The sequence below is a fragment of the Haliotis cracherodii genome, unplaced genomic scaffold (genome assembly GCF_022045235.1).
Source record: "Haliotis cracherodii isolate W230 unplaced genomic scaffold, xgHalCrac1.p SCAF_9, whole genome shotgun sequence".
In the NCBI taxonomy this organism is placed as follows: domain Eukaryota; kingdom Metazoa; phylum Mollusca; class Gastropoda; order Lepetellida; family Haliotidae; genus Haliotis; species Haliotis cracherodii.
The window spans coordinates 30,099,706-30,163,762 of NW_027266343.1; the positions used below are offsets into that span (position 1 = coordinate 30,099,706).

The window sequence follows — 64,057 nt, forward strand, 5'->3', positions numbered from 1 at the left end:
ACCGTAAGAGAACAGGTTTTGGACTATCTACATGGTAACAACATCGTCCAAACCAAGAGACATACTAACAGCCAACATCATCATCGGACAATCCATGAAAAACCATTATTAGAAAATTGAAAATGCTGTTTCTGCATTATAGGTGTTGGGTTAGTTTTAGAAATATATTTACCAGGCTTTTGATGTGCAAAAAAGTGTTAATTTAATTGATTGTTTAACCCAGACCATATCTCTTAATTCTAAAACTGTCAGGAATGGGCGTTTGTCGACTCTGGTTAAACATGTCCATATTCTTATAATGTTTAAGTTGCTGTATATAGATATAAATGTCTACATTATAGCATAACATTGTTGATGAGTATCGTGTGTTACAATATAGTTATATAACTTAATTCCGTGTTTTGTTTTCCTTTCATGAGATGTGGGGAGGGATTGTAACGTCCAAGACATGTATCACTTCGGGCTTACCTCGAACATCAAGCTGTGTCACGCTACTGTATGACTGTTCAAAGCAGGGTTTAAACTAACACTTACTCACTCAAAGTCCTCCCTTCCGGTACAGCACACCGAGCGGTTCTATTGTATATTTCTAGTTAAAACAACAGTAACGAAATATTTTTCTTCAAATTCTTTTATTCACATATCAATAATAACCATTAACAATAATGACAACAAATAGCACGCGCCTTCAAGGCTTCAAATTCACTCTCCAATACAAGTGTACACATCGACAAGTGTACAAAGTCCTCTACACAGCAGTAACAACGACCGATTTCTTCCTGGGAACACGGACAGGGGAGGACATGGACGAATCCAATATGGCGACCATCTTCTTTCTCAGTTCTGCGTACCTTTGCACAAGCAAACGATCCTTCTCTCGGAGTGTCACAGTCTTCTGTTTCAAGATGGCTCCAGTCTTCTGAGCACTTGTCATTTTGGCTTTCCTCTTTGCGGCCTTGCAATTGTTGGCCAACACCCTCTTCCTGACGATCTCTAGTCTGGGGCTGGAGTACACGGGGATGTCCACATACAGATCCTGTTCCAACCTCCTCAGCATCTCACATCGACATTTACTGCTTGTCCTTCTGACTGGAGTGCGACCGATGGTCTTGGCGTTCTTGGTAGGTGCGTTTGTTGAATAGGAATTGAACGCTTGAATCTTGGCACGAACTGGTGTGAACATATACTCCATTGTCAGATATTTTGGTGACACAAGAATTGAAATGAGAAAAGTAAGTCGCTAAGATTGATTTGGCTACTGTGGCAGGCGTCAGGCAGTGAATACAATTCTGTCATCACTTGCCGGTTATATATGCAGGCATAGTCACTCAGTGTCACCACTGAGGCTTCTTGATTGATGAGTTCCTTTCATCTCTGAGCGCGCTCAGCACATGTTTTGAGAGTCCGTAGGTGTCTTTTGAGGTGTGATTGTCATGTATGAGTGAAGCCCGTCATGTGCTACTCAAGCAGTCAGAACACGCCTTTAGTTCAGGCCGCGTTGTTTGTACAGCATGAATGTTTGTTTAATATCCAGACAATCTAAATTTGCATTGTGTTATTGTGTTGGGTAAGTGATCAAATCAGACCCATCAAGTATATTTGTAGTTTACATTTCTTATTTTCGCCAAGGCATTGCTTGTGTAATATTTAATATCATACGAAATGTACGGTGGCCCTGCACATACGAAAAATGTCAAAAACCAAAACGAAAAGGTCAAAAGCTAAAATGAAAATGTCAAAAACACAAAACGAAAATGTCAAAAACTAAAATGAATACACAGAAAACTATTTCATTTTAGTTTTTTACATTTTCGTTTCGTGTTTTTGACATTTTCATTTTAGTTTTTGACATTTTCGTTTCGTTTTTCAGCGATTCAATATCTTCTTTACACATGATTTATCACATATTTGTAAGACAAATCGTGTTAATTTGCACAAGGTTACGATAACAGTAAGTGAAATATCAAAATATTGAAAAACAGACTCCGTGTCCCTAATGGGCCACCGTAGAAATGTGTTATAGACAGGTCGTTACATAAAATTGCAGATATATAATTAAATGTGGAACGAAATACATAGTTGTACCACAACCTTTCTTGTCTACTATATAAAGGGATATGACTTGGATTCAGTATTATTTGGAAATGCTACAACATCTACTAATACTAACCTTGCTATTGTACAATCTGTCCATTTGTTCATTACCAAATCTAAATATGTCTTCCTTACGCTTACATCAATCAAATGGTTGTTTGTATGTGTGATATGCTGGTATGCTGTTTGTTTATGTACCGATATATGTATGTGTGATATGCTGGTATGCTGTGTGTTTATGTACCGATATATGTATGTGTGGTATGCTGTTTGTTTATGTACCGATATATGCATGTGTGATATGCTGGTATGCTGTTTGTTTATGTACCGATATATGTATGTGTGATATGCTGGTATGCTGTGTGTTTATGTACCGATATATGTATGTGTGGTATGCTGTTTGTTTATGTACCGATATATGTATGTGTGATATGCTGTTTGTTTATGTGCCGATATATGTATGTGTGATATGCTGGTATGCTGTTTGTTTATGTACCGATATATGTATGTGTGATATGCTGGTATGCTGTGTGTTTATGTACCGATATATGTATGTGTGGTATGCTGTTTGTTTATGTACCGATATATGTATGTGTGATATGCTGTTTGTTTATGTACCGATATATGTATGTGTGATATGCTGGTATGCTGTTTGTTTATGTGCCGATATATGTATGTGTGATATGCTAGTATGCTGTTTGTTTATGTACCGATATATGTATGTGTGATATGCTGGTATGCTGTGTGTTTATGTACCGATATATGTACGTGTGATATGCTAGTATGCTGTTTGTTTATGTACCGATATATGTATGTGTGTATTTGTGTGGGACTTGCAGAGCTACAGGTAAGCAGCGTATTTGCGAAATGAAAAACTCAAATGCATTAAAACAGTACGCGTAAATTCCCAATAAAGCTTTTTCAGCATGCATACAAAGGAGTCAATCCTATATATTTGCAACAGTTATGTTCATCTTAAACATTTTTTCTTTATTTTTAATCTTAAAATGTTCACTAATTTAGAGGAAAACTCAATAGAATGATGAATAGATGAGTGAAAAATATTGGTTACCCAATGAAAAATGTAATAACCCAATTAAAATAGAAACCCAAGAGAAAAAATCAATTGATCAAAAAGTTATCTGGAGCTCTGGACTTGTATATTCGCAGCATAATATTTGCAATAGTAGGTACAATCAATCTGAATTTATGATTTGATGTACAGTTTACTCTCATTGATTGTTAAATGTCCTTTGTAGGGAGAGGTGTTTAAATAGGTTGAACCTGTTCACCAATCCCATTCCCTTTTCTTGGAAATAAATATTGTTTAAATCAACATTTCTTTCCGTTCTGGTACTTGTATAATTTGTGATCTATGCTTGGCTGCCTACTTGAAAAGACCGACTTCAGCTTTCTTTTGTGGTATGTCACAACATTTGACCAGAGTATCGTCCCTTTGATTTTTAGTTATCTACTCCTTATATTTACGCCACCTGCATGTCAAAATGGTGAAATATAGGATCCTGATGAGTTGTGTGATCTAATGTCTGCAGATCAGAGGTTTCTTGCAAGGTATTGTGCCACGTATAACGATGCGTCAATTCATAATTTCGGATTAAAGTTAGAGATGATAATCATTGTGTAGGTTCAAATAATTGCCATTATTGCTGAGACGTTGCGCCTGAGTGTGTGGGCAGTCACACTCTTTACACAGCCTGTGTTACTTCCACGACAATTCTGTCTTCATTCGTTTCATAATCATCATTCCGATAAGTCCATAATTCAGATAAACGTGGTTAAATAATTTTTCATAGCGTGAAATTATGTGAGACTTGTAAACATGTTGGGCGAAAGCAGACGAGGCGACTGTCCATACAAATTTACAAATCTTTCAAAATAGTAATTAGTATACCGTTCTCCGGGTACAGCGCTGTTGCATGTTTTCAATGTTTTGATATTTACATTGACTTATATAGATTGACCTACAGCATTTATACAGTACAGCGAGCCATAGACCATATACCGATATATGGGTATATGGTCTCTGAGCGGGCATTTGAAAACATTTCCGTTTCAACATTTGTATTTCAAGACGCAAGCATTTTGATATGATTGATGAAATAAACCAGATTACAAAAAAACATGGTAGGGTCTACCTTCAAGTTGTTAATACCTAACGCCCATGTCAGAAAGTATGAAGGGTCTACATACAGCATGTCAGTTCAGGAACATTGAATTGATTTAGAGAATTGTTGATATTGTCAAGCAGAATACGTCGGTGACATAACAATTATAATGCCTGTCTGTATTTATTCTTAATGATATTGGTGATGGGGTGAGGTGAAATGGGGTTTAACATCGTGTCCAAGACTATTGCACTTGTATAGTGACTCTCATGCATCATGTGCATGTGTGTGTTTGTGTGGCTGCAACCTCGGGGTATCGCGGTGCTTGTCATGTACGCTAAACGGAACAAAATGCACTCACTAACCTCTATGTTTATTCGTGTTCTCTGTATCAGATATCATTCATGTTATCAAACAATGCATATTTTACTGATAAAAGTTCATTATTTACATTTATAGTTCCGAGTAAAGGCCGGGCCTCGCGCTCTGTTTGACAAGGGAGAGAACTCCATTGTATCGCGGTACAGAGAAAAGTTGTGTATGGAGGTCCGAATTGGACAAAAAGAGGACATAATTCTACCAACCACTTGGTATGATCATGCCAGACATCAGTGATTTGTCCAGACAAGTGCAAAGACAGCATAAGTAATATTCTAAATGTGTTATCAGCAATAGGTATTCAATGCACATTTACCAAAAGTAAGAGAAAAATATTTTTATAAGTCAACATCAAAATATCAGAAATGATATTTTAAGATTGTTTAAAAAAAATTGGATGACAATAATTTGTCACAAAATGGAAAAATGTTAAGAGTCAACAATAAATATATAAAAAGCACTCCTAGTATGCCCAAAGTATGCATTTATCTTTTGGTTACTAGTGAAGAACGTATTTCTAAGTTTGGCATTATGGCCCTTATGATCTCCCAATAGATTCTGGGCACAGAGCGGGAAATAATGTGCGGACTACGTAACTTCCGTTACCTCATTAGTCGCCATGAATATGCAGATGATCTAGTTCAGGTTGATAGAGAAAGTTTACTTGGGGAACTGCGGGTTATATCGTTGTCCACTGATAGATGGGGGTATGGCAATATTAAAAAAGATGCCAGAAGTAAGTATCAACGGATTAATAACTCCTTACTTACAGCAGATGGAACATTAGATGATTAATTAGAGATTAGCTGATGTTAAGTTACACTGTTGGATAAGCATAGAGCAAAATCTTCCAACATGTCCAAAGGGACCATATATAGTTTAAACATATTTATTTCACAGAATGTGTGAAGCTGGATTGGTAAACAAGTAAACATATATGTTAATAACACTCCAGTTGTCATACACTGTCATCAATTAAAATGTACAGTCAAGGGTAAATAATAAGACAATTATTTTGCATAAAAACACAGTTGTCAACTTGACAAAGTTCAGAAATCTGTCAGAGACTGATATGAAATTATGAACAGATTTTGCTATTTCTTAATTAACCTTTGTTATATAATTTGCATTTTCATAATTTAAAGAATCGAGTTCAGATCATAACCTTTAGAGTAAAAATACAGGTTTTTTCCTATGCCAGTGTAGTTGGTACAGGTAAAGAAAATGTGAAGTGCATCTCCATGGTGGTAGCCACAAGAACAGGTTGGATTCACTGATATCAACATTTTAGGTCTGTCAGCCTAGAAATCTACTTAGGTTATATTTAGGTACCGGTAGTTTGCAGCAATGATCGGATCGTCCACAAATCCATATATTGACATGTCATCTGCAAATGAAATCAAAGGAACCATATATGGTTACTAATTATTATGATATTTCTTTCAGGTTTTGAAATAACCTAAATATTATGGATAAAAATATGTGGCAAGTGTTAATTTGGAACCTACAATCGTAGTCTACCCTTTGAAACTGGCAGGTGAAGAATAAATCCCGTAACTGAAAGGAAATGACCTCTCTATTTGTCATCCGACATTGTCAGTAAGTTCCAATTTCTTTAATTTGCGCATACTGGTAATTAATTTACAATTACAACTACATCCAACCAAATATGTATAAAATAACATGTCATTATTTAAAAATGTTAAGCCAGTCAAGAAGTAATATTAATACTGTATAGCATGAAATTGTACATTGTGTAACCTCACAATATGTCTTGAACTTTAAATATATCTGTACATATATATAGGGTGTACATGTTTCACATTGTTGTGAATATATAGTGTACAATTAATGCCGTTGTAAGCTGCCCAAGTGCAAAATTCAGTTATATGTATGGCTAATATGGACAGCACATCAACTCTCCTTCATCCAATTCTGGTCAGAAAATACTAAGATATATCGAATTGTTCTCAGACAATGTTATCTACCCGTGTGTGGCCATGTGCCCTGCAAGGTATTATGCTGTTAGATGCTGTCCACTTGTCAGTGTTAAGGTAAGAGCACAGATCACCACATGAGGATTTCTCAGTAATTCTTGTATTGCTATCAAGCAGCTTAACAAACTAAGCTTATGTGAGGAACTCTTTGCATCAATGATTGTTTGGATAAAGTAGAGTGGACTATATTTGGGCAATCACTTTATCATGTGAAGAAAGTGGTGTGTAATTATTAATAAGAGAAGACTTTTAGGATATTGGTTTACTAATCCACCAACTGAGCATTGGACAGGAGTACTTGCAGACACATATTAGGGCTGCAACGATACAGGAAGGTCACGATACGATACATATCTCAATATTCTTGTCACGATATGATACTAATCTCGATATGCAATAAATGAAAAAAATCCAGAAACAGATAACAGTACTCCAGCTGTTATTTAGTTCCAAGACTTAAAGCATGTCAAGATTAAACCTTTCTCGATTTTGGAACAGTCAAAAGTATTTTATAATAGCAAGCCTACTGAAGTTGCTAAGTTTCAAAGTGGAACTTTCTCTAACTTTCCTTCAAAACAATTCAAATTTCAAAACACCAGAAAACTTCAAAGTGCGAACAGCAGAAAATAATCAATGTACTTCACAGTCTGAATAGTTCAACTTCAGGTTCAGAAAAATTAAAATGTCAGCATTGTAAAGTGACAGGGATGCCCTCTGGGTACTGACAGTGTCTCCTGCTGCTGAGTGTTAACAGAGGTGGAGTCGTAGGGGATAGATGACCAACACAACAGTACATGCTCTGCCTACCTAACACGATCTACAATGTACATTTCACACGTTTTCTCCCTATCTACTGGTGATTCAGGTAAAAAGTTCCCAATGATACAAGTTCAAAGAATTTTGATGCAGTGGTCAGAATCCGAATTATTGTTTGATAGGGAATAATATATTTAAATGTCACATTTTTTTATTTGCAGCTTTTACTATATATATTTAAAATTATTAGAACCATAAGCGTAGCACTTTGGTACAGCTGATTGATATTGTAGGATATTTTTACGTATTGAACAATTAGATCAGTCACCGTAGGAACTTCATGTGCAGCATGTATTTCGGTTTCGGAAACGTTATGTTGACATATGATAGTCAAATTGCCACAGATATTTTAACGAGTTAAAGTATGGCATTTATGATATATGTATCCATTCTCTGGCAACTAAAGTTCGTTTCAAGGTGTCAATAGTGGTAATCTGACCGTGGTTGCTTTAAATAACAGTGAGTTGTGAGATCTACCGATCACTTCACACACAATTTCGCCGAAAGTAATATGAGGAATTTTGAATGAAGTCTTGAATAAAATTAATTCAGGTGCCAGCAGTAATGACATCCAAGACAAACCTGGAGGATGTCGATGTGTCGTGGTACGCCTCCATCATCCACAACTGCATCCAGGAGGACAAGCTCAGCAAGCTCCGAGGCACCCTCAAGAAGTTCTCCAAAGAACAGCGCAAGCGGGTCATCACCTACAAGATCAATGGCAATGCACCTCTGTTTATGGCCTGCCTGCAGGGCAAGGTCCATATCGGGAACTACCTGCTTGATGAGTGCATGGCCGATGTGGAACAGAAAGGGGTGTACGAGGTGGAGGAAGACAGATCCAGGCACCAGGTGAACACCAACATTCTTTGGGGGTTTTAGTAGGTGAGGACACCTTGGGGATTCTGGGTTTAGATTAGGTCAACCTGTGTCGGTCATAAGAGGCGACGTAATGGATCAAGTTGACAACATGGCATACCCCAATGGCACGGATCATTGTTCAAAATATTGATCACTGATGTGCCTAGACCAGCCTCATATATTTACAGGCCTATGTCATTTAGCTTGAATGTTGCTGAGTTCAGTGTTGCTCTTAGTATCAACCACTGGGTTTGTCTGTCCGAAACTTGATTAGGCCTTGTGGATAAAGTGGTTGCTTGTCGTACAGAAGGCCCAGGTTTGATTCCCTGTATGTGTACAATGTGTGAAGCCCATTTCTAGTGTCCTTTGGGTCACGGGTGGCCCAACTGAGCAAGGCACCCAATTCACTGTGCATCCTTAAGCATGTCTTTAAAAAAACCTATGAAAGTATGATCGTGGTATTTGAATACCGATTTGCTCTGATTATGTTTCTTGGTTTGTAAGGACCATTCTCCTGCTCGTGGGTTTCACCAAAATGGTAAACATCTAAGATATGTATAATTTTGGGCTTTCCTCCCACATAACACAACACGCAGTGATATAACTGAAATACTGTTTAAATCAGCATTAAATGCAACTCACTCACTCAATTTTCTTTTTCTGTCACCAGGTAACTCCTCTATGGTGTGCAGCTGTAGCAAATCGGCTTGAAGTCGTGAAGACGCTCGTCCAACACGGAGCTCACATCAACAGCACATCAGACACAGACTCTACCCCAGTGCGTTCGGCATGCTACATGACAAACATCTCCGTGGTCAAGTATCTCGTGGACCATGGAGCCGACATCCACAAACCCAACATCAATGGGGGCACCTGCCTGATCAACTCTGTCCAGAGCTCTGAATTGTGCTTGTTCCTTATTAAGAAAGGAGCTGATGTTAATGCAAGAGATAACTCTGGAAATCTAGCCTTGCATTATGCAATACGAGAAGGGCGGTTAGAAACGGTAGAACTTTTACTGAAACACGGCTCCGATTACCGTGCCAGGAATGACTTCTGTGATGATTCTTTGCAGACTGCAGCATTGAGAGGTTATGGAAATATTGTCGATTTTATCATAGAAAACACTGTACAGGATTTGGTCAGCATGATTCATGCTTATGAACTTCTAGGCGCCAACTATGTTGATGAGAAGCATGATATTGCAGGAGGCCTGGGGATGTGGAAGAAGGCCATGGCGTTACGCATAGGTGATCCTCGGAACATTGTCCTCAAGGTCTTGCCCACCGACAGCCAGATTGCATATGACAATGCGAGGGAACCGCAGTCGTTTGAGGAACTTGAAGAGAAAGTTATAGATCCAGATTCTGTGTACATGCAAGCGTTGTTGATTCGGGAACGAATCCTGGGTCCAAATCACAAAGACACAACCTTTGGCTTGATGTACCGAGGTGCAGTTTACGCAGACACCCACCGATACCAGCGGTGTGTAGATTTGTGGAAGTATGCATTCCAACTGCGACACAAGAAGGTCGAGGCTCTCAACCACGAGTGTCTGTTCACGGTCCAGGCACTCGTCAAGCTGTTCTGGGAGATGCAGCTGGAGCTGGAATCAGGCGCGACGGATGAAAGAGTCCGGTTCGGGGATGCCCTTGAGGTGTTTGACCTACTCATTCAGCACATTCGGAATGGAGTGCCCAAAATGGAAGATGAACCAGTTCAACAGACTGCTGAGGATTTCCAGCTCCTCATGCAGCTGTCCCTTCATCTGATCCATCTCTTAGCCAGACTTGAAGTCCCACCAGAAGAAAAACTGCCATTCAAGCGTCTTGTCCACGAGCTTGTTCTTCAGGATCCTAGGGGAACTGAACAAGAAAGTTTGCTTCATCTTGCCGTCGATCCCAAAATCAGCCTCACCAGTGAGGAGTTTTATTCTGCATTTCCAGCCTTGAGTGTTGTGCAGGTGCTCATCGAATGTGGAGCCAATGTGAACGCTGTTGATCAGAGAAGGAACACTGCATTATACAACAGTGTAAAGTTTCTCACATACACTGAGCTTCATGACGAGGGTATTCTGTACTGTTTGTTAAACCATGGAGCCCATGCCGATATGTGCAATAACGAGGGCCATAGTGCCCTTGACCTCCTGAAATCTCATGGGTATCCCATTTGCCCAATGGAATACTTATCTCTGAAATGTTTTGCAGCACGAGTAATTAAGAAACATGGGATTCCTTATGAAGCAGAAGTGCCAGTTACTTTGTTACCGTTTATTGCTATACACGGATAGTGGTTGAATGTTCAGTCAGTTGTTGAATACGTTGAGTGTGTATTGTATATGCATTGTGATATTTTGACGTCTTCAATCAGTATTCATTATTTATTATTGTACATGAAGTCGTGTCTTTGTTTCCTGTTGTTGGAACTGCTATTGTTTCCATTATCCCAGGTTGGGATTCAAATACAAACTGTCATCAAGACCCCCATTGACCCGTGGGTACAAAATATTTTAAAGACTGTTATATGGCAACTGAGAATGGAAACTGGAACTATTCCTTTTAAGTAGGGGTAGTGTTTGAATTGTCAACAACTGAACAAATAATGATAACATTATGGGATAAAGGAATCTCCACTTGCCAGTTGATACATGCAACACTTGGAAGATTGCTTCAGTGCCTATTTTTTCATTACAATGCATAAATTAACACAATAAATTCCTACAGGTTACCATGGTTACAGATATGATTCTGGAGAATCCAAAGCCCCAGTGCTTGATATAAGAGTTGAGTCATCCTACTCCAACAAAGTAGATCGATGCTCTTGATAAGACTACATGAAATATTGGCTGTTTTCACTGTATGACCTGGCTCATTATGTGTGACCATGCTCCACAGGCTGATTGTGTCATTGTATCCTGTCGGCATGTATTGTTGCTCGTTCTGTTGGTCATTGCCTGTCTTGTCCATTATTGACATCCAGCACTGTGGATGTAATATTGTTGACTGCCTAAGAGAGCTACCATTTTATATTCTGGAATGGGGGCTTGGAGAATAATTAATTTCTCTTTCCCCCAAAATGGATTGTTCGCTGGACATATTGGATGGCCTGAACAAAAAATGTTTTGATTTTTTAAAAATGGTTTGGCTCCTTTGATAGATACAAATTGTGTGTTTTGAAGTAGTGACCAAAAAGATATTGTGTCTCTTACAAAAAGCCCACCCTACCATCTCATCCACCACCCCACCGTCTCACACATCTACATGACAGTCGTCATCACACTGTACAGGAAGTGTACCTTGTAGCAGTGATCATCCACATTACATGCTGTTTTCTGTGTGGATAACAAATCAAATGGGCTCAAGTAATATCCACTGCAAATCCCATTGGATGCAATAGGGTATGTATGTTGAAATCATTGAAACTAATTAAATTGGAGCATGTGCGTAAAACTGGTCTGAGATGTCTGTTGTGATAAGAAATACCCGGTACAATCAACGTTCAAATAGTCCATGTCCGATTTTCGTCTCTCCCTCACCATGTTTTGTTTTGAACAAGGGAAACACCTTTCTATTGCAATTGTAAGGCATTACACTTCAACCCTCAGGGTACAGAAATATAAAAATATACAGGCCAAAGTAAAACACCTGCAAGATCTATAATCCCACTCACTGTCTTTTGGGGTATTGGGGTGTTCGCCAGGTTGTTGAACTTTGAGTTGACCAGTCCTTGTTTTATCACCTTGATGGCCAGCGTCGGGCACAATAACAAGTACCACCTTTTAACGTCTCTTTGTAAGACTCTGATGGGAATTGAATCACTGACCTTGCACTCACAGGGCAGGTGCACAGACACAATCTCTGGGCAGATGCTCCATCTATTAGACCATGGAGGCGGTCTCTGTGATGACGCTCTATTCATAACACCATGGAGGTGGATTCCTGGCAGATGCTCTATCCGCTACACCATGGAGGCGGTCTCCTGGCAGATACTCTATCCGCTACACCATGGAGGCGGTCTCCTGGCAGATGCTCTATCCACTACACCATGGAGGCGGTCTCCGGGCAGATGCTCTATCCGCTACACCATGGAGGCGGTCTCCGGGCAGATGCTCTATCCACTACACCATGGAGGCGGTCTCCGGGCAGATACTCTATCCACTACACCATGGAGGCGGTCTCCGGGCAGATGCTCTATCCACTACACCATGGAGGCGGTCTCCTGGCAGATACTCTATCCACTACACCATGGAGGCGGTCTCCGGGCAGACGCTCTATCCACTACACCATGGAGGTGGTCTCTGGGCAGATGCTCTATCCGCTACACCATGGAGGCGGTCTCCTGGCAGATGCTCTATCCACTACACCATGGAGGCGGTCTCCTGGCAGATACTCTATCCACTACACCATGGAGGCGGTCTCCGGGCAGATGCTCTATCCACTACACCATGGAGGCGGTCTCCGGGCAGATGCTCTATCCACTACACCATGGAGAAAGTCTCCTGGCAGATGCTCTATCCACTACACCATGGAGGCGGTCTCCAGGCAGATGCTCTATCCACTACACCATGGAGGCGGTCTCCGGGCAGATGCTCTATCCACTACACCATGGAGGCGGTCTCTGGGCAGATGCTCTATCCACTACACCATGGAGGCGGTCTCCGGGCAGATGCTCTATCCACTACACCATGGAGAAAGTCTCCTGGCAGATGCTCTATCCACTACACCATGGAGGCGGTCTCCGGGCAGATGCTCTATTCACTACACCATGGAGGCGGTCTCCGGGCAGATGCTCTATCCACTACACCATGGAGGTGGTCTCCGGGCAGATGCTCTATCCACTACACCATGGAGGCGGTCTCCAGGCAGATGCTCTATCCACTACACCATGGAGGCGGTCTCCGGGCAGATGCTCTATCCACTACACCATGGAGAAAGTCTCCTGGCAGATGCTCTATCCACTACACCATGGAGGCGGTCTCCGGGCAGATGCTCTATCCACTACACCATGGAGAAAGTCTCCTGGCAGATGTTCTATCCACTACACCATGGAGGCGGTCTCCAGGCAGATGCTCTATCCGCTATACCATGGAGGTGGATTCCTGGCAGATGCTCTATCCACTACACCATGGAAGCGGTCTCCGGGCAGATGCTCTATCCACTACACCATGGAGGCTGTCACCTTGGGTTTGATTGCCCACATCAGTACAATCTGCGAAACGCATTTCTGGTGACCCACGCTTTCATATTGCTGGCGTATGGCTGTATTTGGCTTTCAACATTACTCTCAAAATTAGGTTTTGAGAAGAATAGACATAATTTCTATGATCTTGCAGATCAGGCAACGAAAGACTTTTTTGTTTTTTGGATTTTCTGACAAAAGGGAAGACCTGACACATCTCTTTTTCACTCCTCATAATAATAAGATGAAAATCAAGATGTGTCTTGAAGAAACATTTCAGCAAGTCCTTTTTGTTTATGCCTCTGTTTTGCCTTAAGCAATAACTTCCATACAGTAATATTCGGTGAAGGAATACAACTATTAGCATGTCTGTGATCATTAAGTTGTTATGGTAACCAAGGTTACGACATGTTATTTTTACAAACAATTGATTCATGAAAAAGTGTTCTTAAACATGTTTCTTTAGGCATGTTAACAAGCCAATAAATTTATCAGTGTAGATTTTTACTATGAAGATATATGTACTCTAGCAAATTAAGCATGTGCAAAATGACATGAAAGTAATTAGAAAGTAAAGAGGCTACTGGTCAGCCATTTGAATGTATGATAGTTTTGTACCAATATTTCAAAGTTTTATTCAACTTTAAGACACGATATTTCCAGCGGGCCATAATGGGCGTTATACCTACCTCCTTTTCATTGCTGGTTTATAAATAGTCCTTCTTTCACAGGAGAAATTCAATAACCAAAGGTAATATTTTGATATTTTTGATATATATCAATGGATTTTTACCACTGTTCCTTAGGCCACTCTAAAAAAAAATCATTTCACAGACCAGCCACCCCTCCTAAAATGCAGCCGGTCTAAGAAAAAATAAACACTAAATTATCTCCCCCTAGTAATATAGACCCTCTTATACAAGATAAAATGTTTTCTGATTTTATATCAATTCCATGTATATTATCAGTGATTCAAGAGGCCACCTGCAGTTTTGACTCTACGGCAGAATGGCTTTCATATAAATAAATAAATAATTGACATTTATTTTTATTGTTATTCATATTTTGACCGACTTTGTGTTGAAAAGCTGGAATAAATCTGTTAAACATAAAATTTTAAAAAGTTTGGCCTTAAAAAAGACATTATTGATGTGGGGGCACGGGTGGCCCAGTCGTCTTAAGGCGCAGCGATTCGCTGTGCAGAGTTGCGTCCCTTGGGCACGCCAGAAACCTATGATTGTGGGTTCGAATCCCGGTTCGCCCCGATTATGTTTCTAGGTTTGTCAGCACCATACACGTGCTCGTGGGTTTCACCGAAGTGGTAAACGTCTGAGACCTGCATCACTTCGGGCTTTCCTCCCACATAAAGCTGAATACTGGAATACTGTTAAAAGCGACGTTAAACCAAACTCACTCATTATTGATGTTCACATGGTAAGCCATGGTTGTAAATGGCTCCGGGTGTGTATCAATTGAATACAGATGTAATACACTAGATAATAAAGGATGCGTTGAAGAAAAGGATTTAATTGAAATAAAATTCACCTGGTTTACCAGTTCATAATCATGATAATGGAGACTTGGTATGACAGAACTAAACTGTACTACTCAACTTTGACGGGGATCTTGAAATACTTCATACTGTTGCCAGCCACAGAGCACTGAGCATGTCTGCAATGTTGTTTAAAAGGCACTGCAAAAATGACTGTTCCACAGCAATAAATACTCTCTGTATGACAGCATCTAGCTGTCCAGCTGTCGGTCAAGTTCGTTACCCACCTGGGTACTCAGAATACCTCTATCAAAAGTTAATGTAGAATATTGTATTTTCTATGTTTATCAGGATTCCATTTACCAAACAATTTAAAAGTTCAGAAAAAAGCTGTTTGTTCATATCAATGGAAAAAATGCTGTTTTTACATGCTCATACATCATTATATTTGTGCTTGTGTGTTGTATTTTCTTTTCACGAGGTTTTTTTTCTCTCAGGAAATTGACCTCAAAACAACCCTGACTAAATATTTTCTCAGGATATTTCCTCTCCTGCCTCGTCATTGAAAAGCTATATCTTCAGAAAGAGTTTCTCAGCTTGGAGAAAAGGATGGTCATGAAAATATGGTTGATGAGAGTTCTGTCCCTTGAGTACTGAAACAAATTTTGTTGCATACAAAATGCAATTGAATATCATTAAAATATTTATTTTAATCACATAATTCTCACTCTTTGTTCTTTAGTTCATGTTATGTGACAAGTCATATATAGATACTGGAAATATCCTTTATTCTATGCTGCAAACTTTTGCAATCTCATTAAAGTCAGTTATTTTACTCCGATCCATACATCTCAGCTTGGAGATCTGGCAACATCTCCACAGGAGCCAGTCTGCATGAAGACATCTCAAGTCTTGGTAGGATCAGCGAAGCATCCATGTTTCTATATCTTGATGAGTTAATTGGCCAGTTATGAATGTAAATCATGGAGGCTGCACTGTTATATTGTGTTGGATTATTTTTTGACTGTCATTTCTGAGCAAGGCATCTACGCCCGAAAAGAAAATAGTTATGGGTTTTTTGGGGGGTAAAATCGAAATTTCAAATTGATGTAAAGAAATGAAGTCATATGTCTTTAAAAAGTCAACATCTGGTTGTCTCGAGAACCCATGCATCCTTCATTTAAATTGGGCGGGCACGGTTGGCCCAGTCGTCTAAGGCAGATGTGTCCCTTGGGCATGCCAGAAACCTATGATTGTGGGTTTGAATCCTGGTTCACCCTGATTATGTTTTTTGGTTTGTCAGCACCATACCCATGCTCGTGGGTTTCACCGAAGTGGTAAACGTCTGAGACCTGCATCACTTCTGGCTTTCTTCCCACATTCAGCTGACATGCCACAATATAACTGGAATACTGTTAAAAGCGGCGTTAAACCCAACTCACTCATTTAAATTGGGTGATCAAAGTTATCTCAGGGTTATCATAATGCGACCTTCTATGGAGATGTCATTAGATCTTTAAACAGAGAGGTATGGTATCAGGAAAAGATCTTATATATTTTTAACAATCTACGTTATGCATATTCATCTGTATTGCATTTGTTTGTGATAAGCAGATAAGCAGTCTATTGTTGTTCAGAGTCTGCTGCACTCATAGAATATTTGTATATTTGGTCCACTTTAGTTCACTGAACGTTCAAGTGAGCATATGTCGTGGTAGTTTGTCCTACACTTCTCCATCTGAAAGCCAATTGAACTTGCATAATGGCTGGTTTATCTAGCAGTCATATCAGTCGTCATGCGTAATAAACAATTAAGCATCCTTCTCAGAATCACTGAACCATTGGGGCTGACACTGCTTGTTCCCTCTAGTAATGAAACTCCAGTTTGTTCTAGAGACCTTGATCTCATTTTCAAATGGCTGCCACAGCCACTCTGCCATTTTGGTACTAAATGTAATGAAATTTGATATTTGTTTTCATAGTTGTCCAATTCAACATGTCCAATGCAATATTTAATATTTTGACCTTTGTTCATGCTCTTAAATTCTCTCAATTTGCATATTTGGCTCTGTAAACTCCCCTGAAGGGAGCACGGGTGGCCCAGTCGTCTTAGGTGGCGCAAATTGTTGTTTCACTGGGGCATGCTAGAAACATAATTGTGGGTTTGAGTCCCAGTTCACACTGATTATGTTTCTAGGTCTGTCAGCACCATACCTGTGCTTGTGGGTTTCACAAAAGTGGTAAACGTCTGAGACCTGCATCACTTCAGGCTTTCCTCCCAAATTATGCTGACACACCGTGATACTGAACTGGAATACTGAAGTCATTGATTTATAATGACTGGTTCCTTGGTTGACTACATGACTAGGTGAGCTGCAGTGTAGTGGCACTGTCTTGGTTACCTCACAGTAATAACCTTATTTATTTGCTCATATGAACTGAAAGTGTGTTGTTGAGAGGTGATGAGGTCATATTGATCATGTTTCAAGTGATGATTAAAACATAGACTGCAGTGTGTCTTGTGTGGTCCTTCTAGTGAATAGACCGCATCGGTGGTCTCGTGGATAGTGTCTAGCACTGGAAAACAGGCATTTGTCCATTCAAGTACAAGCAGCCACACTGTTTCACAAAAGTGGTGAAAGTTTTAGACCTGCATCATATCAGGCTTTCCTCCACCTCAGACAAACCACAGGGTCATCCTGAACTTTTTGAACCAGGTGGAGGTAAAAGTTAAGCCAGTTGAACAAGCGACAGGGCCGTCCAGATTGCTTGCAAGGGTTGGGGGCAATACATTAGACTTTTGTCAGTTTATTTCACTTTAGCAGAGAGGCGCGATAGTGTCTTACAGTCAAGACATGACCCTACATAACATCAGTACAGAAACAGTCTCTCAACACCAAAACCTTTTTTATGTTCTTATTGGACCCATGGTCCTATGTCATAGATGTCAGCACGTAACATGGAGGCAGCTAGTCTGTCTTACAGACCCTACAAATATATATCAAATACAGCCCATGCAAGTCTATAATGTTTGGCAAGTCTAGATCACTGCAGTATCAGAAAATGAAGAGAGTCACTGGGCTCCTTTTTATTATATTTGTATTAAGATAACTGAACAACTGGTTTTTTATGTACGATATGTTCATTTCAGAGACTAGAAAAGTCTAGGTGGCAGCAGTCGACGACCTTTGTTGATGGATTTCAAGGAGCAGTCCGATTGCAGGATTTACAAAGCATGTGTACCGCCAAATGGTTGTCGACAGATATTTTACAAATCATTTATTGTTTTTGATCAAGGTGCTCACATGATTTGATGCACTTCGCGACGTAAGACCCGTTATATTACAATATAGATCTTGATTATCGATCATATTGTTTTGACTTGGCGCCGCCATTGTGTTTGAAGCAAATACAAGTGTGATATGAGTGATGGAATCTGATTGGTCAATAGGAGGGACATACAATAGTAATAGCCAGTGGTGGCGCTACGATCGACCCTGGAAATTCCATCCCAGTTCGGCATGGGTGGGACCTAGACTTTTGTTGTCAGTGTACTCCCTTGCCTCGAGAAGATGTAGATCTGCTCACATTATTCCAGCAAGTTTGATTTATCATAAGCTGTCCGAGCTGTCTTCGACGACCAAGAACTTGGGGATGTGGAACGAGACTGACGTCACTCTTTGAAAGGTGCGAATCTCTGTGCGGAATCCTGCTACCAAATGGAAATATTCTATTGAGTTTGTGATCGTAAAGAAAACTTCACACCTCTTGTAGCTATGTAACTAGAATACAACTTGTGACTACTCATGAGGAGAATATTGAACGTGTAGCAAGTGGTAATGCGGTCGACAAGTAGAAAAAAGTTTGACAGCATGTTGGGTACCCAAGTTGTTCGTTATATCCGTGTTCTACTGTTATTTGGATGGTCTCGGTTGATGAAACTGTTTTACCTGTTGCCATGCCTACTGGGCGTGTGCCCTAAGCTCAAAGTCGCATGCAAGATTTGGGGTATTGTTCCTGTCAATGAGCCAACTCCATGGGTTTTCAAATCGCAATCACTCAGAAAAGATCAGTGGATCTTATGATCTGTTATTTCCACAGGAGCTGAAAAAGGCATTACAGGGAGAACACTATACTCCACCCGTCAAGGGAGTTCTCCAAGGCTGATTAATCATCCGGATATCTCCATGTTCAACTTGAAGAAGACTCAAGTATGCTCACAACTTTCTCAGACTTGTTTTGGTAGCTGCAGCTGGCTTGGGCTACCCTTTGGCGTGTCTGTCTCATCTGAAATATTTCAGAAACAATTGAATCACGAGTTAGAAGGTTTACCAGATGTGGTGGGTATTTCCGACGATGATCTCATACATGGGAAAGGAACAGAGGATCATGACAAGCATCTCGATGGTTTCCTGAAAAGATATCATGAGAGAAATATCAAGTTAAACCCACACAAACTGCATTTGCGGATGACAGGAATCACGTTCACGGGTTACTTGATCACAGAGAACGGGCTACAGTCCGATCCCGAGAAAGTCAGAGCAATACATGCTAGTTGTATTACAACTAGTTGTCAAAGTTTCTACCAAATTTGATGGGAGTCACTGCGCCCATGCGCAACCTCACCCAAGAAAGATGTACCTTGGACAGGAACATGAACCATGAACAGGAAAGTTGGTATGTTCCAGCATTCTATGACCCAGACAAGGAACTCATTATGGAAAATGACGCATGTGAGCACGGACTTGTGGGTCGGTGTTACTCCAGCCTATTGCCTCTGAAAGTTGTTCTCTTTCCGATGCTGAAAAGAGATACGATCAGATTGAAAAAGAGATGTTAGCATCATTATATGTTTTGACATTTCGTCACTATTGTAACCGACCATATGCCTAAGTAGTAATATCTAAGGAGCTACTCTGAAAGGCCCTTAATAGGCTGCAATTCTTTCTTCTGCAGACACAGGAGTACAACATCGGTCTGGTTTACAAGCCTGGGAAATCCATTCGAAAACTCGAGAGCTCCTTTACCAGATAACCGGACACTGAGACTATTCATGTGAACAACATATCTCATCTACTAATCAAAGACAAACAATTAGATGAAATCAGGGTTGCACCGTGGGAAGACGACATTCATACACTACTGAAATCTACTATCATGAAGGGTTGGCCTACAGGCCGCTTCATACCAAAAGATGTTTAAAGATAAGGTAGACACAATTTTAAAAGATGGTACTTGTTGTTACCCTGTTTGGCCCTCGGCATTAAGGGGCTAATTCAAAGGTGGGTCGGCTCGGGGTCAGTATACTGTGTCTGAGTGGGGTATTCATGTCAAACTGTGGCAGGGTGTCTCAGTAAGCTAGCACCATAAATCGGCATCAGTCCATCTAGTACAAGCAGTCACACACACACGTACATGCACGTCGCTATATACGTGCAATAATCTTGGACGCGACGTTAAACCCAAAGCCACCTCACCCCCGTATGCCCAGTAAGGAAACCTTGTGCATGTTCATATTGGACCCACTATATAATATGCATTGGATGTCAGCACGTAACACGCACGTTATGCATGACTGGGTCTCGAAACTGAAACCTAACAGTGTAATCTAACCAGTTGATGATATGATAGTCCTTCCGCTTCGCAGACAACAGCGTGTTCTAACTTTACCGTAAGCTATTTTGAATAAAAATCAGCCATTTGAAATAAAACGAGTATAGCATCATTAAACATGCGTTAACAGCAGAAACAAAATGAAATGTAAAATATATGTTCATTTGTATCCAGAGAGTTCTTCTTGGGTGATGAATGTTAGTTCAATCGTCGTTTGATAATTGTTTTAGTCATGAATAATGTTTTGGACACATATGCTATTTTACGGTAATTCACGTATTGCCACGTGTTAAAACATTGAAGAGAAAATATGAACCAACTTGACTTTTCATTCTGTGACGATCTTAACGACACAACACGAAGAGAGAAGGAGAAGTCAAGATGGCGTTTTCTTGGGGTAAATTATGGGATCAGAAAAAATCAACTGGACCGACGGTAGTTGACATTCATGTTGGTAAGGTGCAACAGTTTGTGGAGATGTATATAGTTTTACATATTACTTGTACATTTGACGGTACTTATTTGAATTTTGAGACTTAAATTCAGATACTTGTTTCTGTGGCGAAATATATCAAATGCCCATTATCCATAAACGTGACCCGTGAAGTTCCGGGTAAGAATTGGTCTACAGCAACCCATGCTTATCGTAAGAGGCGAGTAACGAGCTCGATTGCTGACTTGGTTGATGTCTTCTTATCCCAATTTCGTATACATCTGTTCAGGGTGCCAATAAGTGGGTTGACAAGTCAAGACTCGATTATTTACAGACCGACATCATATGGCAGAAATATTGCTTAGTGCGGCGTTAACAACAAACAGACAAAAACATATTCTTTATGAAATAAATGTGTATTATACCCTGAAAGACAGAAGGATGTGAATGTTGTTTAACGCTGCAGTTAGCAATAGAGCTATGTCACGACGGTCTGTAAATAAGCGCGTCTTGACCAGATGATCCAGCTATTGATATGAGCATCGATCTACGCCATTGGGATACGATGGCATGCATCAACCAAGTCCGCGAGCCTGACCCTCCGATAGGCGCCTCTACCGGCAAGCATGGGTTGCTGAAGGCCTATTCTAAACTGGGCGGCAAAAGAAAGTATAGGTCGAGTTCCATGATCGATGACAAGTAGAGGGTTTGTTGTGAATTATAATATGATCTAGGGAGGGGTAACAAATGATTGATCAACCACAGTTTGAATGAAATTGTAGCACTAAAACTTCGGCATTAATCCGTAATCCGCACGCACGCACACACACACACACACACACACACACACACACACACACACACACACACACACACACACACACACAAACCACACACACACACACAAACAAAAACAAAAAAAACCACACAAATACACACACACACACACACACACACGTGCATGCACGTCGTTATATAAGTGCAATAATCTTGGACGCAACGTTAAACCTCATTTCACCTCACCTCACCTCACCTCACCTCACCTCACCTCACCTCACCTCACCTCACACACACGCACACGCGCGCGTGAATGCACGCCGCTTTCAGACTGAAATATATCATCTCGCCTACCTCACTTCCCTGGAATGGAGTTCTAATAGAAGTCTGTCATTTGGATATGTATGTTGTCGATTTGTAATTCATGCTTGAACGTGTCGTTTATTTGACTACAGTCATCTTCCCGATTGAAGGGAGTGAACTGACTTTAAAGTCAGTTAACTCCCTTACCTCGGGAAGATGGACTTGAGTTGAAAGAGACTGGACCTGTCCTGTGGCATCTGTATTCGTCATGTCCTGTTATTCATCGTTCTCATCTTCGGAGTATATAAAAAAATTATATATTAGAAAATATTAAAATTACGTTTATGACACCTGGCTGTAGTAGCAGCAGCAGCAGTAGTAGTACGTAGCAGCAGCAGCAGTAGTAGTAGTAGTGGTGTCGTTATTGTTTTTTTAAACTGAAACCGTAACAAGTATTTATGTCATTAATATATTCTTCCGCTTGAGATGAATGTGTATTTTATCAATTTAATTCATTCATCGTTCTCTTCTTCGGAGTATATAAAAAAAGATATTAAAAAATATTAAAAATTACGTTTATGAAGCCTGGTTGTAGTAGCAGTAGAAAATAGTAGTGAGTGAGTGAGTGAGTTTGGTTTTACGCCGCTTTTAGCAATATTTCGGCAATATCGCGGCGAGAGACACCAGAAATGGGCCTCTCAAATTATACCCATTTCGGGAATCGAACCCTGGTCTTCGGCGTGACGATAGTAGTAGTAGTAGTAGTAGTAGTAGTAGTAGCGTCGTTATTGTTTTTTAAACTAAAACCGTAATAAGCATTTATGTCATTAATATATTTCCGCTGGAGATGAATGTGTATTTTCTACTTTTATTGATAAGACATACTAAGTGTTTTGTTCACAGCATTCGTGTAGATAAGGCAGTCTAATGAAGCCAGACATATTGGAGGTTTGTCATTTAGTTCAAATGAACATTTTTCAATAGTTATATACCTTTACAGATAACAGCTAATGAAGTATATGCACGCCGCTTTCAGACTGAAATATATCATCTCGCCTACCTCACTTCCCCGGAACGCCAACGCTGTAGTGGTTTTTAAAATGTTTCTGCTCAAAACGCCACACGTTCTGAATATTCCGAAAATATGCATGTATTAATAACCTACGTTTGTTTATATCCGTATTTGAAACCTCCTACCGACCAAGGCTGAAAAAGAAGTACTCTAGTTCGTGTGAACAGTTACAATTCCAGCGTGCACATGCATCTCTATAACGCTATACGTCAGGCGTTCCAGTCAACACAACACAGGTGTCAGGTAATCTCTCTATATGGATATAACAGTAAATGGAGATCGAACTTAACAGCTGGTGACAATCAAACGCCTATTGTGTACTTTTATCTGTGTATTAACAACCGAAACAGATTTATTTAGCGTTGTATTGCTATCAATATCAGCCTGTTACGCGACGAACACATGGCATTATATTACAGGTGATATAGAATAACATTACCAAAGAATGATCATGGTGTTGTGCGATTACATTCTTAGATATTGAAATAAGGTTGTTTATTGTGACAAAATTATGCTTATTAATACATTTCGAAATGAACTTATAATCACTTACAATTACTTATAATTATCTTGGTTTTAATGCATAGTAGACGGTGTTAAAAGATACTAAACGACTGCATGGTGTGTCTATAAGTCGAGTTTCCCCATGATAATTGTCATTTTATGTGAATTTTATATATGACAGTTATAAGAACATTAACGTTGTTTCATTAACGCCACTTCGCGTTCAATTGATCGTTGGGGGGAAATCTCGCTTGAGCACCTGGGGTTTTTATCAAAGTGATGCATCGATGAATTAACGCTCTTCCTTTTCTCTGGGTGTGTTATTAATCAGCATGGGGTTCTAATAGAAGTCTGTCATTTGGATATTTATGTTGTCGATTTGTAATTCATGCTTGAACGTGTCGTTTATTTAACTACAGTCATCTTCCCGATTTAAGGGAGTGACTTTTAAGTCAGTTAACTCCCTTACCTCGGGAAGATAGACTTCAGTTGAATAAGACTGGACCTGTCCAGGCTGACGTGGCATCTGTGTTCGTCATGTCATGTTCATTCATCGTTCTCATTTTCGGAGTATATAAAAAGTATAAATATTTAAAAATATCAAAAATACGTTTATGAAGCCTGGCTGTAGTAGTGAGTGAGTTTGGTTTTACGCCGCTTTTAGCAATATTCCAGCAATATCACGGCGGGGGACACCAGAAATGGGCTTCACACATTGTACCCATGCATGTCGGGAATCGAACCCTGGTCTTCGGCGTGACGATAGTAGTAGTAGTAGTAGTAGTAGTAGTAGTAGTAGTAGTAGTAGTAGTAGTAGTAAGTAGTAGTAGTAGTAGTAGTAGTAGTAGTAGTAGTAGTGTCGTTTTATCGTTATAAAACCGTAACAAGCATTTATGTCATTAATATATTCTTCCGCTGGAGATGAATGTGTATTTTCTACTTTTATTGATAAGACATACGAAGTGTTGTGTTCACAGTGCATTCGTGTAGATAAGGCAGTCTATTGAAGCCAGACATATTGGAGGTTTGTCATTTAGTTCAAATGAACATTTTTTCAACAGTTATATACCTTTACAGATAACAGCTAATGAAGTATATTTCTATACGACGGTGTCAAATACACCACTGGTACACGTGTTCGATGTTTTAATGGTGTCTCTGGTGCGTTAGATATGATATTAATGAGCTAGGGTGCGCTACTATTCATTTGAAAATCAGTAGAGTGTAAATGAGTGATTAATGTTGACGTGCTGGGACACAGCTGATGTGGGGGTTGATTGTGGGGACCGTCCATTTGATATCCGGGGATGGGGGCGGGCAGCTGGGATTTTGTATGGAGACTCCATATTTGTTTAGCTACAGCTGAAAAACCAAATATTGTTTTAATTATATAATTTAAATATATCAGATATAATTTTAAGTTTTTAGCCTAAAAAGTTATTTTTTAAAAACCGTCTTGCAACAATGTATTGTTTGAATGTTTGTGGCAGACACGTTCTTCACAGTTTGGAGCAGAAATATTTGTTCAATAATTATCTGGGACAACACACACACACACACACACACACACACCATCACCACCACCACCACCACCACCACCACCACCAATAGTGTCTTTTTAAGTGTGATGTGATTTATTTGACAAGTTTTAGGCCTGTGCACGGACTTGTTATATAGGTCCGTGGCCTGTGTTAGCATTGTTTCCGTACAAAGCTCGAGATATTTGCTTTGTTTTGTTGTTTGTTGACTAAACCAAGTAATTAATTCATTACGGAATTATTTGCATTCATTTAGCACTTGTTTTATTACGTTGATTACAATTGGGTTGCAAATACACATAGAAAAGTATCGCCAGAGACAACCAACATGTTCATACCAGGGGAGAATTGTATATAGTCAGACAATTGACTTCATCGCGTCAAAGGTCAAATTCGTCGGATGATAATTTTACTGATAACATCTTATACAAGTCCAGTCAACCAATAATTTATGTAATGCGTAATAGGTAATTGTTCAAAAACCTTAACTCCCAAGCGAAGTTGTTTTTCAAGTGATAACCACGTCACATTAAAATTGCAAAGGCACAATTTGACTCGTTAAAACTTCTCCATTCGTAATCGTTTGAAGCGGGTGAAAATCACGCTACGACACATTTAACCTCTGACATGAACTTTGGCATGCGACCCCTGACCTCCAAAGCCGGAAGAGAGACCGTCAAGCATGGAATGAATATCCTCTCAGTCATAAAACTTTTGATGTAAGTTAATGAGGTTTTGTTGAAACTTTAAGCAGTGTGTCATATTTTATTGACCTGTCGCCATCGACAGGTTGTAGAGGGGTGTATACTACGCGGGAAAATAGACAAATCGATATTCCAGTCAAGAGATATGCAATGTCATTCCGTGTGATGCTGGTTGACGTGTTCCAATGAGGAGGCCTAAAACTGTACCGGGTGTTTTGTAAACATTTAGCCACAGGGATCAGCGCAGTGAAGGTGTCACGCACTCACTGTTTGACGAGCAGTGGTTTCACGCAGTCACAGTTTGCCACGAGTCCCAGGCGAAGGTACGTACAAGGATATCTCGAGCTTTGAGCTAATTCAATGTTTCCTAATGAGTATTGGAATGTGCATGAGTACTATTCAATGTAGATTCTCACAGCGTTATCAAGCTACAGTGACTGCAACCAAGTGAAGAAAGGTATATGTGTGTGACATGTTGTGATAAACAGATTAACATTAACAACAACACGTAACAGATGACAAGTTGAATACAAATGATTGGCTGGAGCCAGATGTACAGTAGGACTAGTAGCACACAGGTAATGAAGCCAGATGTACAGTAGGACTAGTAGCACACAGGTAATGAAGGCAGATGTACAGTAGGACTAGTAGCACACAGGTAATGAAGCCAGATGTACAGTAGGACTAGTAGCACACAGGTAATGAAGGCAGATGTACAGTAGGACTAGTAGCACACAGGTAATGAAGGCAGATGTACAGTAGGACTAGTAGCACACAGGTAATGAAGCCAGATGTACAGTAGGACTAGTAGCACACAAGTAATGAAGCCAGATGTACAGTAGGACTAGTAGCACACAGGTAATGAAGCCAGATGTACAGTAAGACTAGTAGCACACAGGTAATGAAGCCAGATGTACAGTAAGACTAATAGCACACAGGTAATGAAGCCAGATGTACAGTAGGACTAGTAGCACACAGGTAATGAAGCCAGATGTACAGTAGGACTAATAGCACACAGGTAATGAAGCCAGAGATACAGTAAGACTAATAGCACACATGTAATGAAGCCAAATGTACAGTAGGACTAGTAGCACACAGGTAATGAAGCCAGATGTACAGTAGGACTAGTAGCACACAGGTAATGAAGGCAGATGTACAGTAGGACTAGTAGCACACAGGTAATGAAGCCAGATGTACAGTAGGACTAGTAGCACACAGGTAATGAAGCCAGATGTACAGTAGGACTAATAGCACACAGGTAATGAAGCCAGATGTACAGTAAGACTAATAGCACACAGGTAATGAAGCCAGATGTACAGTAAGACTAATAGCACACAGGTAATGAAGCCAGATACATGTTAGCCTCAGAGCTCCAGATAAGCTTTTGGTGTTGTGGGTATTTTACCCATGCATTTTACAATCATTGGGTATCAGTAATTCTATCTGGGTATTCAAATTTCTGTTACCCACTAAATTGTGCACATGTGGGTATTTAAGTTAAATATTTAAAAACACTATTCATCTAGTCCCTGCAAACTGGTGTCGTGTAGGTTCGAGAGCTTTATAGGACTCAAAAATACCTGGATACTTCCACAAGAAAGTGTGATGGCAAATGATCATGATGTAACTGTCATCGTGGAGTTTGGCAAGGGTGACGGGATGCCCGTTTATAATTTCAAAATAAGTTGCTGATTTGCTAATCGAATAGAGGGTTACTTCACAATATTTTGATGATACGCACAAGTTTTATTTTTGTAGCGTATCTGTAATGTTCGTTGCTTATTTGATACGCTTGGATTTTATTTTACTGCGTATTTCTGCCTTTCTGATGCGTATTTCACGCAGATACGCAGCTTATCTGGAGCTCTGAAGCCTACAATAAGGATAAGGATTAACAGGATTAATAAGCTATTACAAGCTGATTGGATGCTAATTACAAAAGTCACTTTTACTTTTCAAGCTTCTAGAATTCCGATCAACGTTACAATGCATATTGCTCTCTGACTTCTGCATGATTCCACTCCATCTTCTGTAAATAACTGAACTTACTGGAATATATAACACGTTGGAAGTTAGGTGCTTTAGAAATGAATTATTATTATGAATATTAATACTCAATGGCCCAAAACAATTTCTGGAGACCTGGCACTCTCAGAAATCAGTTTATTTCTATTCTAACAAAAAATACTTTTTGACAGTGTTTCGTATATGAAATCAGTCACAGATGTACTTACTGTATTTGATGTAATAAGCGCCCCGCTCTAATAAGCACCCATGGCGACATTTGCTAATATATTGGCTAGTGAACAATTCCAATCAGCACCCCTTCCGATTGATCAATGTACACAAGACTTATTTATTCGTGTATAATACGCACTTGTGTGTTATATGCACCCTTAATTATGGGCAATTAGATTCTGGAAAAATATATCTGTCGTACATAAACACTTCAGGCTGTCAGCATAAACCACGAAATTTATCTTTCAACTCTGTTTTTTTTCACCAAAATAATATTCTAATAAGAGCCACCTATTTCTAATTTTGAGAGCGCCCTGGGCACTTATTACGTCGAATACGGTATACACTTTGAAGTAATCTGGACAAATACATCGTAAATGAGAACGCTTAATGCACAGTATTATTCCAAAATACATTATTGAAAAGATTGTGCAGGTAAATACAAAGTATGCATTAAAGTATGTATGTGTGTATGTATGCATGCGTGCATGTGTGTAAGTATGTATGATAGTGTGAATTAGAAGGGCAGGCAATGTGTGTATGTATGCATGCGTGCATGTGTGTAAGTATGTATGATAGTGTGAATTAGAGGGGCAGGCAATGTGTGTATGTATGCATGCGTGCATGTGTGTAGGTATGTATGGTAGTGTGAATTAGAGGGGCAGGCAATGTGTGTGTGTATGTATGCATGCGTGCATGTGTGTAAGTATGTATGATAGTGTGAATTAGAGGGGCAGGCAATGTGTGTATGTATGCATGCGTGCATGTGTGTAGGTATGTATGATAGTGTGAGTTAGAGGGGCAGGCAATGTGTGTATGTATGCATGCAGGCATGTGTGTAAGTATGTATGATAGTGTGAGTTAGAGGGGCAGGCAATGTATGTATGTATGCATGCGTGCATGTGTGTAAGTATGTATGATAGTGTGAATTAGAGGGGCAGGCAATATGTGTATGTATGCATGCGTGCATGTGTGTAAGTATGTATGATAGTGTGAATTAGAGGGGCAGGCAATGTGTGTATGTATGCCGTAATTTAACATAGTATTTTAGATTTTCTACATATTCAATGAGTATTATCACCTTAATGACGGGTACTACAATGTACTTACATCTATAACAGTCTCCGTGTCAGAAGCCTGTGTATGTCAGGGTATCCATATCCTTTGTTTGTAAAACATGTCAACAAGCAGATATCCCCGCACTGTCCTGTTGTGCCCTCGTCTGTTCATGCACGTGCATCGGTATACAAGGAGGGACCTCCATCATTACCGTCACGGTCGTAACACCTGATTTGTTACCAGTTGGATTGTCCGCCAACATGAAAACACCACCAATGCAGATTACCCAATTAATCTGTTTTTTCATTAATATTTTTTTCAGTTATTACTGCTTACTGGGAGTTGATAGATCAGTCAATATGTAACGCAATAGATCTGAGTATACCAATTATTGTAGCTGGGGACTTTAATCTAGATATTCTTAGAGAAAGTAAGAAAAAAATAGATCTCTTACAAGCAACATATGGGTTGACCCACATTATAACTGAGCCCACCAGGATTACACCTGCCTCCAGAACTTTGATTGATTTACTGTTCGTAACTAATGCAGACAGTGTGTGGCTGTATCCAATCCTATATGCAGTGATAAATGTCCTATATTCGTAAAAATTAAGGAAAACATACCTAGCAATGCAAATTTTAAAAGAAAAATCTAAAATTACAACATGGCTGATAATGAAAAAAATATTGATAGCTTAAGTGAGACAAAGTGGGATCATTTGTTATCATCCAGAAATGTTGACGTTATGGCAGAATGTTTTACCTTGATAATTATTGTTGTATGCCCAATATATTTCTGCTGACCTAATATGACACAGTATGACAGCTAATGACACCTTAACAAATTTCTTATACCAAAAAGTTTACACTGTCAGGTATCTTTATCGCACACGTCACAAAAACTTGACACTTACAACCGGTATAAATGACAGGCCCAGTACATATGTTTCTGATACAACACTTAAATGTCAACAAAAACATTAACAGTGGAATATATAATGCACAAAATGTGGAGCAATACCTGCCAAAATGTTTGAAATTGGACTGGCAATTCGGATACCTTTAACATTAACAAAACTGATCTGATGCTCATGCTGTCAACCACTAGTCTGGATGGCCAGTGTCCAGACTTGCAGGACAAGTGCAGGGCTAAACTACACTTGCCGGGTACCATCAATTTCTCATGACATTTTCTGTACAAGATGTCTTATTCCGTATGTATCCCTCAACAGTGATATTTCTTTGTAATGAAGTCCTAGTCGGTTTCATAAAGGAGTTTCAAAATATGACTTCTAAATTTATATTTTATGTTTTCATGTGAACATGAATAGCTGTTATAATATACTAATACAACTAGGGGTGATTATTGGTGCTATTTTTAATATTGCAATAGTAGCATACACTATTGCAATAGTATGGCGATAATTGACAACTATTGCAATAGTAATGCAATAGTACTAAACCAAATTTAAGGCTTGATGATGATATTAATCAATGTAATGGAAATATATGAAGTATTTCCGACAATGTCAAAGTCAGCCATTTTTGTCTCTGTTGCAGCTCAAAACAAAGGGAAGTAACTCTAATGTGAAGTCTTCGTAATCCTTGCTAAAGTTTTTAAATTCCTAATGCTATAGTACCATTGTAGGGCAAATAATTTTAATACTTTTATATTTCCTTATATTGTTACAATCAACAACAAAAAGTCAATATTTCACGGTTTATGTACACCTCGTCACTCTGTCCCCTGTGAATAGATACATCTGCTTTGCAGTATAGTCGTGAGTTTCATCCAACCAATCATGGCATAGCCTGGTTATCGTGAGAGGAAAGTCATGGTGATTGTACCAATGAATGTTAATTTGGCATCGTCAAGGTTTCTCGTTCACCATGCCGTTGTCTTGTTGCCATCTACTCAACGACCCATGAAGATCCGGGATAGAATAGGTCTTCAACCCATGCTGCTGTAATAGGCGACTATGTTTGTTGTAAAAGGCAACTAACAGGATCGGGTGGTCAGGGTCGCTGACTTGATTGATGCAAGGTCATCGATCCCAATTGCATGGATCGATGCTCATGATATCAATCACAGGATTGTCTGGTTCAGACTGGATTATTTACAGTCATATAGCTGGAATATTGCTGAGTGGGGCGTTAAACAACAAACCAACCAACCAACATCTGTTCAACACGTTGCTTTAATATCAGGCAACGGTAGGGTTCAAAAGTTCATTTCATCATTTAGATTCCATGACCTCATTTCATTACTTGGTGAGAAATATACACTTGTCACTATATGCTACACTGCTTATCAATTTTCATGGGTGATGTAGAAACATTGTGTATACAAACGCAGGAAGTTTTGACGATGTGTTGTGATTAACGAATCTTGATGCAGAAATGTGTCAATGTAAAATTCATGATTATATCGAAACAAAGAGTGCCATGCAGATCTGATAGCACAGCTCTAGCATATGTGGCTGTAGGTTGAGGCTATTAAATGCAATCAGGTAGTGTTCATGACAGTGAACATAATTGCATTGTCTTGACATCTGTGAACCATTCCAATAATGGCTTGAAGGTTTTAGTGACTTTCCACAGCCAGGTTTTGGTTGCCAGTGGATACAGACAGGTTTGGTTCCAAGATGCAGAAATGACAATTCCTGGTTCCTAGACGCAGAAATGACAATTCCTGGTTCCTAGAAGCAGAAATGACATTTCCAGGTTCCAAGATGCAGAAATAACAATTCCTGGTTCCAAGATGCAGAAATAACACTGCCTGGCACTCAGCATTAAGGGGATAACGCAAGGACTGGTCCGCTCGGAGTCAGTATACTGTGTCTGAGTAGGGTATACATGTTAAACTGCAGCATGGTATAAAACTGTCATTAGTTTGGACAATTAGAAGCACACACACGCATGCATACACATAAGTGCATGTTCAACAACAAAGACGTCATTATGAAAGTGCAATTCATCTTGAAAGTGGCATCAATCTTGAACTTAACGTCAAACACCATTTCACCTTTTTGAAGCTTGAAGAAAATAATCATTCTTAATGCAGATGTAGTTTTAACATATTTTATTCAACTTTGCTTGAAACGGTTCAGTAAACAGACCAAACTGACGTATAAGCATATTATATATTCATTCTCAATGTGCAAACTTACTTATGGAGATATGGTACAGGGAAAGAACATTTTCAGATCTATATATTATTTAATGAATATGCTGAATGTACTCTTCCAGTGGTTTAATTAAGCATCCTTGACTCTTTTCTGCGTGTTCATTTCCTCAGTTTGGATTCAGGAGTTGTCTAGGCCCCTGCACTTCCTTTTGCGAGAGCTGGCACATTTGTGTTAGCGACAGAATATATTCACTGCTTCCTGACACAATTATTTTCTTTGATTATTCTTTTTCTCAGGACGATCATAATCATGTCCAGGGAATATAAATATTTGTTTTTAAATTTGAGGCAAAAATGTATTTTCTGGAACAAATTATGTTTATAACATGTATAAGAAAGAAACTCCCAGTGCACCCAGAATATCAATGGTCTGTCTCTTATCAGCAAGGGGTGGTCGGGTAGCCTAGTTGTTAAAGCGTTCGCTCGTCGCACCAAAGACCCGGGTTCGAATCCGACATGGGTACAATGTGTGAAGCCCATTTCTGGTGTCCCCCGCTGTGATATTGCTTGATTATTGCGAATAGCGGCGTAAAACCTCACTCACTCACTCACTCACTCACTCTTGTCAGCAAGCTGTATAAAATATTTCGAGAATAATGCTTCTTGTACTAATATAGTACCATATCTGTGATATAAAATGTTTTATTTCAGACTCTGCCGAAATGGCCAGTACCACTTCAGCCAAGGTCAATAATAACTCAAAGACCGTCATCACGGACGCCCAGAGCATGACGCCCCAGGAGGAGAAACGGATGAATCGTGTCTACACACGTGTGTTTCTCATGCTACTCCTGGACCTCATCGCCTTCACTGTCATCCTACCACTGCTCCCTGGGCTGCTTCAACACTATGGAGAAAATGATTCAGTAAGTTATCTCCCCTTATGGTGCGTTGATTTGACTGAGGTTGACTGCAGCGTTATCTAGAAAAAAGTAGAGAAAGTTATCTCCCTTTATTGTGCATTGATTTGACAGTGGTACGGGCTTGTGTGATCAAACATGTAATTTGGGAAGCCATTTTCTCCAACAGTGACCATATATGGAGCCTCTAAGTTTCGTTTCAGCCTTTGAAATTACTAGACAGGACTAATTTGCAAATTATTCTTATTTATGTGCTGCTTTCGATGTTTTGAATTCGATATTTGCTGTAACGATGTTTTGATCTGTGCTGTTCTACATTGTTGTACCTAACCATGATCCCAACTTTAGGCTGCATCATGGTATCTCGGGCTTGTACTATAAAACTGGCATTAGTCCGGACTAGTACTAGCAGACGCAGACACGTGATGCACGTCACTATGTAAGTGCAATAATCTTCAGCTTGATGTTAAACTCGCCTGTAGAGAGGATGGTCCGGGGTTCGATCCCCGGCCGCGTCATACCAAAAGACATTAAAAGATGGTACTTGTCGTTACCCTGTCTGGCGCTCGGCATTAAGGGGCTAAAACAAGGACTGGTCGGCTCGGAGTCAGTATACTGTGTCTGAGTGGGGTATTCATGTTAAACTGTGGCATGGTATCTCAGTGTGCTAGCACTATAAATCGGCATCAGTCCGGACTAGTACAAGCAGCCACACACACACACATACACGTGCATGCACGTCGCTATATAAGTGCAATAATCTTGGATGCGACGTTAAACCCCATTTCACCATCACCACCAACTACTGACAAGCAGGAATGTTGTTCTTAAACATTTCAGTCTTTGGGTTAAGATTACTCAGTATTTCTGGTGACTTTTTTCAACTACCGGTGGTAGGGGAGTGGAAGATCAGGGATTCAATCCCCAGCCATGTCATGCCAAAAGAAGTTAAAAGATGGTAATTGTTGTTACCCTGCCTGATACTCTGCATTAAGGGGCCTGGTTGGCTTGGAGTCAGTATACTGTGTCTGAGTGGGTAATCCTTTTAAGCTGCGGCATGGTATCTCAGTAGGCTAGCTCTTTAGAATCGGCATTAGTCTGGACTTGTACAAATAGACAGACAGAGACATACACGCGCACGCACGCACGCACGCTGCTGTGTAAGTGCAGTAATCTTGGACATGTCTTTAAACCCTATTTCACCTCACCTCAAGCACTGGCCAAGCACTTTATCCAGTACTGACGAGATTGGGGGACGAATTGGGGAGTAAAAAACACTCCCCAACAGTTCTTACGCTTACCACGAGTATCTAAGGCAAACAAAGTGCATCGTCTGTTAGGATTCCCTCATCATTTGCCCCATTCACTGTGTTTCTTCAGCTTCTCATGTTATAGAACGTTGCATAACATCTCTCTTCATTAGTGACTCTCATATTTCCAGAGTGGCTTGTACTACCTGTTGCGGAAAACGTCATCAGGTTTCCGGTCCTTCTGTGGAATCAAGGACGAAGATGCTGACTCTGTATTTCTGGGAGGTCAGTGGCTTTCATATTTTGTATCCTGTCTGCAAAGTAGAGATAACCCCACAGCAATGTAATTTATTTGTTTTTCTTATCTCAGGCTAAGTAAGATTAGATCTTTTACTCCCATACAATATCTCTGTGCATGAAGATCTGAGGACACCCCTATAGGTCGCATCAGGGGAACTTTCTAATCAGCCAATCAGGACGAGGCTTCTAAATTCTTAATACAAGAGATCAAATCATTCAGACATGCATGTCTGATTTCAGTTTCTTGAAAACGAATATGATTGGGAAGTTCTGAATGCAACAAACTAAAGCCTTGCTATGACTTTGTTGTGGATATTTTATGCATCCTGTCAGTTATCGAGCTTATACATGTATCTGTATTCAGGCCTCCAGATATAGGCCATATTGGCGTATGTATGACAATATGCACTATACAGAGCGCGATAATGTATCAGATACACATTACAGCATTCATGTACAGTCTACCATTCATTTATAGATGTATTTCTCAAACATTATACTCTGATTTCAAGCAGCGTATTTTCTTGAGAATAGAGCAAACCTTTTTAAGAAATCGCAGCTGTGTAGAGGGTATATATACACGCCATAATGAGTTTTGATGGGTTTTTTCCTCGAAGGCAAAGACATTACAGTGAGCATGTAACACTAGAAATACCATGTCAACAAATCCGTACTGAAGTATGCAAATTTATCAAGTAATAACACTGACATAATAAGTCTTTCATTGTATATTTGGACTAAAGTTTGTAACCTATTTTATAAAGTTTAATCAATATTTCATTCAATATTGTTCATGTTATTTTTGGGAAAATCGTGTGTGAAGTGTTCGGTACATCATGCAGCTCACCATGAGTTAGAGCAATCATGTTCAAATTACTGTTATTAAAGTCTTGGAACAAACTTAAGTTGACAGAGAAAGGATGCAAATATCACAAATGCCATACTTTGACTTGTTTAAAGTCATATTTGTTGTAGTTTGACTTCTATGACAGTTTAACACAGAGTTTTTGCGAGCACGAGCGCCGGAGCCTCAATGGTGACTGGGAGACTAACATCTAGTCTCTGAAATGAACATATCGTACAGAATAAAAACAGTTGTTAAATTATCTTTAAAAAATATAATAAAAAGGAGCCCAGAGACTCTCTTCATTTCCTGATACTGGATTGTCTGGTATCAGGTATAATTACTTACAGATTGCCGTCATATAGCTGGAATATTGCTGAGTGTGGCATTAAACAAACCAACCAACAATACGTAAAAAAAATATCCGGCAATAGCAAACGGCTGTACCAGCTGTTCGCCTATGGTTTATTGTTATTTTAAATATATATCGTAAAGCTGCAACTAAAATAATGCAATATTGGAATATATTATTCCTGATACAATGATAGTTTCAGGTTCAATTCTTCTGACTAAAATTCCTTAAAGTTATATCATTGAGTACTTTTTAACCAAATCACTGGTAGAATGTGAACAGACGTGTTGTCAGCTGATTGCTGGTTCCGGCTTAGTTTACAAGAAAATATACCCGGTAATCTTAATCTCTACATCAAAAACAATGCCTAGTAGAACTGGAAATACTATTTAAACGGTAAATCATCATGTCTAGTGATATTTTATCTCAAATTTCAAATTTGCATTGAGCAAGTTTGTTATCACCTGTTCGTTAACCTGATTTTGCTGAAGGGATACAATGTAAAATATCTCTATTCATAATGCTGGACTTTATTTGCTCCAAATTACTGAAATCCTTAGAGGGGAGTGCACATTATACAATAGACATGCGTGTACCCAGTGTCTGAAACTCAGCAGAGTAAAGTGAGAGCCAGCCTATTCCGAAAACTGGAGGCCAAGTGGAAAAGCTGCCGGCCCAAACATTTCAGCTGAAGCAGGGAGACCTACTCTTAAAATATAAATTACACAACACAACCAGTCAACCAGAAGCTTTAAGTGCTGTCGCTGCTGTCACTGCTGGGCTCCCAGAGACTCGGGGTGATAGATGAAGCACACATTTATCAAGAAAATTATCAGCTTGTAAAACGTGTTTGCTACTACATGTCATAAATCATTTGGAAGGTCTCATCATACTGCTCTTAAAGATTAAAGTTATGTTTATCACATTATTTCAACAATGCATTTAGAACTTAATTAAGTTTGTATTTAATTAAAAAAATCCATTTTCATTACATCCAAAATGAAATATACTCAGCAACAAAAGTTTCTTTGACACGATATGGAACAAGAACCTGATCAAAGTAGACGCTCACACTTGAACAAATTCATATTTTCAAACAGACAATGGACCAGTCAAACAAGTTTACGTAATGACACGTCTAGCACAGAAATGACGTTATGACAAGAGAAAGATGCAAGAACAGAATTGTCAATTCACACGATAGTAGCGTGTGTGTCCCTCTTGCTTGGATGCATGCGATGCATCTCCTTCGCATTGAACGGGTCAAACATCTAAGACAGCAGTGTGGATGGCATCCTATATCTCCACCAGCCTGTCTCTCAGTTCCTGTGCTGTAGTCGGAGCAGGTGGTAAACATTGGAGACGGCAGTACATTTCATCCCACATGTTCTGGAGAGCCATCTGTCCATGGAGTCACATTGTCTGAACAATCCGGGCTGCATGGGGTCGGGCATTGTCATGCTGAAAAATCATGCCAGATCCTTGTTGATTCAAAAAATGGCTAAACGATAGGCTGGATGACCTTGTTACGGTAACACTGCTGGTTTAAATTGCCATTGATCACTTGCAAACAAGTTCTCTGTCTCTCGGTGATTCCTCCCCGCACCATAACACTGCCTCCTTCAAAACGGCCTTCCCCTACAACACAGTTCTGAGCGTAACGTTCGTCGCGATGTCGGTATACTCATATTCGGCCATCGCCATGGGAGAGGTGAAAACAAGACTCGTTTGTGAACAGAACATGTCTCCACTGAATTGCTGTCCAACGCACTTGCTGTCTACACCACTGCAGATGCAATCGGCGGTGATTGTTGGTCAGAATTGGGCATCCGGCTGGTCTCCTTCCAACAATCCCATACAGTCTGTTTGTACAGTCAGGGATTGTTCTCACAGTGATTGTTGCAGGCGGGAACTGAGTTTGCAGATGGGTGGTTCAAATTCAACGATCTTCACCGACGCTCGTAACGGATGGCCTGCTGCTCCTTGGCCTCTGATAGTGTTTGTTTGCAGCCATTGCTGCCATAATATCCAAATGGTGTTTCTGTGCACATTCAATCGCCTGACAACTTCACGCTGTTCCTGACTGAAGCATACCACTGGCTCACAAGCTGTCATTTTCAGATAGGCGAGGCATCTCCAAACCTCAAATAAATGACTGAAATTCCCTGGTTTACATCCTTACTTGCACGATTGCCATCAGATCATGCTTTTCTGCTGAGGTTGCGTTTGTGCTATGTTATCATATCTTTGTATCCGATTTCAACATCAGAAAGTTTTTTCTTGTTTGCAACCAATTTGAAAGGCGTGTCACAGGAACATTTGTAGCTTAATACACAAAATTAATCCCTTAAATTCCATTTAGTACTCCAAGTGTACTCTTTCGTTTTGCCAGTATATTAAAACAATAAGGAGTACATGCTTCTGGTGCTGACAAGTTACCTGGATCCCAGCTGTATTCAGTGGCAGCTTACTTTACTAAGGCCACACTTTTTTTACTTGTTTAACAGATCTGCTGACTACATTTTATTGAAATGAAAAAAAAAAATTCTTCAGAATTTGCTCTCTTTTTTTATCACGCCAATAGTCTGATAGCATACTGCTGCAAAAACAATTAAAAATAAAGACCCACTGAAGATGACTTCTATTAAACAAGAAAACATGTGCACTGCTTATTGCTGTTTCCGGCTTAGTTTACGAGAAAATACACATGGTAATCTTAATCCCTGCCTTGCAGTACAAAAAATACAATTTAAACGGTAAATCAACATGTCTGGTGATTTTTTATCTCAAGTTTCAAATTTGTACTGACCAAGTTTCTTATCACCCATTCGTTTACCAGATTTCCTTGAAGGGGTACTGTGTAAATTTTTTGTGTGCATAATATTTGGAAAAAAATTATCCAAAATAATGAATCTGCTAGAGGGAGGTGCGCACTACACTCAAGAAAATATGGTAATAGGATCCATAGATGCATAACAACATTTACCGGTACACTAATTCATCAGGTTAGCATTGCTTAAAGCAACAGCTGTGACTCAGGCTCTGCTCCCACATTCAACTATTTATACTTTCTATACCATTTGACCTGTCGTGGAGGAAAAACTATTTTCCTGTACAAAATCTGTAAAGCAAGTAAAATAAGAGTGTGGCCTCAGAACCTAAGATAAAAAATTCTGATATGAGGTGGTAAATAAATTAAGCAGAAATGTTTTAAAAAGCTGACATCTGATTTGTCTAGACTGTCATAGCTCACTCTGGGTTCACCTGACACGACCTTTCATTTAGAAGTTGGGTGTAACTTTGACTAGGAGTATTATGGCTGACAACATCTGTATTCTACACTCAGGAATGACAGGGTGGGAGACCATGACATATATGCTTTCATATGAAGCCACGTGTAATGAGATACGTGGAAGGGAAGCCAGTTGTCACAAAGTTAAAGTTGGTGTACAATTTATAGGGAGTTGATGGACATGACAGTTGTTGTAGGCAGGCCCCTAACAGTACAAAAATAACAATGTAACATGACATGAGCAGAGCATGGAAGAAGCATCACCTCGTGGCAAGGGAGTTGACGGACTGTGAGAGTCCAGTTTCCACCCTTTCCGAACTAGGCTGGAATTTCAGGGCTCAGCAGCGTTAGACAGTTTTCGTACACTAGTCCTTATAATGATAACATATAGCAAAACCCTTAAAAAGGGCAAATTTCTACTAGTCCTTATGATACCTTTACCATTGGGCAGTTTGGAAAGGACTATAGGACTAGTGCCAATTTCTAAGGCTGCTCAGTCGTAGCGCCATCAGTGGCTATTACGATTTACCGTATTCGACGTAATAAGCGTCCTGCTCTATTAAGCGCCCACGGCGATATTTGCCAATATATTGGCTAGTGAAAAATCCCATTTAGCACCCCTTCCGTTTGGACAATGTACACAAGACTTATTTATTCGCATATGATACGCACTCGTTTGTTATATGCACCCTTAATTATGGGCAAGTGAATTCTGGAAAAATATATTTGTCGTACATAAACATTTTAGGCTGTCAGCATAAACCATGAAAATTTGTCTTTCAACTCTGTTTTTTTTCCACCAAAATGATAATCTAATAAGAGCCCCCTATTTCTAATTATTACGTTGAATACAGTATGTCCTTCTGCGTCCCCAATACTGACCAATATGATTCCACATCTCATATCACTTGCATTTGCTGAACAAAATCGCAGCACCCAGTCAAGATGATCTCATCAATGATAAAGATCTGTATTGTAATAAAATGGGTTTTAACTCACAAAGTGCATCAAATCAATTGAACGTATTGATTAAAAACATGAAAAGATTTTTAAAATATCTGTCGATGCCCAGTTGATGGTACACGTGCTCTGCAAATACTGCAATCAAAGAATACAGCCATGTTGTTTATGAACCACATTCCGATTTCGTTACGGGATTTTGATTGGACTATGCATGGACTCGTTATTCTTGCCAAAATATAACTTCTTTATATCCGCCTAGTTTGGCAAGGGTGGAAACTGGACTTTAATAGACTGGGGAAGACTACTCCCTGATCCCAATGGATCGGTGGATTGGCTCGTTTGATATGGCTAGCTTCTTGGAACTGCGCTTCCTCCAGATGTGAATGTTTGTGCAGAGGAACTCAGTGTGATGCCAGGAGATGTAGTGGTGGGAGTGTTGATGACATGTTCTGGTAGGAATGATTTGGGGTCTACTTTCTGGATGGAGGGTTTGTGTTCTTAAAGCGTATGTCAACATATCCACCCATTCCGTTTCAACTCTCTCCATAACCATGGTAACAAGTTGTTTCGTTTTTTCAGGGATGGTGAGCTCCCTATTCTCTTTCCTGCAGTTTTTGTCCTCACCGATTATCGGTGCTGCATCGGATGTGTACGGCCGGCGCAGGATGATGATGCTATGCATGGTATGTAATCTGAATGTAATGGTCAGATTCACATTTTGGCATGCATGTTTTAGAGAACACCAGACTATATTTCTGGAACACAATGAGTGAGTACGATTTTACGCCACTTTTAGCAATATTCCAGCAATATCACGGCGGGGACACCAGAAATGGGCTTCATACATTGTACCCATGTCGGGAATTGAACCCGGGTCTTCGAGGTGACGAGTGAACACTTTAACCACTAGGCTACCCGACCACACCTGGAACAGAATGAACTCATTGAAATTGACCAGATGAAGGCATAATAGGTACACAGTAATGTCCCTATGTAAATTGATATGGCAATTACAGTTTTTAAAATTTAATAAAAAGGAAAATTACGATTGTGTTTGATCAAAAATATGCTTCAAACATGTTTTTGTTATTACTTCCATGCAGGGGTCTGGAAAATTTAAAATCCCAATCGGACATTTGCATTTAGGCCACACACCCTGCAAATAGCGTATTTTAGTACGACTTTTTACACACACATTACAAGTTGTTATGTATTCATAATATGATGAATTATCAATTGTTTCAATTTAAATTGTTTAATTCACCGGACAATTAATAACAAATAATATCATTTTAGATATATATAGAAAACATACGTTTGTTTCTGTTATAATAACGATCTGTTAACGTAGTGAACGGTCTAATTAATATTCAATAGTCTGCTCAAGTGTACGCATTGTAACATTTGGATCGAGACTATTATCCCATATTTGGTTATCACGTGACATCACGGGAAAAGGTTTTTTTTAAACTAAAGATTATTTATAAACAAGACAGATAATATAATCATAAATACTTAAATATCGTTGATAGCAATAGTTATTTGAATACTTTTTTCATCTGTTCTTAATTATTGACCATAAAAAAATTTGATATCGATCGTCACAGAAAGCCAAATGGCGGTCAATCAAGATTCAATATACGACTAGCTACTGAAAACAATAAAATCTGCAAATCCTCATTGTATGTCAACCAAGTGAAAGTCGTTAGCCACGACTTACAAAATGATCATTCAGACTTTGAGGGTTTGGCAGATCCGCTCGACTGATTTGCATCGGCAGACTGGCTGTCGTCACACTTTCGCTTCTTGTCTGAGGTTATGTATCATAGCATTGTGAGGATAATGAGGTACATCGATGATGCAAGGTATTTATGTACAGTTGTAAACACATTTTACTCAAATTAACAAGATGTTCTCAGTAATTAATCCTCGATTAATCAGTGTCAACTCAGTTTATTGCCTATTACAGTGATTGACCGATTGGACTATCATGTAGGTACGATGTATTTACAGCAATCAAAACAAACAAAGCTTGTCAGTGTAGATAATCTTCATTGTGTTACAACTGCAGACAGAAACTGCTCAGTCCTAACTGTTGATCACGTCCGGTCAAAATTTACGAATGTCCGGACAATACTTTTTAAAATGTCCGGACAGAAAAATTTATATGTCCGGTAAGCAATATTTTAAACCGGACATTTGAGATTCCCAATCGGACATGTCCGGCGCATATGTCTTCCATGTCAAATATTTTCTTAAAAAAAACTACCCCCTATTCACGGCCTTAAATTATTGTAAAACTGCTGAGGGTGCAACTGAGTAAAATATATTTTTCCCATTATACAGGCTGGTGTGGCATTGTCATATGTCCTGTGGATGCTGTCGCACAATTTTGCATTGTTTGTCCTTGCTCGCTTTGTCGGCGGCATCAGCAAGGGCAACATCGGCCTCTGCACTGCCATCATCGCTGATGTCTCTAACAAGGAGAAAAGAGGGAGAGGCATGGTAAGTCATTAACCACAGTTTCAAATAACTGAACCTTTGAGAGTAGATTTATGCCACGTAGCCATTAGAGGTGTAACAATACGGTGGAATCGTGATACGATACATATTCTGATACCATCAGTGCGACACGATTCTAACCTGACACGGTAATGTGGTTAATGTGATATAATACACAGCTATTACACGCTGTAGTTTAGTGTAAATGTGGTTAATGTGATATAATACACAGCTATAACACACTGTAGTTTAGTGTAAATGTGGTTAATGTGATATAATACACAGCTATAACACACTGTAGTTTAGTGTAAATGTGGTTAATGTGATATAATACACAGCTATAACACACTGTAGTTTAGTGTAAATGTGGTTAATGTGATATAATACACAGCTATAACACACTGTAGTTTAGTGTAAATGTGGTTAATGTGATATAATACACAGCTATAACACACTGTAGTTTAGTGTAAATGTGGTTAATGTGATATAATACACAGCTATAACACACTGTAGTTTAGTGTAAATGTGGTTAATGTGATATAATACACAACTATAACACACTGTAGTTTAGTGTAAATGTTGTTAATGTGATATAATACACAGCTATAACACGCTGTAGTTTAGTGTAAATGTGGTTAATGTGATATAATACACAGCTATAACACACTGTAGTTTAGTGTAAATGTGGTTAATGTGATATAATACACAGCTATAACACACTGTAGTTTAGTGTAAATGTGGTTAATGTGATAAAATACACAGCTATATCTCACTGTAGTGCATTGTAAGTGTGGCCATTGTCATAATTGTGGTGTGTTATAATAGGAAACAGATGTGTCATGAAACAGCTGTGCTTATCAATACTAGCTCCACATATTCAATACTATGTACAATTGACGCTACTGACTGAAAATCTGATGATTTTGTCAATACAGTGTTGTATTTCTGAATGTATTGTAATTTGGATGACCTAACTGTATCTGGGTTTTACAATGATGTAGCTCACCTGAGAAATAAGAAAACATGCAACTTGATGGATAATAACTTCTGGTTAATTGCATTTAGCGATGTTTCGATATAGATTCTTACACTGTTATCAAGCTTGAGTATCCAGAATGCAGATCAAACAGTTACTGTATATCACTGTGTATAAGGCGAGTTTTTCTTACCTCAAATTAGGGGGCTTGCAAGGGGGGTCGTCTTATACACAGGGTGGAAGAGTTTTGATGTTTTTCCCCCCAACACAGACATAACTGTGAGCACGTAACACCGGAAATACCATGTCAACAAATCCGTAATGAAGTACACAAACTGATCATGTAATTACACTGTCTGGTTATAAAAAAAGTTTATTATATATCTGGACTTTCCTAATTTGTAATCTATTTTATTGATTTTTTTCAATATTGTTTATTTTCATTTTGGCAAAATTGTATGTGAAGTGATCGGAAGATCACACAACTCATGTTTATCATAAATGCCATACTTTGACTAGCTGAAAGTCATATTTGTTGTAGTTTGACTATTATTTGTCAACTATTATTTGTCAACTTTGTAAAGTTTTCACTATCACAAGCGCAAAAGCATCTATGGTGATTGGTCAAATTTTTCTATACGAAATAAATATCCGGCAATAGCGATCAGCTGTACCAAAGTGATACGCTTATGGTTATTAATATATTTCAAATATATATATATACTCAGACCCCGTGGTACTGTGGCATACATCGTATCGTGGCATTTGTGATTTCCTTGCATCTTATTGCCTTACCCCCATCTATCAATGGCCAACGATATAACCCGCAGTTCCCCAAGTAAACTTTCTCTATCGACCTGAACTCGATCATCTGCATATTGATGGCGACTAATAAGGTAACGTAAGTTACGTAGTCCACACATTTTTCCCCCTCTCTGTGCCCAGAATCTCTTAGGAGATCATAAGGGCCATAATGCCATACTTAGAAATATGTTCTTCACTAGTAACCAAAAGATAAATACATACTTTGGGCATACTAGGAGTGCTTTTTATATATCTGTTGTTGACTTTTAACATTTTTCCATTTTATTGACAAATTATTGTCATCCAAATTTTTTTTAAACACTCTTAAAGTATAATTTCTGATATTTTGTTTTTTTAAACTATATTTCTCTTACTTTTCGGTAGATATGCATTGAAAACCTATTACTGAAAACATATTTAGAATTTTACTTGTGCTGTCTTTGCACTTGTCTGGACAAATCACTTAGTCTGGCATCATCATACTAAGTGGTTGGTAAAATTATGTCCTGTTTTTGTCCAATTCAGACCTCCATACACAACTTTTCCCTGTACCACAATATGATGGAGTTCTCTCCCTTGTCAAACTGGGCGCGAGGCCCGGCTTTTACTCGGAGCTACTGATGTAAATAATGGACATTTATCAGTAAAATATGCATTGTTAGATAAAATAAATGACATCTGATATAGAGAACACGAATAAACATAAAGGTTAGTGAGTGATTTCGTTCCGTTTAGCGTACATGACAAGTACCGCGATACCCCGAGGTTGCAGTTTATTATTATTATTATTAAATTATTCCGAATAAAATGATAGTTTCATATTCAATTTTTCGATTTTTGTATCAAAATTCTTTAAAGTTATATTATTGAGTAATTATTAACCAAATTACCGGTAGATTCCAAGAAACATGTATACAGCTACTTCCGGCTTAGTTTACGAGAAAATACACACGGTAATCTTAATCTCTGCATATAATACAATGCCTATCAAAACAGTTAATACAATTTAATCGCTTAATAATCATGTCTAGTGTTTTTTTTATCTCAACTTTATAATTTGTATTGACCAAGTTTAATTGTTATGATCTGTTTTGTTTCCCTGATCGCTGAAGGGAAACGATGTAATTTTTTCTGCGGAAGACAAACACGTTTTTACTGCAAATATAGGGATTGTGTATGCGCTGGTGACGTGCTTCATTCCGATTCAGTTTATAGATAGATTAACATAGATTTTAAAGGCTTGTACAGGGGGGTCGTCCCATACATGGGGTCGCTTTATAGACAGCGATATACGGTAGTTCACCTGAAAATTGTTTGCTTTCAATATGCTAATAACCTGACATGTCCTCTGAATCCACAAGGCCTAGGATGCTGAAACGTTTGCACTGATGATCCCAGCGTCAAAGAAAAACTCCAATATGATTCTTTACATACAACACATGGTTGTAATTGGTTCAGAGATTTTTGTAGCTGTGTCTTTCCCTTATTGAGTTTTTTGTTAACACAATCTTGACTGCCTCCCTGGTCTAGTGGATGAGTTGTCTCCCCAGAGAGTGGAAAGTTGGTGCTTCGATCCCCTTCCATGTCATACCAAAAGATGTTAAAAGATGGTACTTGTTGTTACCCTGCCTGATGCATGGCAATAAGGGGCTAAAACAAGGACTGGTCAGCTCGGAGTCAGAATACTGTGTCTGAGTAGGGTATTCATGTTAAACTGCAGCATGGTATCTCAGTGAACTAGCACTATAAAACCTGCTTCAGTATCTCAAACTATGTTTTATACTACTTTATATATATTTTAACAGATGTCTTAAATATTTGTCAAGCTACAGATATCCAATATCCTGGGATGTATATGTATATGTTGGCAGGCTATGATAGGCATAGCCTTCTCCCTGGGCTTCATCATTGGACCTGCAGTGGGAGGAGGGTTCTCTGCTCTCACGCGGCACGAGGAGAAGGGAATATTCTACCTGTTTCCAGCCCTGTTTGCCTTCACCCTGGCGGTGTCCGATATCCTCTTCATATACTTCTTCCTGGAGGAGACTCTACCAAGTTCTAAAAGGGTATGTATCATATATCGTGTAGAGTGTATCATGGTATGTATCATATATCTTGAATAGTGTATCATGGCATGTATCATATATATCGTGAAGAGCGTATAATGGTATGTATCATATATCGTGAAGAGCCTATCATGGTATGTATCATATATCGTGAAGAGTGTATCATGGTATATGTATCATATATCGTGAAGAGTATAATGGTATATGTATCATATATCGTGAAGAGTGTATCATGGTATGTATCATATATATCGTGAAGAGTGTATCATGGTATGTATCATATATCGTGAAGTGTATCATGGTATATGTATCATATATATCGTGAAGAGTGTATCATGGTATGTATCATATATCGTGAAGAGTGTATCATGGTATGTATCATATATCGTGAAGAGTGTATCGTGGTATGTATCATATATCGTGAAGAGTGTATCATGGTATGTATCATATATCGTGAAGAGTGTATCGTGGTATGTATCATATATCGTGAAGAGTGTATCGTGGTATGTATCATATATCGTGAAGAGCGTATCGTGGTATGTAGACCGCCTCTGTGGTCTTCTGGTAGAATGTCTACCCAGAGAGTGGAAGGTCCAAGGTTCAATCGCCGGCCCATCATAACAAAAGACGTTAAAAGATGGTACTTGTGTGTATTGTTGTATGTATTGTATATCATGAAGAGTGTGTCATGGTATGTATTGTATATCATGAAGAGTGTGTCATGGTATGTATTGTATATCATGAAGAGTGTGTCATGGTATGTATTGTATATTGTGAAGAGTGTGTCATGGTATGTATTGTATATCGTGAAGAGTGTGTCATGGTATGTATTGTATATCATGAGCATGGTATGTATTGTATATCATGAAGAGTGTGACATGGTATGTATTGTATATCATGAAGAGTGTGTCATGGTATGTATTGTATATTGTGAAGAGTGTGTCATGGTATGTATTGTATATCGTGAAGAGTGTGTCATGGTATGTATTGTATATTGTGAAGAGTGTGTCATGGTATGTATTGTATATCGTGAAGAGTGTGTCATGGTATGTATTGTATATCGTGAAGAGTGTGTCATGGTATGTATTGTATATCGTGAAGAGTGTGTCATGGTATGTATTGTATATCGTGAAGAGTGTATTGTTGTATGTATTGTATATCGTGAAGAGTGTATTGTAGTATGTATCTTATATCGTGAAGAATGTTTTGTGGTATGTATCATGTATTGTGGAGAGTGTATCTTGGTATGTATCATATTTGGTGGGGATTGTATCATGGTAAGTATGATGGTATGTATCATGGTATGTATCATATATAGTGTAGAGTGTCATGGACTGTATCGTGTAGTGTATATCATCGTATGTATCACATATCATGAAGAGTATATCATAGTATTTATCTATTCTTAATGTTTGTCATGTGAAATGGAACAAAAACATCATCTATTGACCCAACTTGTCTATTTTCCCACTTTGGTTGCCAGGTGCAGGATACGTCTTATATTTGGGAGAATGCTGGCAAATTCATCAACACCAAGTCCATCTTTAAATTTGAACCTGTGCAGATGGGATCAGAAAGTAAGTTGTGTCGCCATTTTCACAAGATTTGTGGAGCCTGACGGTAGGCAAGTGGTATTAAGACTGGCTCATCATCTGGGTTTGATTCCTGACAAGGGTCGTCATCTTCGCCTGTGGTAGCGGCTCAAGTATATACTCATACTTTTAACTGCACTTTGTGTTAGGAACATTTATAGACTGTATATTAGAAGATAGATTTATAGTTCGGACAGACCAAACATTGCAACTTGTAATAGTGTGACCTGGTGTGGAGTCATCCCACTGATGCCATCTTTACATTGTCAGCTTGCTGTGGGATCACTTCACATCCTGCTACAAACGGGAGTGTTTCCTAGACCAGTTGTATTAGTATTTGTGTTTTCCCGTGGGGAGTCTGGTTCAGAATAGGACCAAATCAACCAATGCTTGTCGTAAGAGGTGACTTGTTGGATCAGACAGACTTTGTGGTTGGATTGTCTTCACGCCTGACAATTACTTGATTATCTGATCCAGACTTGATTATTTACAGTCATTTAGGTAGACTATTGTTGAGTGCTGTGTTTAGCAACCCAAATAAATAAAAAATGGGTACCTTATTTCTTTTAGTAAAGTGCCCACTTTTTTTCCCCAAAACACAACTTTGTAGGAGGGGGTGCGCATTATACACACCATAATGAGTTTCGAGAGACATTACCGTGAGCATGTAACACTGGAAATACCACGTCAACAAATCTGTAATGAAGTATGCAAATTAATCATGTAATTACACTGGTTAGGAAAAGTGTTCACTGTACCGTATTTTCTTGAGTATAGTGCGCACCCCCTCTAGCGGATTCGGTATTTTTAGAAAAGAAAAACTAATATTATGCGCCGAAAAAAATATTACACTGTACCCCTTCAGCGAATTCCGGTAAACAAACAGGTGATGAAAAACTTGGTCAGTATAAATTTGAAATTAGCGATAAAAAATCACCAGACATGTTGATTTACTGTTTAAATTGTATTTTTTGTTCTGCTAGGCATTGTTTTACATCTAGGGATTAAGTTTACCTTAAGATTAAGATTACCACCCCCCATCCCCCATATTGAGTTTTTGTTCTCCACAGGTAAGAAGTCTATACAACGCATTGGTCTTGTCTATTTCCTGTACATGTTCATCTACTCTGGCCTCGAGTTCACCTTGCCCTTCCTCATGACCTTCCGGTTTGGATACAACAAGTAGGTCAAATTGTTTGGATACAACAAGTAGGTCAAATTGTTTGGATACAAGTAGGTCAAATTGTGTGTATACAACAAGTGGGTCAAATTGTTTGGATACAACAAGTAGGTCAAATTGTTTGGATACAACAAGTAGGTCAAATTGTTTGGATACAACAAGTGGGTCAGATTGTTTGGATACAACAAGTAGGTCAAATTGTTTGGATACAACAAGTAGGTCAAATTGTTTGGATACAAGTAGGTCAAATTGTGTGGATACAACAAGTGGGTCAAATTGTTTGGATACAACAAGTAGGTCAAATTGTTTGGATACAACAAGTGGGTCAAATTGTGTGGATACAACAAGTGCGTCAAATTGTGTGGATACAACAAGTGGGTCAAATTGTTTGGAAACAACAAGTAGGTCAAATTGTTTGGATACAACAAGTAGGTCAAATTGTTTGGATACAAGTAGGTCAAATTGTTGGGATACAAGTAGGTCAAATTGTTGGGATACAAGTAGGTCAAATTGTTGGGATACAAGTAGGTCAAATTGTTGGGATACAACAAGTGGGTCAAATTATTGGGATACAACAAGTAGGTCAAATTGTTGGGATACAACAAGTAGGTCAAATTGTTGGGATACAACAAGTAGGTCAAGTTGTTTGGATACAACAAGTAGGTCAAATTGTTGGGATACAACAAGTGGGTCAAATTGTTTGGATACAACAAGTAGGTCAAGTTGTTTGGATACCAATCTCATTAAAATCAGATTTTAGTTCTCTTTTTTGTAAACAAAGATCTGCGGACATCCCATTACGGGTCACGTCAGAACGACCTTTCATCCGACCAATCTAAGCGTTGTTTACCAGATCATGAAAGTGACAGTCAGAATGTGTTTTTTAATCATGCAACCCTCGAAAACGTTAACACAGTGTATTCCGAATGACAGCCCGTACGACTGATTCCATCAAAATTATCGTCTATCTCTTGCTTCCTTGGGATAAACATTTGAACGGAGGAGGCGTTGCACAGTACGTGGGAAGCACTGCCATACAATCGCAACCATATATTAGACATTCCGGAATGTTCGTTTGTTCAGTTTTCAATATTTTATTTGAGAACTGTGTCAACATATTTTTCAAGTGTAGCCTGTAATGGAAGTCGCCAGGTTGAAGCGAGTGCCGTAAAGCTCGAGAAAGCTGCTTTCCAATTGGCTGATGTTGACATCTTGTCAGTCATTTCAGTGGTTGGTCAAAGTTCGCGAAGGGTTGTTTTGCTGTGACCCGTAATGGGATGTCCTCAGATCTTTGTTCAGCGGCAGCGAGAACTTCGATCTGATTTTAATGAGATTGTTTGGATACAAGTAGTTCAAATTGTTAAGATACAAGAAGTAGGTCAAGTTGTGCACGTTGACTACTGAAATAGTTCGTCTGTGACACCAGGTGTTAAAGGGTCACTCTGCTCCAGTGTTGGGTACCCATTTTGAGTTTGTCCAGCTGCTGTAATTAAGCAGTGTGTTACTTGAAGACATTTTGACATAAATTGAAGTGTGTTCTTCAATGTGATTGGTTGAAAAGCACTGATATTGGGATCAGATCCTTAAAATCATCCCATTCGCATAAATGTTTTTCAATAACTATCACTTTTTTCTTTCTCTCAGTCGAGGACAAGCGAAGATGTTTCTCATGATTGGTGTGATCATGTTCCTTGTACAAGGTGGGTCTTGTATGTTCTCATGTACCACTCTGCTTTTGATGTGGATACTGCAAATTTCCTCTTTGAAATAATAAGCATAATAATAATAATAATGATAATAGGCTATTTATTTTGTGCATATTTCCACACCACTCATACTCAAAGAGCTATTATTACCCCAGTCACTGAATCATTGTGCACTCAAGAATCATTCTCAGGTCCCTGGGGAGTATACAACCCAATCTGCCAGTTAGGCACTAGAAGGTACCCAATCACTGCTGGGTGAACAGAGGCACATTTTGAACAAAGTCACTTGCCCAAGGAGACGCCACATGTGGTACATGTGCTTCAGTGTGGGGCAGGACCGAAGCCCTAGAAACTCTTAGAAACCAAGCTGTCGAAACGCGGTCACCCATCCGCGACCGACGTTGCTTAACTTCACCTGATTTGTGACCTGTGCGCTGTGCGCTGTGCACACGACCACTTCCACCAGGTGAAGGGAGAAGTTAACACAGAAATCGGTTCACACAGCGACATTGTGAAATCAGCAAGGCAGTAGTACTTAAATCCAGAACAGTGTCGGAAGCTGATAGGAAAACAGTATTTTCAAATAAGCATCCCTGCTACTATTGCTTGCTGGAAGTTGCCCTATGTCGCCTCCTTGAAACTGTCGTCTAAGGTGCCGCGATTCGTTGTGCAGAATTGCATCCATTGGGCATGCCAGAAACCTATGATTGTGGGTTCGAATCCCGGTTCGCCCCAATTATGTTTCTAGGTTTATCAGCACCGTACCCATGCTCGTGGTTTTCACGGAAGTGTTAAACGTCTGAGTCCTGCATCACTTCAGGCTTTCCTCCCACATTAAGCAGGCACGCTGTGATATAACTGAAATAATGTTAAAAGCGGCGTTAAACACAACTCACTCACTCTGTCCCATCCAAAACTGTCCCATCCAAAAACATTGAGAACAATCAATGTTGGTCATGTATAGGGGCAGATAACTCTAAATTCAATGCAAAGTACTAACTCCTCTCCACAGCTGTGTTGTGGATATACCTCTACGACATCATCTAATGTCCACAGCAAAACATTTCACTATGCCTTCTACGTGAGGCCCAGAACTTATCAATCAACCCTAGTTTGTAGGTTTACCAGTAAGGATTATCATTAGAACAAGCAGTATACTGTAACAAACTCTTCACAGGCTGTTACACGCGGAAAGTGAAGGCCGGAAGAGAGAGGTCTGTGGCCAAACGGGGAATGATGCTTCTGATGCCAGCGTTCTTCATCCTGGGAATATCCCGGTGGGAGATGTACAACATGATTGTGTTCCCTCTATTTGCGTTTGGTAAGTCTCCATATTTGTCACTGGTTTGTTGGTGGATAAAACAATTTAAACCAAAAGAATTGTGTTCAAATTTAATTAAACTTGCATAATAGTAAACTAACACAGGTTATGATAGAAATGTGGTGTGTGGATTGTTTATTTGAACTTCATGCCAAAAGCTTACTTTCCTTACCATAATGAGTTACTTCCCTTACACGTTTCACCTACTTAAAGTTTTTTTAGCTTACCTGACTCAAAGGGGGATAACTCAAAAGTATTCTGGTTGTCGTCAGTGAAAAAATAATCTAGAAACAATGGAGTTTGATATTTTATGAGCGCTTCATTCATTTGCAAATTACAAAATCTACTGCCACATAACATTCATGAGAAAAATTATGGGTTGACATATTATGAGTCAGTTAAATGTATCCCACATATGAGCTTATGAAGATAATGATTAAGATGATGGTGATGACAGTACAACAATCTATAATATTCTATTCACAGCCTCAGCAACAGTTGTGCCGTGCATGACGACCATGATATCAGTGTGCGGTGGGGATGACCAGAAGGGCATCATCATGGGCATCTTCCGCTCCCTCGGGGCATTGGCACGGGCTACGGGGCCCCTCTTCTTCTCCGCAAGTAAGTCTTAGGCAGTAGACAGCTTCAGTTCCGTAGGGGCACTGGCAAGGGCCACGGGGCCCCTCCTCTTCTCCGCAAGTAAGTCTTAGGCAGTAGACAGCTTCAGTTTCGTCAGGGCATAGGACTGGGACACGGGTCCCTCGTCTTCTCCAGAGGTAAGTCTTAGGCAGTAGACAGTTTCAGTTCCATCGGGGCACTGGCAAGGGCCACGGGGCCCCTCCTCTTCTCTGCAAGTATGTCTTAGGCAGTAGACAGCTTCAGTTTCGTCGGGGCATAGGACTGGGACACGGGTCCCTCGTCTTCTCCAGAGGTAAGTCCTCAGCAGTAGAAAGCTTCAGTTCCCTCAGGGCACATACCAGAGGACCCGTCTTCTTCTCCGCATTTAAGTCATAGGAGGTAAACAGCTTCAGTTCCCTTGGGAATCACAGGGGGCCCAGTGGTCAAAGGCACAGCAATTCACTGTGAAATGATTATATCTCGGTTTGTCAGCACCTTACCTGTGCTTGTGGGTTTCACCAATGCGGTAAGCGTCAAAGACCTGCATCACTTCGCGCTTTCCTCCCACATTAAGCTGACAGGCTATGATATAACTGGAATGCTATTCAAAGTGGCAACTCACTAACCATTCATTGCCAGTTGTGGCTGCACTGTTACTTGTGACTTGGTAATTGTTCCTGGTCTGGAAGTGGTTTTTGGACTGTATGTACATTGTGGTATATTTTTTAAAAGACTTTTGTAGCTTTGAGGAAATGGTGATTGAAGGGGCTGCTTCTGTTTTTGAAAGTCCTTGCATAATACCTCATGTTATTTTCTTAAAAAAACATCTTATGAAATATTTTAATGGCATGTGTTTTAATTTTCAGTTTTCTGGCTCATGGGAGATCACTGGTGTTACAATATTGGAGCTGTGTCACTAATCATTCCACTCCTGCTGCTGAGATCGAAGGAGAGGAAAGAGGACTGAGCAGCCATGTTGAAATTGTCTGCCATCTTGGAATGTCTGCCACACATATCGTTCTTATGTCAAACGACGTCCAAAATAAGATTCTGGTGCTTCAGAAGATATTTTGTCCTTTTTTTTTAGAAAATATGATTGTAAGTAATGAATTTGGAGTAGAAAGTAAGACTAAATCAAAGTGTTCAGCTATTCGAACATAAACTCGAGATAAAAAATCAAAAGAAAATATTACTGAAAAAAGTGATATAAACATTAAGGTATTTTATTAACAAACATCATAAATCTGATACTATCTATTGCATCAGTTTTCTTTTGCCTCATAAAGAAGTCATGATTAATGAATAGATATTAGTTATCTATATATCTTTTGTAAATATTTTTGAATTTTCTATTTTTACAGTATGACTGAGAATAAATTATTTTTTGGTAATATGTATAGATGGAAGTTAGAAATGTATACATACAATATTTGAAAGTCGACAAAAATGTCAGTCAGTGTATAAGTGTTTCGCATTATCCATGTCAACGGACATCCATTTGCACAAATATCATCACTTGGAAAATTGCTCTGAATCATTTGTAATGAATTCAATTTTTCATATTTCTCATTAAAGTTTCAAAGTATTTACAGTATTTTCTGAAGATTACAAAATGCAAGTGTTATAAATATATAAAATATATGTCCAACTGTTTGGATAAGTCACATTTCCAGCTCTTCAACGCTCTGTAATATCATAAGTAATATTTCTTATACAAATGATAAACAAATTTGTTGAATATATGAATATGTATCCCCATAATTTTCTTATGATATCTTTGATATTCTAATTCATACAATAACAAAATAACTCTGTTTTTAATCTCTCTTGTTCATATCTATTTAAAACCTAAATATGATGAGACAGAAATTACTGTACCTTTCAATATAAGGCCAAAATTGAAACAGTATCAGATTTAGAATTGACAAACAGATCGATTGCTTGGATTTCTGAAATGAGACGTACTGTTACAGATTTAAACTGATCATGAATTGTATCATTTAGTTCTTGTATCATGGTTCATTGGTGAATTGTGTCAGTTGTTGAAGAGATGTTGAGTGAAAAAAGTGACCTTTCCCCTGGGCATTGCTGTGTTAAACTGGAGTTTGAATGATAAAAAACATTATTAGATATTGCTAAGTTTTCCATCATATTCATTGGCCTAGAAGCATTAAATGCATAATGACTCCTTGTCAGGTCTGATACCTTACAGTATTGACTGAGTTACTAAAAATAGAATGGGGATTACCCGATGGTATACTCCCCAAATTTAAGTCAATCTTATGTCACTTTTTGTTGGAAACCCCCAATGTCATTGTAGCTAACGTGGTTTGACATGTTGAATCTGCTTTTGGCTCTTTATTATGTAATTGGGGCGGTTGGGTAGCCCAGTAGTTAAAGCGTTTGCTTCTCACCCCGAAGACCTGGGTTTGATTCCCCACATGGGTTCAATGTGTGAAGCCCATTTCTGGGGCTCCCCACCCTGATATTGCTGGAATATTGCTAACAGCGGCATAAGCAGGCAGATTCAAGACCTTTTTTTAATGGATCTGGATAAATAGCATATCTACCTTGGACTTACTGTTATTAATATTGTTTTTATTGTCCATAAAAGCAGGTATTGACCTCATATATAGTCTGTAATTGTATGGTTTTACTTATTAGGATAAACATGACGCGTTTCTATGTGACATCATCCTCACTAGTCCAGGGTATTATATTGCGATTTTCATAAATACCCATAACCCATTTAGCTTCTTTTGGAGGATGATTCAGGTAACATGATGCTGAAAATAGCCTTCAGTCAAATTACACCCATCAGAGAGATACCTGTCAAGATCCGGGTTAGATTAGGTCTTCAGCAACCCATGCAGGCTCGCTGATTTGGTTGATGCATGTCATCATATCACAGTGGTGTAGATCGATGCTCATGATGTCAATCACTGGTTACGTCCTCTGTATTTATCATAATAAAATGGAGATATAATACCCTTGGTAAACAAGGATGGTGTGATGTGGGCCAGACTGTTTTGTATATATTTTGTATGAATCTTCAAAGCCCCTGTACTGTATGCTGCCATCTTTACAACAAACAAACATGCACAAGGGCCTACTGCAGAAGTCTTTGGTATTCAGTCAAATACCTTATGCATGAAACAGTGTTTATTGTAGCATAGCTGGCACCAAGGGGGTCAATTGGGAGAAGTACATCTTCACCAACGATGTGGTTCATTTCAATATCAATCATACTTATGTGCTTCATGCCTTTAAATTCATTTTTAAGAATGATCAAGACAGTACATATTGGTAGCCTAGCAACAGTGGTAATCAAATAACATTCATTAATAAACTAGATGTAGAAAAGATTACAAAAGAAACAAAAATAAAAAATGGGCTTTGACTGCTCTGCAAAAGAATTTGAATTAAAAGTTGGAATGAAACTAATATCAGTTAGTGTTTCTAATCTAATCCTGCTTTCAATTCAACACATCGTTAATACTTTTAAGATTTCATACTCTACGCTTCCCCACTAGCAGAGAATAGGGAAGCTTGTGGTGTAGTCACTGTTTCGAACCATGTTCCTGCGACAGGGAAACCACCAATAAGCCCTCCCGTTACTCCAAGCACAGAGCACAGGATTCTGTTGACTTCCGTGAAATATACACGGCCTCACTTCATTAGTATGACAATCACTACCATACCACAGCCGTATGTGTTCCATCTTCCCGAGGCAAGAGAGTTGACTGACTTTAAAAGTCCAGTTTCCACCTTGCCGAACTAGGCTGGAATTCCTGGGCTCGATCGTAGCGCCACCAGTGGTTATTACCAGTTATTTCCCTTCTAAGCCTCTCCTATGGACCAATCATATTCCACCTCTCGTATCACTTGCGTTTGCTTCACACAAAATGGTGGCGCCCGGTCAGGACAATCTGATCGATAATCAAGATCTATATTGTGATAAAACGGGTCTTACATCGCGAAATAATACCAGCCTAGTTTGGCAAGGGTGGAAACTGGACTTTTATAGTCAGTCAACTTTCTTGCCTCGGGAAGATGTATGTGTTCAGGGGTTAATTATTTCACTTAGATAGATATTCTGTTATTCTTCATCACTTGAAGGATATTCCTGAAGTCAGCAAGACCAGTACGTATTGATGATGATTAAATGAGTACAGGATAGTTTTTATTTTGTTTTTACGCCCAGAAAGAAGAAAACTTGTAGAAGTAACACACATATACAGTAGTTAGTAGTTGTTTTCAAGTTGCTGATTAGGTGACTATTGAATGCAAGATGGATGTAGCAACTTGTAGTCTGTTCGTGTGGTCAGTGTCTTGAAGTTGGTATTGGTCAGGCTGTCCTGACACTGACCAGAGTGGTCTCATCTTGACCCGACAATGGTCAGTCAATGAGGTGTCCGTCTGCTCCGGGTTTGATCTCACAATCTACATTGGACTGGTGAAAACAGCATTTAGCATCACTCACTCACTCAACTCATGGACAGATACTTAGTGTTGTTTTACAACCATAAAATGTAAAAAATGATATTTTGGTGGCAGGTTTTAGTGGGAAGTTGTATTTAAAGGGTGGTCTTCCTTGACCGATTAAACATATCACTTCATGTTTGGTACCACTATTACTATTATGTTTATACATTATTATACTAATATTATACTAATATTACACTAATATTATACCTGTGGTAACACACAACTGCTGCCGGTGTCTTTTATGCACTATTTGTAATATGTATGTGTTTTTATTGAATTTTATCTGCAGTGACACCAAGGACATTTTGTGCATAAAACTGATAGTGGTTTCTTTAGAATGAATGCTATCTGATCAACCATTATGAATTGCTAGACTTTGGGTATTGTCTATCTCAATATCTTACTTTCTAGAACTGTGGATATCTTAAAATAATTACAAAGATATTTTTTGCTCCCTCTTGAATTATTTTTTTATATTTTGATAAAAACATGACAGTTGTTTGTTTGTGACAAATCAATGCAACGCCGTGATATAACTGGAATATTGTTAAAAGTGGCGTTAAATCCAACTCACTCACTCCAAATCAATGGTCGCCATTCTTTATTAGTGTCCTCAAGTGCAGGACAATTTCCAAACTGATATTCTGTTATGTTTCATGGTTTTAATGAAATATTGTCTATATATGTTGCTGGCTACAAGATTGTGTACAGTCATTTATGAAAATAGATTGTTGCACATTTTTGTACATGAATATCAAACATGCAAAAGGTAATACTTGCAATTGCACATTGAAAAAAACTAAACTAAACAGCGGGGCACGGGTGGCCCAGTCTAAGGCGCTGCGATTCGCTGTGCAGAGTTGCGTCCCCTGGGCACACCAGAAACCTATAGTTGTGGGTTCGAATCCGGGTTCACCCCAGTTATGTTTCTAGGTTTGTCAGCACCATAACCGTGCTTGTGGGTTTCACCGAAGTTGTCAACGTCTGAGACCTGCATCACTTCAGGCTTTCCTCCCATATTAAGCTGACACACTGGAATACCGTTAAAAGCGTCGTGAAACCAAACTCACTCACTCACAAAACGGCATTATCTCCCCTTAGTTCTGAATTACCTCCCCTTGATTGTATGTGACCTTCCCTTGACTGTAATTGACCTTTAGTTGACCTAGTCAGATTGTAATCCACAATGAGACTGAAAGCAAGTGAAGATTCTGTGTGCTTATTTCCCCAGATATAATATATTAGATTTTATATTGAATATGATATGGCTGTGCAAAACAACATGACAAAATAGTGACAATTATGTATATATTGTATTGTTTACAGAACTTTTTAGAACTTGATATACCAACAACACTATCCAAATCACACTCGATAAAAAACCACATTACTAGCAAAACAACAAAGCTAGAAAAAATATCACATTAAATGAATTAATTAATCAATACATCCAAAGCTATCCTTCTCAACCTATCATTCTACTCTTTGTGTACTTCATCATTCTGATTGCAGGGTTGTCTATAATTTCTTCTTTAAAAGGGATTAATGGTCATGTTACTGTAAACTCATTTTTTTGAGAATTGGCAGACTTTGATTTCATCATATTAATCCAGATTGCTTATTGTGGTTATTGAATAATAATTGACCATATCATATAGTGCTTTTTGCTTATTTAGGTGTTGTTTAACTAATTATCCAGGAGTAAACAATAGGCCATTATAAGTTGATAACTCGTTTGTCAGATTTGTTGGTCAAAACGTGGATCTTGGGTGAAGTTGTTTTGAAGGAAATGTATCATTATTAGTCATAATGTTCTTTTTCTGGTAAACAGGAAATGATTCTAACAATCAAGTTATCAATTTGTCGTGACCTTTTTGTTTCAAGTCAGATGGAAAATGTATGAACAAATCTGCTCACTTTCTGCATTGAAACATAGACATAAAATTGTTATTTATCTAATATTTTAATAAAAATGTTATTTTACGACATGGTTTTGTCATCATATACAGATCAAGATGTTTGATCACATGGCCATTGGCTGATGTTCGTGACCACCTCCATGGTGTAGTGGGGGCACCGGTGGCCCAGTCGTCTAAGGCGCCGCAATTCGCTGTGCAGAAGGGGGCACGGGTGCCCCAGTCGTCTAAGACGCCGCGATTCGCTGTGCAGAGTTGTGTCCCTTGGGCACACCAGAAACCTATGATTGTGGGTTCGAATCCCCGATCTCCCCAATGATGTTTCTAGGTTTGTCAGCACCATACCCATGCTCGTGGGTTTCACCGAAGTGCTAAACGTCTGAGACCTGCATCACTTCAGGCTTTCCTCCCACATTAAGCTGGAATACTGTTAAAAGAAAGCGGGGTTAAACCCAACTCATTCACTCACCCATGGTGTAGTTGATGTAGAGTCTCCCAAGATGAGTAGGTGGCCAGTGGTTCGAATCCGAGCCATGTCAGTCCAAAATATGTTACAAGGAATGTACTTGTTACCCTGCCTGGCGTTCAGCATCAAGGGGATAAACAAGGACTGGTGGGCTCGGAGGCAGTATTTATCTAAGTGAGGTATCCCTTTAAACTGTGGCATGGTATCTTAGTGGGCTAGCACTATAAAACTAACCTTAAGTCCAGATAAGTGCAAGCACCCACCCACTCACACCTGAATGCGGGTCACTGTAAGTGAAATAATCTTCAATGTGACGTTAAGGATCATCATCCATCACCCATTGAAAAGTTGTTGGATCAAGCTGCCTTTGTATATTTTCCAGCGCTGTGCTATTGTCTTCAATGTGCAGTAATGTTGGCGGTCAAACCTCCAAATTGGTGTGGAGATGGTAGCAGTGGTATTGATAGTAGCTGTGGTGGTTGGGGTGAAAGAGAGAGCCCGAAATACATATGGCTGCTTCGCAGTGTACATAGTCCCTATTTGTGACCAACGAATCAAACGACAACCAGGTTGAGAAACGGGCAGGTTCTCTGACGGGTCTCTGGGTCTGACCAATGTGTGTTCAGATTATAAAGCACAAACGGCAATATTTCCCATGCAATCTTGACAATCTTGCGACTTTCTACTCTGCACAATCTCATAAAAATCAGGTCTAAGTTCTCGCTGCCGCTAAACAAAGACCTAAGGACATCCCATTACGGGTCACGCCAGAACGACCTTTCATCCGACCAATCAAAGCGTCGCTTACCAGATCATGAAAGTGACAGTTGGAATGTGTTTTCTAATCATGCAACCTCGAAAACGTTAACACGGGATATTCCGAACGACAGTTACAGCCCGTACAACTGATATGTTAAAATTATCGCCTATCTCTCGTTTCCATGGGGGAAACATTTGAACGGAAGAGGCGTTGCACAGTACGTGGGAAGCACTGCCATACACTCTCAACCATATCTTAGACATTCCGGAAAGTTCGTTTGTTCAATTTTCAGATTTTAATCGAGAACTGTGTAGATATTTTTCAAGCGTAGTCGTAATGGAAGTCGCCAGGTCGCCAGTGTGCCGTAAAGATCGAGGAAGCTGCTTTCTAATTGGCTGATGTCGACTTCTGGTTAGTCATTTCAGTGGTCGGTCAAAGTTCGCGAAAGGTCGTTCTGGCGTGACCCGTAATGGGATGTCCTCAGATCTTTGTTTAGCGTCAGCGAGAACTTAGACCTGATTTTAATGAGATTGTACTCTGCACATTGTTTCAATATCAGGAAGTGGTAGAGTAATGAATTCACATACAAATCCTACATGGACTCATTTGACTTTCGTGACTGAGCACGGCCTCATTTTATTTTAGAACGTCTTCAGCAACCCATGCTTGCCGTAAAAGGCGAATATTCTTGTAAGACTGATGCTTGTCATAGTATCGCAATTGTGTGGCTCGATGCTCAGGATGTCAACGACAGGCATGGATTGCTGAAGACCTTTTCTACATCGGATCTTCACGAGTCCCACAATCCATAGTAGTAGTAGTAGTAGTAGTAGTAGTAGTAGTAGTAGTAGTAGAAGCCCTGGTAGTAGTAGTAGTAGTAGTAGTAGTAGTAGTAGTAGTAGTAGTAATATCCCAGCTATATGACAGTGGTCTGTAATTAATCAAGTTTTGAAATGTTCTAAACCAGTGGCTTGAAATAGGTTTTTTTGTAAAACATTAAATCACAATAACCACATCGAAATTGCGACAATGATATTCTTAAGTTTCTTATATTTACAGAGGTCAAATACTTCTTTAAGTGGCATTTAGACGCCGGTATGATGAACAAGGGAGATAATTCTGTGGATATACAACTTCTTTATTACAATGATTGCGACGTTTCGGTGTAGAGACTACGACCACAAGGATGAAGCAAGCTTGTAAATCCACCAGACACTCCAGTGTTTGACATCATGAGCATAGATCTCCGCATTTGGATACGATGCTGTGCATCGTCCGAGTGAGTGAATCTGACCACCGATTACAACAAGCATGGTTTGCTGAAGACTAACACGAATTTCCACTGGTGAGTAGTAGTCATAATCATCATCATCATCATTAGTAGTAGTAGTAGTAGTAGTAGTAGCAGCCGTAGTAGTAGTAGTAGTTGTAGTAGAAGCCCTGGTAGTAGTAGTAGTAGTAGTATATAGTAGTAGTAGTAGTAGTAGTAGTAGTAGTATATAGTAGTAGTAGTAGTAGTAGTAGTAGTAGTAGTAGTAACAGTAGTAGCAGCAGTAGTAGTAGTAGTAGTTGTAGTAGAAGCCCTGGTAGTAGTAGTAGTAGTTTATAGTAGTAGTAGTAGTATATAGTAGTAGTAGTAGTAGTAGTAGTAGTAGTAGTAGTAGTAGTAACAGTAGTAGCAGCAGCAGTAGTAGTAGTAGTAGTAGTAGAAGAAGAAGATCTTCGCGGGTGAGTTGTGTTAGTGGTAGTGGTAGGCATTTCCCTTGACTCTGCAATTTACAGAAACTCCCACGTACATGTGTGTAGGCCGTGCTTTCGTCACACTGGGCGGGGTGTGACCAACTCAGCGTTAGACCGGGGCATGACCTTGTGCTGACCATCGCTTGAGTGGACGCGAGGTGGACAGGGGTCAGCTGAGGTGAAGTCTGGACCGATACAGGGTACACAGGGGTTAGAGTGAAATCTCGGACTCGGTCTTGTAAGTCATGCAATACTGTTATCAAGTAATAAAACCAAAAAGAGTTTGGTTTCTTTCACTGACGTACAGCTCACAAAGATCCATGTCTTTCAGGTTGTCGTTGATAAATCATTATCATAAGTGGCAAATTTACTATAGCACTTATGTGTTCCTCAGAAAACGATTTAAATCTCTCATAAATGTGGAAAGGAAAATCTTTTCCTGGTAACATTAATGTGATCTATACTTGAACCAACATGATATGCATCGCTGATGAAATGAGCCAAACCTTTAGAAAAATATCAGATGTGTTCATTCGAATGAAAATTTGACTTGATTTGCAAGTGTTTCAAGTTGGTCAATAAGGATTGTTGTCAGCGATAGGTACGTGTCAGACAATTTTCATTCCATTTCATTTTTTAAATTGACATTTCCATGGGGTTTACTAAAGGCAGCCCTTATGCTGATTGGCCCTCTGATGTTCCCCAGCGACAAGGAATCGATAAAATATGCAATGGTAATAGTACTGACTGAATGATTTCAGAAAAAGGAATGCATACACACAATCTTACTACAGTGAACCGTAAATTATTTTTAGAATAACATTTTCTTTCTATAATGAACCCAGAGCACCCTACAGTACCGGGTGCAGACCCTAAGACCCTCGTTAATCCGGACGCTTCGATTTCCCTCACAATCAGTCGTGGGTCCTTAAGAACTTGTATGCAGTATGTAAGCATGTAGGGTGATAGTTTCGATCTATATTTGTTTGAAACACGTTTCTGTGTAGGCATCGACCAAAGCCCCACAATTCGCTGTGCAGAGTTGCGTCCCTTAGGCGTGCAGGAAACGTATGATTCTGGGTTCGAATCCCAGATTTGACTAATTATGTTTCTAGGTTTGTCTGCACCAAACATGTGCTCGTGGGTATGACATATGGGGGCGAGCAGCTTTTTGGGAAAAGACGGGTGCACTTTGATGTGAATAACAAATGTGCCACTAAAACCCTTTCCCCGCGAAATAATGACCTTAGCCATCCCCTGGCGTAATACAATCCCGCGTGTAAACGTGTAGATGCATTAAAAGCACACTTTGTGGTACAGTAGTAGTACATTGTAAAACACATTACCCCACAAACCCCTTTGTTGTTGTTGTTGTTTTGGGTGTTTTTTTGGAGAAGGTGGGGGTGTTGACAATCACATTTTATTCGAAAGAAGAAGTTATATTGATATAGTATGAGGATAAAATGTTTATACTTGCCTTCTCAGAGAGGAACGAAAGTGTTTCTTCAAATCTGTTTACTTCTGAACTGTAGGCTAAAGTCCTGTAGTACTAGTACAATGATTATAATGGGTCAGCGGTACATGTAAGGTTACGTTTTGACAGCACTGGTGTATAAAGGTAGCCAAATTCTGTAGAAGCTGGTCGAGGTGATGCAGGTCTCAGACGTTTACCACTTCGGTGAAACCCA

At 39.3% G+C, this 64,057-nt stretch overlaps 2 protein-coding genes across 4 annotated transcripts; both read left to right on the forward strand.

The window, feature by feature from the left end:
- Positions 1–3,595: 3,595 nt before the first annotated feature.
- On the forward strand, positions 3,596–59,470 carry LOC139453205 (major facilitator superfamily domain-containing protein 10-like). Of its 3 annotated transcripts, none has more exons than XM_071234834.1 (12): positions 3,596–3,666; positions 33,022–33,236; positions 34,672–34,765; positions 40,811–40,914; positions 42,578–42,736; positions 46,385–46,579; positions 48,063–48,156; positions 49,242–49,353; positions 50,996–51,051; positions 52,235–52,378; positions 52,865–53,002; positions 53,866–59,470. In XM_071234834.1, exons 2-12 carry the CDS (start codon positions 33,033–33,035, stop codon positions 53,964–53,966), a joined length of 1,401 nt encoding a protein of 466 aa, XP_071090935.1. In that variant the 5' UTR covers positions 3,596–3,666; positions 33,022–33,032; the 3' UTR covers positions 53,967–59,470. The 3 variants fall into 3 exon arrangements, with proteins under 3 accessions (XP_071090935.1, XP_071090934.1, XP_071090933.1); XM_071234833.1 differs by lacking the exon at positions 3,596–3,666 and adding an exon at positions 25,833–25,901; XM_071234832.1 differs by lacking the exon at positions 3,596–3,666 and adding an exon at positions 25,850–26,209.
- LOC139453204 (protein fem-1 homolog C-like) lies at positions 6,115–13,666 on the forward strand. The gene is made up of 3 exons (XM_071234831.1): positions 6,115–6,197; positions 7,964–8,263; positions 8,943–13,666. Exons 2-3 carry the CDS (start codon positions 7,976–7,978, stop codon positions 10,560–10,562), a joined length of 1,908 nt encoding a protein of 635 aa, XP_071090932.1. The 5' UTR covers positions 6,115–6,197; positions 7,964–7,975; the 3' UTR covers positions 10,563–13,666.
- Positions 59,471–64,057: the final 4,587 nt, after the last annotated feature.

Coding starts and splice junctions, on each gene's coding strand:
- LOC139453204 (XM_071234831.1), top strand. CDS start 7,976: ATGACATCCAAGACAAACCTGGAGGATGTCGATGTGTCGTGGTACGCC. Junction 8,264..8,942: donor AAGACAGATCCAGGCACCAG/GTGAACACCAAC, acceptor TTCTGTCACCAG/GTAACTCCTCTATGGTGTGC.
- LOC139453205 (XM_071234834.1), top strand. CDS start 33,033: ATGGCCAGTACCACTTCAGCCAAGGTCAATAATAACTCAAAGACCGTC. Junction 42,737..46,384: donor AGAAAAGAGGGAGAGGCATG/GTAAGTCATTAA, acceptor ATATGTTGGCAG/GCTATGATAGGCATAGCCTT. Junction 51,052..52,234: donor GATCATGTTCCTTGTACAAG/GTGGGTCTTGTA, acceptor AACTCTTCACAG/GCTGTTACACGCGGAAAGTG.